We start from the raw sequence: 71,685 nt of genomic DNA, 5'->3' as shown, positions 1-71,685 counted from the left end.
TATTTGTAAAGCGCAAGTTAGAACTATAAATTAGTTTTAATTGGAAAGTCAATTTTTAATCACTATTGAATGAACAAAAAAATTAATTACTTGAGATCCGCGACATACCAAAATAATGTTACTAATACGAAATTGATGCTGTTACGAAGTTAACGCAATTGGGACGAGTCGCGACGGATTTACGATGCAACTTATATTGAACAAATAGCATCTCTCGGATTTAAACTACGTGGCACGATTCTATTGGTCGAACCGAAGTCACACGAATGGCCACATGGGAAACAGCCACATAGGATCTAGAGAGGTGGGATCTCATGTGGCTAGCTTCTTCCCAAATCCCCACTGCACGACCGTTCTTCTTCCTTGAACCATCTCTCTCCATGGAAAAAAAATAGCAGCAAGGGGAAGGGAAAGGAGGGGCGTGGCCATGGGCTGCTCGGCCGTGGAGCTAGCCGCGCCGACCCAGGCGGCCGACCGCCGCGCCACGCCCTACGCGGAGGCCACGCGAGCAGGGGACGCCTGATTGGCCAAGAGCCACGCTGGGCGCGCCGGCCGCGCGCCGCGAGCCACCGATGGCCGCGCGGACTGGCCGCTGGGAGCTGGCTGTACCGCGTTGGGCGAGCCGCTTCCGCTGCCGTGCGCTGGCCACAACGCCGCGTCGAGCGCGGGGGCTCCTGGCCGCGTCGAGGCCCGGACGGGCTGGCCGAAAATGGCTGCCACGCCGCGCTGGGCTACAGGGGGCAAGAGCGCCGTCGGGGGCTGCGACGCAGGGAAGCTCTCGCCGCCGGCCGAGAACAAGGGAAGAAGGTCAGGCGAGAGGGAGAGATGAGTGGAATCTCACCTGCGCATGAGGACAGGCCACCACAAAGGCTCCTAGGCTCATCGCCGAGGGACCTCATGGCACGCAGCGAGGGGAAGCTCCGGGACGATCGTCGAGCGGTTGCGCAGAGCAGTGTGAGCAGGAGCGTCGAGAGAAAGCATGGCACGGTTTGGAGAGCAGTGGGCGTCCTGGAGGGGTCTGATAAGGCGTCGAGGGCGGGCAACAGTTCCCGGAGTCCGCATGGTGTGGGCGCGAGTGGAGGAGCAGTTATGGAAGGAGAGGGGAGGAACCGACGTGCAGGCCCTGCATGCGCGTCCGCGAGCACGAGTGTGGCTGATGGGTCGGGCGCACAAGAAATGGTCCTGTGGGCAAATGCAGGTGAGGTATTCGGGCGCAAAGGCGAGGTACTTACAGTTTCGTCCGAGTGAAACTAGCACGCGTGAAAAGGACAACAGTTTGGGAAGATGAAGCTAACACACGAGCTCGGAATAACAGCAAGAGGAATAAGTGAGGGGAAAATGGTTGCGCGCACAGCACGGTGTTTGCGACGAAAGACGTTTCAATGATCCCGCGGAAATGACACGAGATCAAGAACAGGCTCGACGAGAGGAACATATATGTACATATATTATTAGGTTTCTAGAGTTTTATAGTTTTCGCAAATACTAAATTTTAGGTATTCAATTAATATTAGAAAAACTAAAATTCATATTTAATACTCGAAGAAACGTTCCACATATTCTAAAAACTCTTGGGAACATCCTCGAGATATCTTAATCTGTTACAATAACATTTGCACTCATAAACACTATGCATCGGCATCAATGCAACAATCAAAGATCCTCTTAGATTTTATTTTACTAAGCCAAAAACTCATATATATATATATATAGTAAAGTTAATGTCCAATATTTAGAAAAAGAGAAGAAAAGCAGGTAAAGAAGAGGGTAACACCTGAATTTGGTGGATATTAAAAAAAGAAATTTTATACCCCCAAATTCCGGGTGTTACATATTCGAGTCCAGGTATTTAATATCCGATATGTATCTGATTTATATTTTATCCGACACAACTCGATAATATCCGTAGCTGATCCGAATCCAAAGAGAAAATATGAAAACAAATACAATAGCAATATTTGTCTGTATTTGTCGGTGTTTCGAGACAGGGGGGTCCCTAAGCCGACGAGTGAGTGTGCTGCGTGCCCCAGCCCAGATGGGTCGAGCGCGTGGGCGAGCGCGGAGGGGGGAGAGGCGAGGCGGCCGGAGCCGAGCGTGAGAGAGGTGGAAGTCCCGCGGCCTTCGTGTTCGTCCCGCGCCCAGGTCAGGTGCGCTTGCAGTAGGGGGGTTACAAGCGTCCACGCGGGTGAGGGAAGCGAGCGGCCCCAAGAGAGCGCCTGTCCCGTCCTCGGTCCCGCGCGGCCAACCTTCTCTGAGAAGGCCCTGGTCCTTCCTTTTATAGTCGTAAGGAGAGGACCCAGGTGTACAATGGGGATGTAGCAGAGTGCTACGTGTCTAGCGGAGGGAGAGCTAGTGCCCTAGGTACATGCCGATGTGGCAACCGGAGAGATCTGGGCATCCTGCTGGCGTGATGTCGTGGCTATCGGAGGTGCGGCGGAGCCTGATGGAGGGACAGCTGTTGGAGCGGTCGAGTCCCTGCTGACGTTGTCCTGCTGCCGTAAGAGAGCTGGGGGCCGCCGTCGTCATAGAGCTCGTGGAGCGCCATCATTGCCCCTCTGGCGGAGCTGGCCGGACGAGACGCCGGTCTTGTTCTCCGTGACCCGAGTCGATTCGGGGTAGGATGATGATGACGTTTCCTGTTGACGTGGCGGTCTGTGCTCTAGGCAGGGCGACGTGGGGTTTCCTCCGAAGCCAAGGTTGAGTCTTGCCTTCAGTTGCCGTGGCCGAGCCCGAGCCAAGGGGTCGGGCGAGGCGGAGGTCGTTCGGCCGAGGCCAGGGCGGAGTCCGAGCCCTGGGGTCGGGCGGAGCGGGGTTCGTCGTCTTCCGGGTCTTAGCCCGAGTCCGAGCCCTGGGGTCGGGCGGAGCGGAGTTCGCCGTCTTCCGGGTCTTAGCCCGAGTCCGAGCCCTGGGGTCGGGCGGAGCGGAGTTCGCCGTCTTCCGGGTCTTAGCCCGAGTCCGAGCCCTGGGGTCGGGCGGAGCGGAGTTCGCCGTCTTCCGGGTCTTAGCCCGAGTCCGAGCCCTGGGGTCGGGCGGAGCGGAGTTCGCCGTCTTCCGGGTCTTAGCCCGAGTCCGAGCCCTGGGGTCGGGCGGAGCGGAGTTCGCCGTCTTCCGGGTCTTATCCCGAGTCCGAGCCCTGGGGTCGGGCGGAGCGGAGTTCGTCGTGGCGCCCTTGGCAAGGCCTGATTGCCTGTCAGACTCACTCTGTCGAGTGGCACTGCAGTCGGAGTGGCGCAGGTGGCGCTGTCCTTCTGTCAGACTGGCCAGTGGAGCGGTGGAGTGACGGCTGTCACCTCGGCTCTGCCGGGGGCGCGTGTCAGGATAGAGGTGTCAGGCCACCTTTGCGTTAAATGCCCCTGCAATTTGGTCAGTCGGTGTGGTGATTTAGTCAAGGTTGCTTCTGAGCGAAGCCAAGGCCTTGGGCAAGCCGGTGATGTGTCCGCCATAAAAAGGGGGCCTCGGGCGAGACGGAAGTCTCTCGAGGTCGGCTGCCTTCGGCCGAGGCTAGGCTCGGGTGAAGCGTGATCGAGTCACTCGTGTGGACTGATCCCTGACTTAATCGTGCCCATCAGGCCTTTGCAGCTTTATGCTGATGGGGGTTACCAGCTGAGAATTAGGCGTCTTGAGGGTACCCCTAATTATGGTCCCCGACAGTAGCCCCCGAGCCTCGAAGGGAGTGTTAGCACTCTCTTGGAGGCTTTTGTCGCACTTTTTTGCAAGGGGACCAGCCTTTCTCGGTTGCATTTCGTTCCGGTGGGTGCGCGCGAGCGCACCCGCCGGGTGTAGCCCCCGAGGCCTCGGAGGAGTGGTTACACTCCTTCGAGGTCTTAATACTTCGCTTAACGCTTCGGCTGGTCTGGTCGTTCCCTCATGCGAACTGGCCGTAGCCCGGGTGCACGGTCGGGGCCCAAGCTCTCGGGCTGGTATGTTGACGCTGTCAACGATTTGGCCGGAGACGGTTTTTGCGAGAGCAGCCCCCGAGCCTCTGCACAGGGCGAGAGGACGATCAGGGACAGACTCGGCTTTTTACATACGCCCCTTCGTCGCCTTTCCGCAAGGAGGAGGGGGGGAGTGCGCCATGTTACCCTCGATGGGTACCGAACATGGTGTCTCCGGTGAGCTGCAAGCGGGTAATCCGAGTGGACGTCCGTGCCCCGTTCGTTGGGGGTCGGCTAGGGGCCCAGAGGCACGCCCAAAAGTACCTGCGGGTGATTTGCCGGACCCGGTCCCCTGGCGACGGGGTCCGAGGGCTCGATGCCTCCCTCCGATGGGATTCCGTTACAAGATCGTTCCCGCTGGTCTCGGAAATGTCCTAGGGTACCTCGGGAGCGCAGCCCGAGCCTCGGTTATGTATCGAACGTACCCCTGGTCATCCCTCGCTCGGTGTCTGAGGCAACTGTGAACCCTTCGGGGGCCAGCCTTCGAACCCCTGATCAGTAATGGGCGCGGAGCCCGAGTAGCCTGAGGCGGCCATGGAGCCCTTCGGGGGGCTGGCCTTCGAACCCCTGACCAGTAGTGGGTGTCGGGCCCACGCGATCTGAGGCGGCTGTTGAACCCTTGGGGGGCCAGCCTTCGAACCCCTGATCAGTAATGGGGGGCTCGGAGCCCGGTTCCTTCGCGGAGAAGGATCCCTTTCGGGGTATCCCCCTTCCCCGGTCCCTGTTGCAAGAGATAGAGAAAGAGGAAAACGGAAAAGGATACGAAATCGGACGACGTGGCGTACCTTTTCTGAAGCGGTTATTACGGCGAAGGTGAAGCGTCGCGCGCTCCTCCTACCAGAGGCGCCGCGTGTCCCGCCGCGGAGTTAATGCGACGGGGCGAGTGGTTGGCGGGGCGGCCGTTGCGCGCGGGTGATCCGTTCGAGGAACGGGTCACGGGTGCACCGTCTTCACGCCGTGAGAGGAGGCTCTCTTGCTGTCTCAGGATGGGACGTGAGCCTGGCTGACGACGTGACCGCTGCGCCCGCCCGCCTGCCACCGCTATTACTGCCGGCCCACTTTCGGTCGCTTTGACCGACGCGCCAGTCTGGCGCTGTTGGGTCGCCTCGAGTCGTGGCATAGGCTTCGCAACCGAAGAGGCGCGATGGTGGCACAAGTGGCGGTGCGGTTGCTTGCATGCAGCAACTGGCGTGCCGGTTGCTCGACGCGTGGGCCTGGGTTCCAAGCTGGCGTGTCAGAAGTCGGAGAAGCGCGTCCATCTGGCGCGGTTGCATGCCGCCTGCATGGCTGCCCGCCCCTTCTGCCCGTTGGTCTGGGCGAAAATGGGGGGTCGCCTGTAACCGCTGGACGGTCGTGTGCACCATGCGCGGCGGTTTGGCTTCTTCTGCCCTGAGCCGGCTTGCATGACATGCGGGACCCAGCCCCCGAGTCGCAGGGGAGGGCCTTGGAGCGTGTTGGAGAAGACTCGGCCCGCGGCGCCTGGGGGCGCACGTAGGGGGAGTTGCCTTTAAAAGGAGGGAGGCTCCTTTCGTAAGGCAACCATGTCTTCTTCCTCCCTTAAGCGCCGGGTCTTCCCGTCTTCCAAGCCCCCGGATGGGGGATATCCGCCGCCTTTCCGCCTCCTCGTTGGAGGAACGCAACTCCATGGGAGTTGGTACCTCTCAGCCATCGTTCGGCTTCAAGGATTTTCATCACGCAGCCCGGTCGCACCCCTTCACCGGCGGTCACCCGAGATGGCGACCTCCAGCTTGATGGTGGGGGAAAGCGAGCCGGGCTGCGGCCTCTGCCCCTTCCTCAGCCTCAAGGATTTTCATCACCAAGGCTGGGGAGGGGAGAGTGCCGAGTTGGGGTCGGCCCCTGCGTGGGCGGTGGCCCGCTCCTTCACTCAGTGATGGGGGGAGAAGCGGGCATTGCCCGTGGCGTCCGGCAGCTGCAGCATGCCTGGTCTTCAGCCGCGAGTGGCTTCGGGGCCCCTTGCGGCGTCGGCGTCTGCCACGACAGCCGGAAGAGGTTCTTCCGCCGGCGCGGCGGCCGGGACCGGCCACGGGCTGACCTCCAACTTCTACGGCCTTCTGCCCGTCCTTGCCTCACGAGTTTTGGCACGGGCGGGGGCCTCCTGACAGCGGCATCCACCCTGAGGTCAGCGTTGCCGCTGTTCGGCCCCCCGGAGCAGAAGTCGCCGTCGTCGCCACTGCCGGAGCAGGTGATGGCGCGCCGTTCGTCGGTCTTCCGTTGCTCCGCAGGCCTTCCCCCTCGGAGTGGGGTTGTTCGTACCTGCGGAGGGGGAACCGGAGTCCCGTTTGTAATGGCACTTCGAATGCCAGTGAGTTCGTTCATTGTGGCTGTCGAGGCCTGAACGTGTATGTAATTTTGGCACGGAGCCGTGTTTTTTCCTCATTTTCGAGCACTAAGTCTCGCCTGTTTGATTGTCTGAACCGCTTCACCAAGCATGAGTTGCCCCATGTCAAGGTGACGGGTGAGGTATCCGTATCCCGGAGGCGTAGGAATCCCTCGGCCCGTTTGGCCTTGTTATGTGAGGCTCCTCTAGCTTAGTTGAAGAGACCCCTCGGCCGCCCTTTGGTGGATCGAGGCTGGGGGTAGCGACATCAGTATGAACAGAGGCGGAGTTGACTCGAGAATGGGGAACCTGGTTGGCCGGAGCCTAGCCGTATTGCCCGTCAGCGGAGCCGACGCCCAAGTCGGTCAGTCGAGGCCTCGGATCGGGCTAGCGCCCTTGGAAGCCGGTTGCCCGAGGCCTCAGGGGTAACCGGTTGAGCCGCCTGCTCGGGCCGGATTCCTGGAGGAGCCCCTGGACCTCGGCGCCGCCCGAGGCTGGGTCGGGCTTTGCTGTAGACGTCGTCGATGCCGAGGGTGCTACGGCTCCCTTCGGCGTGAAGACCCGAGCCTGCAGGATCAGATCATCTTGTAGCGTGCGCTTTCTGCGGCCGCCGAGGCCAGAAGAACACGCCCTCGCCGCGCTTGCGAAGCTGCGTCTTTTTTCCTCCTGCTTCGAGCATCTGGACTCTGTCGGTAACAGGGACGTTTGTGTGAGCAAGAGTTGCTTTTCGCGGAAGGGACGAGTGAGGTATCCGTATCCCAGAGGCGTGGGAATCCCTCGGCTCGGTCGGCCTTGCCACTTACGCGTACTTTCACCCGTCCATGAGGCCCTGTCCCCGACTTAGTCGGGAAAGCTTGAAGGACTGCTTCGGCAGGAGAGCTTCCGAACGTGATGACTCGTTCGGTCCACGGAGTCGCTTTACCCGAGCGCAAGTTACTTATCGCAGAAAGGGACGAGTGAGGTATCCGTATCCCGGAGGCGTAGGAGTCCCTCGGCTCGGTCAGCCTTGGCTGCTTACGTGTACCTCGTCGTTTCCAGGATCCACTTTCCGAAGTAGTCAAGAGGCACGGAAGAAACCCTGCTAAAAAGAGATCCTTTTTCGAGGAAAAATTCGACGCAGAGGGGGTCTCCCCCCTTTTAGCCCCCGAGGGAGGGTCGGGCTTTTGCCGGGGCTAGGCCGACCCTTCCTTGACAACTAAACTTTGCGTAGGTGCGAGGTATATGGACAACTTGAAAACATCTTAAGGGTAGAAGCGACGTAGCTGTTTGATGTTCCAAGCGTTGCCGTAGATCTCGCCTTGATTGTTGGCCAGCTTGTATGTTCCGGGCTTCAGAACTTTGGCGACGACGAATGGCCCTTCCCAGGGGGGCGTGAGCTTGTGCCTCCCTCGGGCATCTTGTTGCAGCCGAAGCACCAGGTCGCCCACCTGGAGTTCTCGGGACCGGACCCCTCGGGCGTGGTAGCGTCGCAAGGACTGTTGATACCGCGCCGAGTGTAGCAAAGCCCTGTCCCGAGCTTCCTCCAGCTGGTCCAGCGATTCTGCTCGGCTAGCTTGGTTGCTTTGTTCGGTGTATGCCCTCGCCCTCGGGGAGCCGTATTCCAGGTCAGTGGGCAAGATAGCTTCAGCCCCGTAGACCAGGAAAAACGGCGTGAAGCCCGTGGCACGACTCGGCGTCGTCCTTAGGCTCCAGACCACCGAGGGGAGTTCCTTCATCCATCGCCTGCCGAACTTGTTGAGGTCGTTGTAGATCCGAGGCTTGAGCCCTTGTAGAATCATGCCGTTGGCACGCTCTACTTGCCCATTCGACATGGGATGAGCCACGGCGGCCCAGTCCACCCGGATATGGTGATCCTCGCAAAAATCCAAGAATTTTTTGCCGGTGAACTGGGTGCCATTGTCGGTGATGATGGAGTTTGGGACCCCGAAGCGATGGATGATGTTGGTGAAGAATGCCACCGCCTGCTCGGACCTGATGCTGTTCAGAGGTCGGACCTCGATCCACTTGGAGAATTTGTCGATGGCGACCAGCAGGTGCGTGTAGCCCCGGGCGCCTTCTGCAAGGGTCCGACGAGGTCCAGACCCCATACAGCGAAGGGCCAGGTGATGGGTATTGTCTGCAGAGCCTGAGCGGGCAGGTGTGTCCGCTTCGCATATAATTGGCACCCTTCGCAGGTGCGGACAATTCTAGTGGCGTCAGCCACCGCCGTTGGCCAGTAGAAGCCTTGCCGGAAAGCATTTCCAACAAGGGCTCGGGGTGCTGCGTGGTGGCCGCAAGCCCCCGAGTGTACTTCTTGCAGCAGTTCCCGACCTTCGGCGATGGAGATGCATCGCTGGAGGATGCCCGAGGGGCTGCGATGGTAGAGCTCCTCTTTGTCGCCCAGCAAGACGAATGACTTGGCGCGTCGCGCTACCCGCCGAGCCTCGACTTGGTCGAGGGGTAGCTCTCCTCGACGGAGATATTGCAGGTACGGGGCCTGCCAATCTTGGTCTGGCGTGGCCCCGCTCTGCCCTTCCTCGATGTTCAATGCCCCGCCCTCGGGGGCCGAGGGTACCTCGGGCCGGCCCGAGGTTACCTCGGGCTGAGCCGAGGGTACCTCGGGCTGAGCCGAGGGTACCTCGGGCCGAGCCGAGGGTATCTCGGGCTGAGCCGAGGGTACCTCGGGCCGAGCCGAGGGTATCTCGGGCTGAGCCGAGGGTACCTCGGGCTCGGGCGCGTCGTCGAGCTTGACGGAGGGTTGATGCAGGTCCCGGGAGAAGACGTCCGGGGGGACTGTCGTTCGCCCCGAGGCTATCTTCGCCAGCTCGTCTGCGGTTTCGTTGTAGCGCCGAGCGATGTGGTTGAGTTCGAGCCCGAAGAACTTGTCTTCCAGGCGCCGAACCTCGTCGCAGTAGGCCTCCATCTTCGGGTCGCGGCAGTGGGAGTTCTTCATGACTTGGTCGATGACGAGCTGCGAATCACCGCGGGCGTCGAGGCGTCTGACCCCTAGCTCGATGGCGATCCGCAATCCGTTGACCAGAGCTTCGTACTCGGCCACATTGTTGGACGCCGGGAAGTGGAGGCGCAGCACGTAGCGCAAGTGCTTTCCGAGGGGCGAGATGAAGAGCAGGCCCGCACCGGCCCCCGTCTTCATCAGCGACCCGTCGAAAAACATGGTCCAGAGCTCCGGTTGGATCGGAGTCGTTGGTAGTTGGGTATCGACCCATTCGGCCATGAAATCCGCCAACACTTGGGACTTGATGGCCTTCCGAGGGGCGAACGAGATCGTTTCGCCCATGATCTCCACCGCCCACTTTGCGATTCTGCCCGAGGCCTCTCGGCACTGGATGATCTCCCCCAGGGGGAAGGATGACACCACAGTCACCGGATGGGACTCGAAGTAGTGTCGTAGCTTCCGCCTTGTCAGGATCACAGCGTACAGCAGCTTTTGAACTTGTGGGTAGCGGATCTTGGTCTCGGACAGCACTTCGCTGATGAAGTAGACCGGCCTCTGAACGGGCAATGTATGCCCTTCCTCCTGCCTCTCGACCACAATCGCGGCGCTAACCACCTGAGTGGTCGCGGCAACGTAGACCAAGAGGACTTCTCCGTCCGCCGGCGGCACCAAGACCGGCGCCTTTGTAAGGAGTGCCTTCAGGTTGTCGAGGGCTTCCTCGGCCTCAGGGGTCCAAGCGAAACATTCGGCCTTCCTTAAGAGGCGGTACAGAGGCAGACCTCTTTCGCCGAGGCGTGAGATGAAGCGGCTCAGGGCCGCGAGGCATCCCATGACCCTCTGTACCCCTTTTAAGTCCTTGATGGGTCCCATGCTGGTGATGGCCGCGATCTTCTCCGGGTTGGCCTCGATGCCTCGCTCGGAGACGATGAAACCTAGGAGCATGCCTCGGGGCACCCCGAAGACACACTTCTCAGGATTAAGCTTGACTCCTTTCGCCTTGAGACACCGGAATATCACTTCAAGGTCGGAGAGGAGGTCGGAAGCCTTCCGAGTCTTGACTACGATGTCATCGACGTAGGCCTCGACCGTGCGACCGATGTGTTCGCCGAACACATGGTTCATGCACCGCTGGTACGTCGCACCTGCATTCCTCAAGCCGAACGGCATGGTGACATAGCAGTACATGCCGAACGGCGTGATGAAAGAAGTCGCGAGCTGGTCGGACTCTTTCATTCGGATCTGGTGATACCCTGAGTAGGCATCGAGGAAGGACAGGGTTTCGCACCCAGCAGTGGAATCCACGATTTGGTCGATGCGAGGCAGAGGGTAGGGAACCTTCGGACATGCTTTGTTGAGACCAGTGTAGTCTACACACATCCGCCATTTCCCCCCTTTCTTCCTCACAAGCACAGGGTTGGCAAGCCATTCGGGATGGAATACCTCTTTGATGAACCCTGCCGCCATTAGCTTGTGGATCTCTTCGCCAATCGCTCTGCGCTTCTCCTCGTCGAATCGGCGCAGAGGCTGTCTGACGGGTCGGGCTCCGGCCCGAATATCCAGCGAGTGCTCGGCGACATCCCTCGGTATGCCGGGCATGTCCGAGGGACTCCACGCAAAGACGTCGGCGTTCGCGCGGAGAAAGTCGACGAGCACTGCTTCCTATTTGGGGTCGAGCCCGGAGCCGATCCAGATCTGCTTGGTGGTGTCGCCACTGGGGTCGAGGGGGACGGCCTTGACCGTCTCCGCTGGCTCGAAGTTGCCGGCATGGCGCTTCACGTCTGGGACCTCCTTGGAGAGGTTCTCCCGGTCGGCGATGAGGGCCTCGGACTCGGCGAGGGCCTCGGCGTACTCCACGCACTCCATGTCGCATTCGAACGCGTGTTTGTACGTGGGGCCGATAGTGATGACCCCGTTGGGGCCCGGCATCTTGAGCTTCAGGTAGGTGTAGTTGGGGACGGCCATGAACTTCGCGTAGCATGGCCTCCCTAGCACGGCGTGGTAGGTTCCTCGGAACCCGACCACTTCGAACGTCAGGGTCTCCCTTCGGAAGTTGGAGGGTGTCCCGAAGCAGACTGGGAGGTCGAGTCGCCCGAGGGGCTGGACGCGCTTCCCAGGGATGATCCCGTGGAAGGACGCAGCGCCTGCTCGGACGGAGGACGGATCGACGCGCAGGAGCTTGAGGGTCTCGGCGTAGATGATGTTGAGGCAGCTGCCCCCGTCCATCAGGACCTTGGTGAGCCTGACATCGCCGACAACGGGGTCGACGACGAGCGGGTATTTCCCCGGGCTTGGCACATGGTCGGGGTGGTCGGCCCGGTCGAAAGTGATGGGCTTGTCGGACCAGTCTAGGTAGACTAGCGCCGCCACCTTCACCGAGCAGACCTCCCGGCGCTCTTGCTTGCGGTGCCGAGCCGAGGTACTTGCCGCATGCCCTCCATAGATCATGTAGCAGTCGCGGACCTCGGGGAACCCCCCTGCTGGGTGATCTTCGTTCTTGTCGTCGTCGTGGGCCCTGCCACCCTCGGCGGGTGGCCCGGCCCTGTGGAAATGACGCCGAAGCATAACGCACTCCTCGAGGGTGTGCTTGACGGGCCCCTGATGGTAGGGGCACGGCTCCTTGAGCATCTTGTCGAAGAGGTTTGCACCTCCGGGGGGCTTCCGAGGGTTCTTATACTCGGCGGCGGCGACAAGGTCCGCGTCGGCGGCGTCGCGTTTCGATTGCGACTTCTTCTTGCCTTTCTTCTTGGCGCCGCGCGGAGCAGACGCCTCGGGGGCTTCTTCCGATGGGCGGCCCTGGGGCTGCTTGTCCTTTCGGAAGATAGCCTCGACTGCCTCCTGGCCAGAGGCGAACTTGGTGGCGATGTCCATCAGCTCGCTCGCCCTGGTGGGGGTTTTGCGACCCAGCTTGCTCACCAGGTCGCGGCAAGTGGTGCCGGCGAGGAACGCGCCGATGACATCCGAGTCGGTGATGTTGGGCAGCTCGGTGCGCTGCTTCGAGAATCGCCGGATGTAGTCCCGGAGCGACTCCCCCGGCTGTTGCCGGCAGCTTCGAAGGTCCCAGGAATTCCCGGGGCGCACGTATGTGCCCTGGAAATTGCCAGCGAAGGCTTGGACCAAGTCGTCCCAGTTGGAAATCTGCCCCGGAGGCAGGTGCTCCAACCAGGCACGAGCAGTGTCGGAGAGGAACAGGGGGAGGTTGCGGATGATGAGGTTGTCGTCGTCCGTTCCACCCAGTTGGCAGGCAAGGCGGTAGTCCGCGAGCCACAGCTCCGGTCTCGTTTCCCCCGAGTACTTTATGATAGTAGTCGGGGGTCGGAACCGGGTCGGGAATGGCGCCCGTCGGATGGCCCGACTGAAAGCCTGCGGACCGGGTGGTTCGGGCGAAGGACTCCGATCCTCCCCGCTGTCGTAACGTCCCCCACGCCTGGGGTGATAGCCTCGGCGCACCCTTTCGTCGAGGTGAGCCCGACGGTCGCGTCGATGGTGCTCGTTGCCGAGGTGGCCCGGGGCCGCAGGCGCGGTGTTGCGCGTGCGCCCGGTGTAGACCGAGGCTTCCCGCATGAATCGGGAAGTCGCGGCATGAGGTTCCGAGGGATATCCTTGCCTTCGGGATGCAGTGCTCTCGGCCCGCCGGGCCGCGGCGCCTTCCAGGAGATTCTTGAGTTCTCCCTGGATCCGCCGACCCTCGGTGGTTGACGGCTCCGGCATCGCGCGGATGAGCATTGCTGCGGTTGCCAGGTTCTGACCGACCCCGCTGGATGCGGGCGGCGGCCTGATCCTGACGTCGTTGGCGACGCGGTGCTGGAGACCTTGGGGCAGATGACGTATTTCTCCGGCCAGGGGTTGGCCCACCCATGCCTGTCCGACGTCCCGACGGATCGGCTCAAGCGCTCCCGTTCCCTCGTTGAGCCTGGCCTGCGCCTCGCGGACTTGCTCGAGTTGTGGGTCGTAACCCCCCGCCGGAGCGGGGACCACAGCTAGCTCCCGTGGGATGTCAGCGCGAGGCACCGGCCTAGGGAGATCACCATCCTCCGGCATGCCAAGATGGTTGCCTTCGGTGGGATTCCCTAGCTCGATGTGGAAACATTCGCGGCTTGGGCCGCAGCTCTCGTCGCCAAGGCTGCGGCTTCCATCGGAACAGTCGGACAGACAGTAGTCACATGCGGCCATGAAGTCCCGCACGGCACTGGGGTTGCCAAGTCCGGAGAAATCCCAACCGATGCTGGGGTCGTCATCTTCCTCGGACCCAGAGGGCCCGTAGGTCGAGACGTCCGTCAGTCGGTCCCAAGGCGACCGCATACAGAACCTCAGTGGGGTTGCACTCGCCTCAATGAGAGCGCCCGCCAAATCGAGGTCGTTTGGCGGGTGGAGGCCGAGTCGAAATGACGCAAGATGGGAGTTAGTCGTTACCTTTTGGTCGACGAGGAGCGACGTAGTCACATCGGGGACTGGTTGCGCCGTCATCTCTGGTTCGAGGGCGACGTCCTGCAGGCTTTCCGCGAGCGCGCCGGCGTCGTCTTCTTGCTCAGGGTCAGCGTGCCGTGGGGGGACGGTGCTCGCCTCCGTCTCGAACACGAGGTCGACGTCCGGCGTGCCTTCCGTCGGGGCGTCGGGGGCGTCGATTCGCTCGACGGCTGACGAAGCGCGGCCTCCCGTCTGGCCTTGACGGCTCCGCCTTCCCCTCCGTTGGCGGGGGAGAGAACGGAGCGAGCCCGAATATAGCTCTTCCACCACGCGGGGAAGACGTCGTCGATTCCACCGCCGGCGGGTGGGTTGTCGGCCGCCATTGTCGTGGTCGCACGGCGGTGGAAGAAGTATCATGTCGTAGCTGCCGTCGAAGGACATGAACTCGAGAGCCCCGAAACGAAGCACCGTCCCGGGCCGGAGAGGTTGCTGGAGACTGCCCATCTGGAGCTTGACGGGGAGCTATTCGTCAGCACGCAGCAGGCCCCTACCTGGCGCGCCAACTGTCGGCGTTTCGAGACAGGGGGGTCCCTAAGCCGACGAGTGAGTGTGCTGCGTGCCCCAGCCCAGATGGGTCGAGCGCGTGGGCGAGCGCGGAGGGGGGAGAGGCGAGGCGGCCGGAGCCGAGCGTGAGAGAGGTGGAAGTCCCGCGGCCTTCGTGTTCGTCCCGCGCCCAGGTCAGGTGCGCTTGCAGTAGGGGGGTTACAAGCGTCCACGCGGGTGAGGGAAGCGAGCGGCCCCAAGAGAGCGCCTGTCCCGTCCTCGGTCCCGCGCGGCCAACCTTCTCTGAGAAGGCCCTGGTCCTTCCTTTTATAGTCGTAAGGAGAGGACCCAGGTGTACAATGGGGATGTAGCAGAGTGCTACGTGTCTAGCGGAGGGAGAGCTAGTGCCCTAGGTACATGCCGATGTGGCAGCCGGAGAGATCTGGGCATCCTGCTGGCGTGATGTCGTGGCTATCGGAGTTGCGGCGGAGCCTGATGGAGGGACAGCTGTTGGAGCGGTCGAGTCCCTGCTGACGTTGTCCTGCTGCCGTAAGAGAGCTGGGGGCCGCCGTCGTCATAGAGCTCGTGGAGCGCCATCATTGCCCCTCTGGCGGAGCTGGCCGGACGAGACGCCGGTCTTGTTCTCCGTGACCCGAGTCGATTCGGGGTAGGATGATGATGACGTTTCCTGTTGACGTGGCGGTCTGTGCTCTAGGCAGGGCGACGTGGGGTTTCCTCCGAAGCCAAGGTTGAGTCTTGCCTTCAGTTGCCGTGGCCGAGCCCGAGCCAAGGGGTCGGGCGAGGCGGAGGTCGTTCGGCCGAGGCCAGGGCGGAGTCCGAGCCCTGGGGTCGGGCGGAGCGGGGTTCGTCGTCTTCCGGGTCTTAGCCCGAGTCCGAGCCCTGGGGTCGGGCGGAGCGGAGTTCGCCGTCTTCCGGGTCTTAGCCCGAGTCCGAGCCCTGGGGTCGGGCGGAGCGGAGTTCGCCGTCTTCCGGGTCTTAGCCCGAGTCCGAGCCCTGGGGTCGGGCGGAGCGGAGTTCGCCGTCTTCCGGGTCTTAGCCCGAGTCCGAGCCCTGGGGTCGGGCGGAGCGGAGTTCGCCGTCTTCCGGGTCTTAGCCCGAGTCCGAGCCCTGGGGTCGGGCGGAGCGGAGTTCGCCGTCTTCCGGGTCTTAGCCCGAGTCCGAGCCCTGGGGTCGGGCGGAGCGGAGTTCGCCGTCTTCCGGGTCTTAGCCCGAGTCTGAGCCCTGGGGTCGGGCGGAGCGGAGTTCGTCGTGGCGCCCTTGGCAAGGCCTGATTGCCTGTCAGACTCACTCTGTCGAGTGGCACTGCAGTCGGAGTGGCGCAGGTGGCGCTGTCCTTCTGTCAGACTGGCCAGTGGAGCGGTGGAGTGACGGCGGTCACCTCGGCTCTGCCGGGGGCGCGTGTCAGGATAGAGGTGTCAGGCCACCTTTGCGTTAAATGCCCCTGCAATTTGGTCAGTCGGTGTGGTGATTTAGTCAAGGTTGCTTCTGAGCGAAGCCAAGGCCTTGGGCAAGCCGGTGATGTGTCCGCCATAAAAAGGGGGCCTCGGGCGAGACGGAAGTCTCTCGAGGTCGGCTGCCTTCGGCCGAGGCTAGGCTCGGGTGAAGCGTGATCGAGTCACTCGTGTGGACTGATCCCTGACTTAATCGTGCCCATCAGGCCTTTGCAGCTTTATGCTGATGGGGGTTACCAGCTGAGAATTAGGCGTCTTGAGGGTACCCCTAATTATGGTCCCCGACAGTATTCGATCCAATTACACCCTATATGTGGCTATGACAAGCACATCCAAATATATAGGTTGTTTAATTCTTTAATATAAACGTTTTGGCTGAGTTGTACAAGTTTTCTTTTGCCTTCGCTAAGCAAAACAAGAAGATACTGTGTACATATTTTATTATAAAATTGACAAAATCTTAGTCCACAAACAGAAAATTCTATTATTCATGTACGAAATCATATGACCCATTCTAAAATAAGTGTATACGGAGTATCTCATATTTTAAGGAGCCGACTAATTTTAAACTAACTTTATTTATAGAAAACAGTATTGATATTTGAATATCTAAATCTTTTTACTATAAAAATGTATAGCGTGATTAATCTAATAGTATTTATTTAATATTATAAACAATAGTATTATATGGATGATCAAAATTAAAAGTGATTTACTCATCAAAAGTAGAGAAACTTACCGTGGGAGGATAGAAATTTTTTTGTGCGCTCCGGGAGTACGTTTTGGGGAGTTTCTGATGTTTGGAGTGTATTGCTTGCAACTTTGAGAGCAGAGCTAGAAAACCTCCATTGGATCCGGGATTTCACTGTGGAGCTAGACAAATTGTTTAGTTTGCACGGCAGTTTCGGATGTAGTATGTACGAAACTAAACTCTTGTTGGGAATGGCCAATTCAGAACAGGAAAATGACAAAAATCCGACTGCTCCAGAATGTCCGACGGTCTTATAGAAAACCGTAAGTAGTTACCTTATGTCCGACGGCATCCAACAGCCGTCGGAAGTTACTATTATTTCGACGGCTATATTGACAACCATCGGTAGTTATTATTATGTCCGACGACTATACTAATAGTCGTCGGACGTAAGCCTTATCTCTGATGGCTGTCAGTATAGCCGTCGGACATAACACATTTTTAGGTAATGGCGTCAGACAACGTTTCAATTTTCTAGATGCACACAAACCATCCGCGCACCACGCTCTCTCTCTCTCTCTCTCGGTTTCGCTTTCAAGCCGCCGCCAGAGCGCCTCGCCACCGTCGTCGAGGCCCGTCGACAACCCAACAGTCGCCTAGGACACCCCCTCGTCGGCCGCCTCGAAGCACACACTATCATCCTCTCCGGCGAGTGCCCTCGCCCGACGTCTAGCCCCGTCCTTCCTCACGCCCTCCACCGGTGCCTCCGTCGACCTTGCTCGTGCGTCTCGCCGCTTAGTATTCTTGACTTTAAACAATTTTGTAGAGGCATATGTTGTTTTACTCACAATATTGTGCCCTTAGAGTTGTATGGTGTACTGTTTTCATAAACAACTTCATATTTATTGAAAAAGTGTAACTTCTTTGTCACAACATAAAATGGAATGTCACCCATTTAACACTAACATATAAGAATAGATACTTCATTAATTTATATCCATGATAACATTTTAATACCATTGCGTCGGTCATGAATAAAAATAACTAAAGGATAAATGAAAAATATGACAGGGTTAATCTAATAATACTTATTTGATATTTTAAACATTCGTATTATATATAGGATCAAAATTAAAATAGGTCTACTCATCAAAATTATAGATACTTAATTTTGGAGGATAGAAAACGTTTGCGCTCACCGGGAGCTCCATGTAAAAATATGAGTTGACTTTCTTATGCTATCTCTAACCATTCCTTCTATATATCTTTCCTTATCGATATTTTCTAATCTATTTTATTATCTTCTCATAAAAGTTTTCCCCAATATACAGGATGTCTCCAACTATTCCCCATAAACAGGTCTCCCTACACGCTATAGGTCAGTAAATTAATACTTTTTTATTATTTTTAAAAATAATATAGTGTGATATCTTCTCTCTGTATGTTGGTCACTTTTGGTTTCTACAGGATATTAAAACAAGGCAACACAAGTTATTAAAACATAAACTTCTCTCTTCAATTAATCCTTCTTTGAACGTTAACTCAAGAGAGAAGATGAAGGGGGCTAAATGTTTAAATATTAACAAGGATGTAATGTAAATAGAAAAGAGCAAGACAAGTTACTCATATTTGTGCTTCCACACTATCATTTCATTCCTTGCAATATAACAAACGGTTACAAAGGTACCTTCGACTTTACAAGAATAATAGCTCGAATGTACTTCGAAGGCTGAGCTAGACGAAGCTCTGAGCTCTCGAAAAGTGAATTTATGCATGACATTGTTCATCTATTTATATGGGAGAGGTACAACTTCATATGATATTACAAGTATGACCACAAAGTTTACATATATGTCGCGATTTCAGAAACTGGGGGACAATAAGATTTTTGTTCGGTGGGGGATGCTAACGTGGACTCTCTCCGAATGGTGAATCTCAGGGACTCGAACGACGAACTAGGATACAGGGTTTATACTGGTTCAGGTCGGAGCCCTAGTCCGATATAGTGTTGATTGTAGTATTGCAATAGAGTGTGTTACAGCTTGTGTGCTTGTGTGTGAGAGGAAGAGGGTACTTTCCTTTTATGTCTCAAGGGACAGGCCTTACATTGTTGTCTCTCAGAGAGAGAGAAAGAGAGAGAGACAATAGAGTGATAAAGAGTCCTTTGGTCATCATGGCGGGGCCCCTCTCCTATTCATGTAAAGTAGTGCTTCCGGTATGGCGTCGCCCGTTACTCCTGTTCCTATGGCGGGTTCATGGCTGATGTCCCTGCGATGATGCGCAGCGGGTCCCATGGTCTAGTCCATGGTCTTGACGGACATGGCGCGGCTTCCTCCCATCATCGTGGGCCCTACGTTTTCCTTCCATGTGTATGGATTTGCCTATTCGGTATGGTGCCTCGTTTTGTCGCTTCCGTCATATTGGCCACTATAGAGGCTCCGGTGCTGAGGTCGCCTCTGACCAGAGCTGCCTCGTCCCTTTAGACAGCGTGGTACGTTTATTATAAGAAGGGGACATACAATCATGCCTACGACTATCTCTCGAGCTCCTGGCGACATATCTTGTTGTTATTGACATGTGCTTGTGGCTTGGGCCCAACGCTTGGGCTCACTCGGTGGGGGACTTGGTCGTCCGCCCTACCTCACAAACTAGCTTGATGAGGGACTTGGTCATCCGCTCTGCCTCGTAGACTTGCTCGGCGGGGGACGTGGTCGTCGGCTTCACCTCGTGGACTTGCTTAGCGGGGGGCTTGGTCATCTGCCCTGCCTTGTAGACTTGCTCAGCGGGGGACTTGGTCGTCCTTCTTGCCTCGTAGACTTGCTCGGTGGAGGACCTTATCATCTGCCCTGCCTTGCAGACTTGCTCGGTGGGGGACTTCATCGTTCGCTCTACCTCGCAGACTTGCTCGGTGGGAGACTTGGTCGTCCTGGCCTGCAGGGCCAAGAAAGGGTGTATGGGCCTATTGCGGGTACCCCATTCTTGGGTGCCCGACAATATGATTTACATGTTTCACATGGGCAATATCGTCTTGCCTCCTTCTTTCTTGCTGAATAAGACTTTTGGTTCTTCTTCTTCCCTACGTCGTGAATCAAGGCCTTTGGCAACGAAGCTATTGACTTCAGTTCACATCTTTGCAGCATCAATGATGAAGCTCCGCAACTTCTCTTTTCTAGTTTGCAAGTTGCTTCCGACGAAGGTTTGCTTCGTTGGCGCTTTGTGTTGTACCTGAGACACATTTTCTTAATTCAAAAATGAGTGATTTTGAGGATCTTCAGTAATGTAGGCCCCTAATAGTAGCCCCTTGTGGAATGAGTTCGTTTTCATAACGAGCTTAGACCGCAAAAATATGATTGAGAGGCCTTGTCTCGAAGGTCCGAAAAACACCTTCCTGAAGCTCGTTATAAAAAGGGCAAAACAAGTGCTTCGTCATTAATAGAAGTATGCATGCGGTCCACTGGACATCAAGAAGGTGAAAACGTAGCTTCTCGCGCGTGTAATTTTTTTTGTGCTTCATGCCTGTTTCTTAGTATAAAAGCGGGAGAGCGTGTAGAGGCAGGGTTACATTTACTGCTCCCACTTACTCGCTGCCAGTTTTTCCTGTGACTCCGAAGCTTTCCGTCCAATTCTGTTTTTAGAGGTAGGTTCAGATAAAATGTCTTTGGGTAGAATTTCTTGTTGAGATGGCCAGAATTTGCATCGCCGCTAGACTAGCCACACCCACTTCTTCGGAGGCCCTCCAAAGGGAGGAGAACACTTTGGACACTGCTCTGATTTCTATGACACCAATTTCCAAAGTCATGAAGGCTTTGTCAGCAACAAAATCCAAGAGTAGCTCATAGGCTGCCGAAGAGGGTCATGAAAATAGGCTGAGAGCACCTAGAGGGGGGGTGAATAGGTGATCCTGTAAAAACTTAAAACTTAAAGCCATAGAACTTAAATAAGAGTTAGCACAATGAAATCAAGTGGCTAAGAGGAGCTATTGTGAAACTCAATAGACACGGTGAGACAAGCACAAGAGACACAAAGATTTATCCCGTGGTTCGACCAAGTATAACACTTGCCTATTCCACGTTGTGGCATCCCAATGGACGAGAGTTGCACTCAACTCCTCTCAAGTGATCCAATGATCAACTTGAATACCATGGTGTTCTTCTTTCTTTACTCTTTTCCCGTTTGCGAGGAATCTCCACAACTTGGAGTCTCTCGCCCTTACAATAAGGATCAAAGTGAAATCACTAGAGTAAGGGAGGAAAGCAATACACACAAATCCACAGCAATACGCACACACACAGTCAAATGAATAACACAAGGTTCACCACTAGAATGGAGCTCAAATCACTAAGAATGCCAATCGAGTGTGCAAAGACGGAGTGTGAATGATCAAGAATGCTTAGAGTATGCTTAGTGTACTCCTCCATGCGCCTAGGGGTCCCTTTTATAGCCCCAAGGCAGCTAGGAGCCGTTGAGAGCAATCCAGGAAGGCTATCCTTGCCTTCTATCGGGTGGTGCACCGGACAGTCCGGTGCACCACCGGACACTGTCCGGTGCAGATTGCTTTCCTATTCTGGCGTAGCCGACCATTGAGGAATCGGAGCCGTTGGCGCACCGGGAACTGTCCGGTGCACACCGGATAGTCCGGTGCCCCCATCAGACCGTTGGCCCGGCCACACGTCACGCGCGGATTGCGCGGCCGACCGTTGGCTCGGCCGACCGTTGGCTCACCGGACAGTCCGGTGTACCACCGGACAGTCCGGTGATTTTTAGCCGTACGCCGCTGACGAAATCCCGAGAGCGGCCTTTTCGACAGAGCCAGCCTGGCGCACCGAACACTGTCCGGTGCACCACCGGACACTCCAGTGCACCCAGACTGAACAGCAGTTGGCTGTACACAGCCAACTCTTTTTCCTTTTGTCTTTTCTCTGATTCTAGCACTTAGACAAGTATGTTAGTACACAAAAACCAATGTACTAAGTCTAGAATCATACCTTTGTGTTGATTTGCACTTCTTCCACCATTTGGCATAGTTTCATATTTAAACCATTTGTGTTGGCACTTGATCACCAAAATACTTAGAAATGGCCCAAGGGCACATTTCCCTTTCAATCTCCCCCTTTTTGGTGATTTATGCCAACACAACAAAAAGCAACTAAAAGAAGTGTGACCTCAATGCGAATGAGTACACAAATTTGTTTTGATTCAAATTTGGCATATTTGGATCATTCTTTGCCACCACTTGGTTTGTTTTTGCAAATCAAACTCAATTTCCTATCTCTAAGTCAAATTCACTTGATGAGGCATAGAGAGAGGTATTCCAAGAGAAATTGATCAAAGATTCAAAAACTCCCCCTTTTTCCCATAATCAAACATTCTCCCCACAAGAGACCATTTTTTGACAATTAGAGATCATAAGAGTATTTTGACAAATCAAAAGCTCTAACTCTACTATTTTCAAAATTCTCAAGTGGTAGCTGATCCATTTCTTGCTTTGGCCTTAATTTCTCCCCCTTTGGCATGAAGCACCAAAACGGGATCATTTTTGGCCCTGTTAACCTCATTGCTTCACCAAAATTGTCAATTAGGAGTAAAAAGGCAATAAGAGTATGGAGATGAACTTGGAGTAAGTTACCCTCTCATCGGAGTGCAGTGGAAGTCTGTCATGGTCCAAGTCCACCTTTCCCTTTCAATATATCTTTGAGACGAATTTAAGAAAACTCAAGCACATGGTTAGTCTCAAAGGATCAAGTTGTAGCACATCTCCCCCTAAATATGTGCATCACTCACACATGGTCTTTTGAGGTCCGGGGATTGCTTTGTACAACTTGATCATCATAATTTAGCAACAAAATGCATAAAGGAACATGATCAAAGGCATAAAGCACATGTATGCTATAAATCAATCCAAGTTCCGCGAATCTAAGACATTTAGCTCACTACGCAGCCTGCAAAAGGTTGACTCATCTAGAGGCTTGGTAAAGATATCGGCTAACTGGTTCTCGGTGCTAACATAAAACACTTCGATATCTCCCTTTTGCTGGTGGTCTCTCAAAAAGTGATGCCGGATGTCTATGTGCTTAGTGCGGCTGTGTTCAACATGATTATCCGCCATGCGGATTGCACTCTAATTATCACATAGGAGTGGGACTTTACTCAGATTGTAGCCAAAGTCCCGGAGGGTTTGCCTCATCCAAAGTAGTTGCGCGCAACACTGTCCTGCGGCAACATACTCGGCCTCAACGGTGGATAGGGCAACAGAAGTTTGTTTCTTAGAACTCCAAGACACCAGGGACCTTCCTAAGAATTGGCACGTCCCTAATGTAATCTTCCTATCAACCTTGCATCCAGCATAATCGGAGTCTGAGTATCCAATCAAGTCAAAGGTTGACCCCTTTGGATACCAAATCCCGAAGCAAGGCGTAGCAACTAAATATCTAAGAATTCGCTTAACGGCCACAAGGTGACACTCCCTTGGATCGGATTGAAATCTAGCACACATGCATACGCTTAGCATAATATCCGCTCTACTAGCACATAAATAAAGTAAAGACCCTATCATAGACCGGTATGCCTTTTGATCGACGGACTTACCTCCTTTGTTGAGGTCGACATGTCCGTCAGTTCCCATTGGAGTCTTTGCGGGCTTGGCGTCCTTCATCCCAAACCGCTTGATCAAATCTTGTGTGTACTTCATTTGGGAGATGAAAGTGTCGTCCTTGAGTTGCTTCACTTGGAACCCAAGGAAGTAGTTCAACTCGTCCATCATTGACATCTCAAATTTTTGAGTCATCACCCTGCTAAACTCTTCACAAGACTTTTGGTTAGTAGAACCAAATATTATGTCATCGACATAAATTTGGCACACAAATAAGTCACCATCACAAGTCTTTGTAAATAAAGTTGGATCGGCTTTCCCAACCTTGAAAGCATTAGCAATTAAAAAGTCTCTAAGGCATTCATACCATGCTCTTGGGGCTTGTTTAAGTCCATAGAGAGCTTACACACGTGGTCGGGGTACCGTTCATCCTCGAAGCCAGGGGGTTGCTCTACGTACACCTCCTCCTTGATTGGCCCGTTAAGGAAAGCGCTCTTCACATCCATTTGGAACAACCTGAAAGAATGGTGAGCGGCATAGGCTAACAATATGCGAATAGACTCTAGCCTAGCCACAGGAGCAAAAGTCTCCTCAAAGTCCAAACCTGTGACTTGGGCATAACCTTTTGCCACAAGTCTAGCCTTGTTCCTTGTCACCACTCCGTGCTCGTCTTGTTTGTTGCGGAACACCCACTTGGTTCCCACCACGTTTTGCTTTGGACAAGGCACCAGTGTCCAAACTTCATTTCGCTTGAAGTTGTTGAGCTCTTCCTGCATGGCCAACACCCAGTCCGGATCTAGCAAGGCCTCTTCTACCCTGAAAGGCTCAATAGAAGAGACAAAAGAGTAATGCTCACAAAAATTAACTAATCTAGAGCGAGTAGTTACTCCCTTGCTTATATCACCCAATATCTGGTCGACTTGAGTTGGAGGGGCTTGAGGTGCTTCTTCCTCCACAACATGATCATCTTGTGCTCCCCCTTGATCGCACGCCTCTTGATGAACTTGTTCATCAGTTTGAGTTAGGGGATGCACCATTGTTGAGGAAGAAGGTTGATCTTGCTCCTTTTGTTCCTGTGGTCGCACATCTCCAATTGCCATGGTGCGTATTACGGCCATTAGAACATCTTCTTCATCTACATCATCAAGATCAACTTGCTCTCTTGGAGAGCCATTAGTCTCATCAAATACAACGTCGCTAGAGACTTCAACCAAACCCGATGATTTGTTGAAGACTCTATACGCCTTTGTATTTGAGTCATAACCTAACAAAAACCCTTCTATAGCTTTGGGAGCAAATTTGGAATTCCTACCTTTCTTCACTAGAATATAGCATTTACTCCCAAATACACGAAAGTATGATACGTTGGGTTTGTTACCGGTTAGTAGCTCATACGAAGTCTTCTTGAGGAGGCGATGAAGGTAGACCCGGTTTATGGCGTGGCAAGTCGTGTTCACGGCTTCCGTCCAAAACCGTTCGGGCGTCTTGAATTCACCAAGCATCGTCCTTGCCATGTCTAGCATTGTCCTGTTCTTCCTCTCTACCACACCGTTTTGCTGTGGCGTGTAGGGAGCAGAGAACTCGTGCTTGATTCCTTCCTCCTCAAGGTACTCCTCCACTTGAAGGTTCTTGAACTCGGACCCGTTGTCGCTCCTTATCTTCTTCACCTTGAGCTCAAATTCGTTTTGAGCCCTCCTTAGGAAGCGCTTAAGGGTCTCTTGGGTTTCTGTTTTATCCTGCAAGAAGAATACCCAAGTGAAGCGGGAAAAGTCATCAACGATAACAAGACCATACTTACTTCCCCCGATGCTGAGATAGGCGACGGGTCCGAAGAGGTCCATATGCAACAGCTCCAGGGGTCTTGATGTGGTCATCACGTTCTTGCTATGATGAGCATTTCTCACTTGTTTACCTGCTTGACAAGCTGCACAAGGTCTATCTTTTTCGAAAGTTACATTTGTTAGTCCTAACACATGTTCTCCTTTAGAAGTTTGTGAAGGTTCTTCATCCCCACATGTGCTAGACGGCGATGCCACAGCCAGCCCATGCTAGTCTTAGCAATTAAGCATGCATCTAGACCAGCCTCCTATTTTGCAAAATCAACTAAATAGAGTTTATCGTCTAGTACACCCTTAAAAGCTAATGAACCATCACTCCTTCTAAAGACAGACACATCTACATTTGTAAATAAGCAATTATAACCCATATTACAAAGTTGACTGACGGACAAAAGGTTATACCCGAGCGATTCAACTAAAAACACATTAGATATGGACTGCTCGGATGAAATAGCAATCTTTCCTAGTCCTTTAACCTTGCCTTGATTCCCGTCACCGAATATGATTGAATCTTGGGAATCCTTGTTCTTGACGTAGGAGGTGAACATCTTCTCCCCCGTCATGTGTTTTGTGCATCCGCTGTCGATAATCCAACTTGAGCCCCCGGATGCATAAACCTGCAAGGCAAATTAGGCTTGGGATTTAGGTACCCAACTCTTGTTGGGTCCTACAAGGTTAGTTACAATAGCCTTAGGGACCCAAATGCAAGTCTTATCTCCCTTGCATTTGGCCCCCACCTTTTTAGCAGTTACTTTTTCATTTTTACATGAAAGAACAAACTTAGCATTGCAAGCATGAAAGACAGTGGTATCTCCATTACACACTTTCCTAGGCATATGATTAACAATATTTCTCCTAGGCATATGATGAATGACATTTTCCTAGTCATATCTCTACTATGCATAAAGGAAGAACTTGAAGCAATCATGGTATTTGAGTCATAAGCATTATAACTCCTATCATAGTGAACATTTCTAGAAAACTTCCTGTCATGATACATAAAAAGCATGGTTCTTTTGACCGAATTTTTTGCATTTTGGCACTTTTTCAGAAAAAAATTCACGTTTGGACCTAAAAAAATTTTAATGTCATTTTTGGACCCTTTGCTCGGCGCCATAGCCTACGGCGCCGAAGTAACACAGCTCGGTGCCATAGGCTATGGCGCCGATGTATCTGCTGCGCTGGCATAACTCGGACACCGTGATGCCAACGTGGCACCGAGCTCGGTGCCACAGATCTTGGCGCCGAGCTCGGTTTCTAAATTCTAATGAGCTAGCCACTTGTCCGATGCCGATATGCAATAGTGCCATAGTACGGCCCATACTGGCATGACTCATGAGTAGTACGAGCAATGAGGTGACGGGTTGTCGCTGGGCTCATGCATGGTGCATGCAAAGGACAACCTAGCTTCTGCAGCTGACGTGACTTTGGTAGTGAGGGAGGCGCTCTCGGTCTCTCAAGTGAAGTGATTGATGTCTTCATGGTGTCATATATATATATATATACTGTCGGCCTAATATTAGTTACTTGTTGATATAAACATTACCAGAACTAATTAAGATCAGCTAATAACTAGCCAAATACTTGCGAAAAATTGTTTATATCGTGTCCAAACAACACATTGCTCTTAGTTGTACTTCATCCGTTGATCCATTAAAAAAACAACCATCAAAAGTTCACATACGTTGATACAGTTTCCATTATAATGTTTGAGTACAGTGTATAAAAACACAGAGACACGTGTGAGGTGGGCTGCTTGAGGTCGAGGGATCTGGTGTCGTGGGTCGTCGTCGTCAGGGACAGGATGGGTTTATACACTATGGGCGTTCAATACTTTTTTTGTCTTTATCACTGATTTATTTTTTTTATTGTCCAAATTTATTTCTCATCCTGATTAGATTTTTAGTTTATGTCACACTTGTGTCGAAGCTAGCTAGCTAGCCATCTGGTCGCGTGTGTGGGTGACCACCCATATCCTGCACTTGGAGTACACTACACGTATTCTTTGTCCTCCCTCCGTCCAGCGAGTGGAGTCGTGTTATTTGAAACTTGGAGCTATAGCTAGCTTAGGCTTAGCTAGGACTGCTGGGAGGGGAAAGGGCATGCAGGGGACTATCGTCATGCGCTCGTTCTTTACACTAAAATAAGATTGTTATTAGTACAACTTTACAATACTTCTGCATATTCAGAGAGAGACTCCGATTTGATATCATCACGAGTTGCTAGATTTCGTCAGATCTTTCTCTATCGCTGCACGGCTCCACTGCTGTCTTTGCAGACGTGTACTACTCTATGTGCACCAATCGATGATAGCCCATCTGACCTTACATATACTAGTACTAAGAACCCATACTCCTACTTCTAGATACATGTCAGTCAATTAGACAGAGGAGTGGCTGTTGCTGTCCGGGCAGGTGGTCAGCCTACTTTTCCACCAGGTTGCAGTGCTACAACCGAGCTCGGCGCCAAGATCTATGGCGCCGAGCTCGGTACCACGTCGGCGCCACATCGTCCGTTTGGGCCAGCGCAGCACCTACCTCGGCGCCATAGCCTATGGCGCCGAGCTGTGTTAACTCGGCGCCATAGGCTATGGCGCCGAGCAAAGGGTCCAAAAATGACATTAAAATTTTCTAGGGTCCAAACGTGATATTGTTTTAGATGAAGGGTTAAAATGCAAAAAATTCGGTTCTTTTGACTATTATTTGCCATAGGGGCCTTCCCTTTCTCCTTGGCGGGGATGGGAGCCTTATGACTTGTTAAGTTCTTGGCTTCCCTTTGAAAACCAAGCCCATCCTTAATAGAGGGGTGTCTACCAATAGTATAGGCATCCCTTGCCACCAAGATCCGTGAGCGTCCTCGGCCCAACCATCCTTCTAGGGGGGCATCTTGATCACAACAAGGCAGTGAGGAGTAGGCCACCGAGGAAGACGGCTGGGGCAGTGGCGCCGAGGCGGATGGCTGGGGCAGTGGAGCCAAGGCAGATGGCTGGGGTGGTGGCGATGAGGCGGACGGCTAGGGTAGCGACGAGGAGAACATCTGGTCCAGTGGCGCCGACGTGGATGGCAGGGGCGGTGGTGACGAGTAGGACAATCATGGCAACTGTTGAAGAGAAAGTTTGGTTTAGTGTTACGAATGTCATGTGGAAAAATCTGGAAAAATGGCTGGCTGTGGCTAGTAGTACCTCATGACAACAAGAAATTCATCACAATACTGCGATTGGCTAGTGTTATGACATTTTTTCAATGCTATTAGTGACACTTGCCTAAATTCATTATAATGTTATCTTGCCACAAAAAATATGTCATAAAACAAAATAGCCAATGACAAAAATCTTCATTGTCGTGGGAAATTCGTCACAAAAGGCTACATATGTTGTAGTGGATGATCCCGCCGGTGGCTTCATCGTATCCCTGGATCAGGTTCTCAAAGGCCACGGACGAAGCACCCTGAGGAAGCACCGTTGGACCTCAAAGATCCACCTCGGTGCGAAGCTGGCTGACGACAAAAGCAATGGCGGCCCCACCGTGAATGTCGTGGTCCACGACGTTCTAACGTGACTTGGGATTGAAAGGGAAATGTGCCCTTGGTCAATTTCTATAATGTTTTGGTGATTAAGTGCCCAACATGTTTAATTAAGTTCTTATGTGCCAAATAAAGCAAGAAGTGCAAATCAAGGCAAAAGGTATGTTTCTAGACTTGGTGATTTGGTTTTATGTACTAACATGATTATCCAAGTGCTAGAAACAGTGACTAAAGAACAAAAGGAAAAGACTTGGCTCTGTGCAGCCAACTCCAGCTCGGCTTGGCACACCGGACTGTCCGGTGGTGCACCAGACAGTGTCCGGTGCGCCAGGCTGGTCCGCGTGAAAAGGCCGCTCTCGGGACTCGGCGGCGGCGTACGATTATAATTCACCGAACTGTCCGGTGGTGCACCGGACTGTCCAGTGAGTCATCCGTGGTGAACTCGTCGCCCTCGGGAAAAGCAAAGGGGCAACGTGGCTATAATTCATCGGACAGTCCGGTGAGCCAACGGTCGCCTGAGCAACGGTCGGCCGCGCAATCTTCACGCGACACGTGGACTGCTCCAACGGTCAGCTGGTGCACCGGACTGTCCGGTGTGCACCAGACTGTCCGGTGCGCCAATCAGCCCAGAGGAGCAATGGTCGGATATGCCAAATTTGGAAGAAGATCAAGCACCGGACCGTCTACAGGACTCGTTCGGTGGCGCACCGGACTGTCCAGTGCACCACTCGATAGAAGGCAAGGATAACCTTCCATGTTGATCTTCAACGGCTCCTAGCTGCCTTGGGGCTATAAAAGGGACCCCTAGGCGCATGGAGGAGTTACCTAAGCATTCACTAAGCATCCTAAGACTCCAAGACTCCAACTCCACGCATTTGATTCTTTGTGTTAGTGATTTGAGCTCCATTTGAGTTGTGAACTCCATGTGGTGTGTTTCGAGCTCAAGTCGTGACTTGTGTGCGTGGTTGTGCTGCGTATTTGAGTCTTGTGTGTGTTGCTCTTCCCAACCTTACTCTTGTGCGTTCTTTGTGATCAATATTGTAAGGGCGAGAGGCTCCAACTTGTGGAGATTCCTCGCAAACGGGAAGAAGACTATAAGGAAGAAAGCTGTGGTATTCAAGTTGATCATTGGATCACTTGAAAGGGGTTGAGTGCAACCCTCATCCATTGGGACGCCACAGCGTGGAAGTAGGCAAGTGTTACTTGGCCGAACCACGGGATAAAATAGTGTGTCTCTTGTGTTGCTTTCTCTGTGATTGTTTTGTTCACAAGAACTGGCCTCAAAGCTACTTAGTCACACTAACTCTTTCATAACTAAATTTTGTGGCTATTTAGTGTTTGATTTTACAGGATCACCTATTCACCCCCCCTCTAGGTGCTCTCAATTGGTATCGGAGCCATATTCTTCATCTAAGGGACTAACCGCCCGAAGAAAGGATCCTAAGGAAAAGGGGATGGTGGTCAATGACAAGGAGAAGGAGTCCCTCTTCAACGAGCCAAGAGACGACAAGCCCACTAACTCAGGATCGAGTCATAAGAAGAGGGACGGGAAGAAGAAAAGGCGCATCAAGAAGATCATTTACTACGACAGTGATGCCTCCTCTTCTTCACCAAGAGACGATGACGACTCTTCATCGAAAAAGAAAATAGTTAATCAAAACTATTCATTTGATTATTCCTGCATTCTGTACAATTCTAATGCTCATTTGCTATCAATTCCACTTGGGAAACCCCCTCACTTTGATGGAGAAGACTATTCTTTCTGGAGTCATAAAATGCGTAGTCATTTATTTTCTCTCCATCCTAGCATCTGGGAAATTGTTGAAAATGGAATGCACTTTGATAGTACTAACAATGCCGTTTTTATAAATGAGCAAATTCATAAGAATGCCCAAGCTACTACTGTGTTGCTAGCATCTCTTTGCAGGGATGAGTACAATAAGGTGAGTGGCTTGGACAATGCCAAGCAAATCTAGGACACCCTCAAGATGCCTCATGAGGGAAACGACGCCACCATGATCACCAAAATGGAGTTGGTGGAAGGCGAGCTGGGAAGATTTGTGATGATCAGGGGAGAGGAGCCAACACAAACCTACAACAGGCTCAAGTCCCTGGTCAACAAGATTCAAAGCTATGTAAGCACAAGATGGACGGATCATGACGTCGTCCGACTCATGCTAAGGTCATTTACTGTAATTGACCCCCATCTTGTAAATCTTATTCATGAAAATCCCAAGTACACCAAAATGATGCCCGAAGAGATCCTCGAAAAATTCGTGAGCGGGCGTATGATGGTGAAGGAGGCTCGATACGTGGACGATGCTCTCAACGGTCCACTACTCGTCTATGAGCCACAACTCGTTGCTCTCAAAGCAACCAGTAGCAGGGAGGCGCTACCAAGCAAGGTGGCACAAGTAGAAGCTGCCGAGCTAAATGAAGATGAAATGGCGCTTATCTTCAAGCGCTTCAAGACCGCACTTAAAGGACGCAAGGAGTACCCCAACAAGAATAAAACAAGGGGAAAGCGTTCATGCTTTAAATGCGGTAAGACTGGTTACTTTATTGCAAATTGTCCCGATAATGATAGTGACCAGGGACAAGACAAGAGCGGGAAGAAGGAGAAAAAGAAGAACTACAGGAAGGCAAAGGGCGAGGCGCACCTTGGAAAGAAATGGGACTCGGACTGCTCCTCTTCTGACTCTGACGACGAAGGACTTGCTGCCTCAGCCTTCAACAAATCCTCACTCTTCCCCAACGAATGCCACACTTGCCTCATGGTCAAGGAGAAGAAGGTAAGTGTTTGAGATTCTCCTAAGTACTCTACTTCTAGTGATGAGGATTCCTCCGATGATGAAGTAGATTACACCAATTTATTTAAAGGTTTAGATAGAGCTAAAGTAGAAAAAAATAATGAATTAATTGATGCTCTAAATGAAAAAGATAGATTGTTAGAAAAACAAGAGGATATTTTATATGAGGAACATGACAAATTTATTAGTGTTCAAATCTCTTGCTCTAGAAATTAAAAGAAATGAAATGTTGTCCTCTGAATTGTCTGCTTGCCATGAATCTATGTCTAGTTTAAGGAGTTTAAATGATGATTTAAATGCTAAGCTAGAGGAAGTTAATAAATCTATTTCATGTGTAGAGCATGTTGTTATTTGTAATAGATGTAAGGATTTTGATGTTGATGCCTGTAATGAACATATTGCTGCTATTACTAAATTAAATGATGAGGTGGCAAGTCTTAATGCTCAACTTAAGACTTGCAAAATTGATTTTGATAAATTAAAATTTGCTAGGGATGCCTACACTATTGGTAGACACCCCTCAATTAAGGACATGATTGGTTTTCGAAAGGAAGCCAAGAACTTAACAAGCCAAAGGGCTCCCATTCCCAACAAGGAGAAAGGGAAGGCTCCTATGGTTAGTAATCCTCAAAGGAACCATGCTTTTATGTATGATAGGAAAATTGCTAATCGTGCTCATTATAATAGGAGTTATGATGTTAATTCACATGCTATGTTTGCCTCTAGTTATACTTTTGTTCATGGTAGAAGTAGGCCTAGGAGAAATCATGTTGTGCATCATGTGCCTAGGAAAATGTGCAATGAATCTACTACTGTTTTCCATGCTTGCAACACTTCTTTTGTTCTTTCATGTAAGAATGCAAAAGTAGTGGCTAGGAAATTGGGATCCAAATGCAACGGAGACAAAACCTGCATATGGGTTCCAAAAACTATTGTGACTAACCTTGTAGGACCCAACAAGAGTTGGGTACCTAAAACCCAAGCTTAAATTCCTTGCAGGTTTATGCATCTGGGGGCTCAAGCTGGATTATCGATAGCGGATGCACAAACCACATGATGGGGGAGAAGAAGATGTTCACCTCCTACGTCAAGAACAAGGATTCCCAGGATACGATTATCTTTGGAGATGAGAATCAAGGCAAGGTCAAGGGTTTGGGAAAGATAGCCATCACCAACGAACACTCTATATCAAATGTATTTCTAGTAGAGTCGCTTGGTTACAACCTTCTATCTATAAGTCAATTGTGTCTCATGGGTTACAATTGTCTTTTTACAAATGTTGATGTATCTGTCTTTAGAAGGAATGATGGTTCATTAGCTTTTAAGGGTGTATTAGACGACAAACTCTACTTAGTTGATTTTTCAAAAGAGGAGGTCGATCTAGATGCATGCTTAATAGCTAAGACTAGTATGGGCTAGCTGTGGCATCACCGTCTAGCACATGTTGGGATGAAGAACCTTCATAAACTTCTAAAGGGTGAACATGTGTTAGGACTAACCAATGTTTGTTTCGAGAAAGATAGACCTTGTGCAGCTTGTCAGGCAGGGAAACAGGTGGGAAGCACTCATCACAGCAAGAATGTGATGACAACATCAAGACCACTGGAGCTTCTTCACATGGACCTCTTTGGACCCATTGCCTACCTTAGCATTGGGGGAAGTAAGTATGGTCTTGTAATTGTTGATGATTTTTCCCGCTTCACTTGGGTGTTCTTTTTGCAGGATAAATCAGAAACCCAAGGGACCCTAAAGCGCTTTCTAAGGAGGGCTCAAAACGAATTTGAGCTCAAGGTGAAAAAGATAATAAGCGGCAATGGGTACGAGTTCAAGAATCTGCAAGTGGAGGAGTATCTTGAGGAAGAAGGCATCAAGCACGAGTTCTCCGCTCCCTACACACCACAGCAAAATGGTGTGGTAGAGATGAAGAACAGGACACTTATCGACATGGCGAGAACGATGCTTGGGGAATTCAAGACGCCCGAGCGGTTTTGGTCGGAAGATGTGAACACAGCTTGCCACGCCATAAACCGGCTCTACCTACATCGGCTTCTCAAGAAGACCTCGTATGAACTCCTTACCGGTAACAAACCCAACGTTTCTTACTTTCGTGTATTTGGGAGCAAATGTTACATTCTGGTGAAGAAAGGTAGACTTTCTAAATTTACTCCCAAGGTAGTAGAAGGGTTTTTACTAGGGTATGACTCAAATACAAAGGCGTATAGAGTCTTCAACAAATAATCGGGTTTGGTTGAAGTCTCTAGCGACGTTGTATTTGATGAGACTAATGGCTCTCCAAGAGAGCATGTTGATCTTGATGACATAGATGAAGATGATGTTCCGACGGCCGCAATGCGCACGATGGCAATAGGTGATGTGCGACCACAGGAACAACAAGAGCAAGATTAGCCATCTTCCTCCACAATGGTGCATCCTCCAACTCAAGACGGTGAACAGGTACCTCAAGAAGAGGGACATGATCAAGGGAGAGCACAGGAAGAACAAGTGATGGAGGAAGAAGCACCACGGGGTCCTCCAACTCAAGTCCGAGCAACGATCCAACGACATCACCTCGTTGACCAGATTCTGGGTGACATAAGCAAGGGAGTAACTACTCGCTCAAGATTAGCTAACTTTTGTGAGCATTACTCGTTTGTCTCTTCTATTGAGCCTTTCAGGGTAGAAGAGGTCTTGCAGGATCCGTATTGGGTGTTAGCCATGCAGGAAGAGCTCAACAACTTCAAGAGAAATAAAGTTTGGAGTCTGGTGCCATGTCCCAAGCAAAATGTTGTGGGAACCAGGTGGGTGTTCCGCAACAAGCAAGATGAGCACGGGGTGGTGACAAGAAACAAGGCTCGACTTGTGGCAAAAGGTTATGCCTACGTCGCAGGTTTGGATTTCGAGGAGACTTTTGCTCCTGTGGCTAGGCTAGAGTCTATTCGAATTTTATTAGCCTATGCCGCTCACCAGTCCTTCAGGTTGTTTCAAATGGATGTGAAGAGCGCTTTCCTCAACGAGCCAATCAAGGAGGAGGTATACGTCGAACAACCCTCTGGCTTTGAGGATGACAGGTACCCCGACCATGTGTTTAAGCTCTCTAAGACGCTCTATGGACTTAAGCAAGCCCCAAGAGCATGGTATGCATGCCTTAGAGATTTCTTAATTGCTAATGCTTTCAAGGTTGGGAAAGCCGATCCCACTCTTTTTACTAAGACTTGTGATGGTGATCTTTTTGTGTGCCAAATTTATGTCGATGACATAATATTTGGTTCTACTAATAAAAAGTCATGTGAGGAGTTTAGCAGGGTGATGACACAAAAGTTCGAGATGTCGATGATGGGCGAGTTGACCTACTTCCTTGGGTTCCAAGTGAAGCAACTCAAAGACGGCACCTTCCTCTCCCAAACGAAGTACACTCAAGATCTTCTCAAGAGGTTTGGGATGAAGGACGCCAAGCCCGCGAAGACACCAATGGGAACCGACGGGCATGTCGACCTCAACAAAGGATGTAAGTCCGTTGATCAAAAGGCATACCGGTCTATGATAGGGTCATTACTTTATTTATGGCTAGTAGACCGGACATTATGCTAAGCTTATGCATGTGTGCTAGATATCAATCCGACCCCAGGGAATGTCACCTTGTGGTCGTTAAGCGAATTCTTAGATAATTATTTGCCACGCCTTGCTTCGGGATCTGGTATCCTAAGGGGTCTACCTTTGACTTAATTGGTTACGCAGACTCCGACTATGCCGGGTGCAAGGTAGATAGGAAGAGTACATCAGGGACGTGCCAATTTCTAGGAAGGTCCCTGGTGTCCTGGAGTTCCAAGAAACAGACATCCGTTGCCCTATCCACCGCTGAGGCCGAGTATGTTGCCGCAGGACAGTGTTGTGCGCAACTACTTTGGATGGGGAAAACCCTCTGGGACTTCGGCTACAATCTGAGCAAAGTCCCACTCCTATGTGACAATGAGAGTGCAATCCGCATGGCAGATAATCCTGTTGAACACAGCCGCACTAAGCACATAGACATCCGGCATCACTTCCTGAGAGACCACCAGCAAAAGGGAGATATCGAGGTGTACCATATTAGCACCAAGAACCAGCTAGCCGATATCTTTACCAAGTCGTTGGATGAGAAAATCTTTTGCAGGTTGCGTAGTGAGCTGAATGTCTTAGATTCGCGTAACTTGGATTGATCTATAGCATACATGTGTTCTATGCCTTTGATCATGTTACTTTGAAGCATTTACATTACTTGTTGTATATTTGTGGTGCTCAAGTTGTACAAGACCTCCCCGGACCTCACAAGTTCATATGCAAATGGTGCACATATTTAGGGGGAGATGTGCTACAACTTGACCCTTTGAGACTCACCTATGTGTTTGAGTATAATTGATGTAGTCTCAAAGGTGCATTGAAAGGGAAAATGGACTTGGACGATGCAAAGACTTGCACTGCACTCTGGTATTAGTGTACTCACTTCCAAGTTCATATTTATGCTCCCATTGCCTTTTTGCTCTTAATTGACATTTTTGGTGAGGCAATGGGGTTAAAAAGGCCAAAAATGATGATGTTTTGGTGCTTAATGCCAAAGAGGGAGAAATTAAGGCCAAAGCAACCGGATCAACCAACCACTTGAGAATTTTGAAAAGAGTAGAGTTAGAATTTGATTTTGTCAAAATACTCTAAATTGCAAAATTTGGTCTCTTATGGGGGAAAATTTTTGATTATGGGAAAAAGGGGGAGTTTTTGGTACTTGACCAAATTTTCCATTGGAATATCTCTTGATTTGCCCAAACAAGTGTGTTTGACTTAGAGATAGGAAAAAGGATTTGATTTACAAAAACAAACCAAGTGGTGGCAAAGAATGATCCAAATATGTCAAATCTTGTGCAAAAACAATTTGGTCCTCAATTGCATTGATGTTGCACCTGTTTTGGTTGCTTTTGGATGTGTTGGCATAAATCACCAAAAAGGGGGAGAGTGAAAGGGAAATGTGCCCTTGGGCAGTTTCTATAATGTTTTGGTGATTAAGTGCCCAACATGTTTAATTAAGTTCTTATGTGCCAAATAAAGCAAGAAGTGCAAATCAAGGCAAAAGGTATGTTTCTAGACTTGGTGATTTGGTTTTATGTACTAACATGATTATCCAAGTGCTAGAAACAGTGACTAAAGAACAAAAGGAAAAGACTTGGCTCTGTGCAGCCAACTCCAGCTCGGCTTGGCACACCGGACTGTCCAGTGAGTCATCCGCGGCGAACTCGTCGTCCTCGGGAAAAGCAAAGGGGCGACGTGGCTATAATTCACCGGATTGTCCGGTGGTGCACAGGACTGTCCGGTGAGCCAATGGTCGCTTGAGCAACGGTCGGCCATGCAATCTTCGAGCGACACATGGACTGCTCCAACAGTCAGCTGGTGCACCGGACTGTCCGGTGTGCACCAGACTGTGTCCGGTGCGCCAATTAGCCCAGAGGAGCAACGGTCGGATATGCCAAATTTGGAAGGAGATCAAGCACCGAACCGTCTACAGGACCTATCCGGTGGCGCACCGAACTGTCCGGTGCGCCACTCGACAGAAGGCAAGGATAGCCTTCCATGTTGATCTTCAACGACTCCTAGCTGCCTTGGGGCTATAAAAGGGACCCCTAGGCGCATGGAGGAGTTACCTAAGCATTCACTAAGCATCCTAAGACTTCAAGACTCCAACTCCACGCATTTGATTCTTTGTGTTAGTGATTTGAGCTCCATTTGAGTTGTGAACTCCGTGTGGTGTGTTTCGAGCTCAAGTCGTGACTTGTGTGCGTGATTGTGCTGCGTATTTGAGTCTTGTGTGTGTTGCTCTTCCCAACCTTACTCTTGTGCGTTCTTTGTGATCAATATTGTAAGGGCGAGAGGCTCCAACTTGTGGAGATTCCTCACAAACGGGAAGAAGACTATAAGGAAGAAAGTCGTGGTATTCAAGTTGATCATTGGATCACTTGAAAGGGGTTGAGTGCAACCCTCATCCATTGGAACGCCACAACGTGGAAGTAGGCAAGTGTTACTTGGCCGAACCACGGGATAAAATAGCGTGTCTCTTGTGTTGCTTTCTCTGTGATTGTTTTGTTCACAAGAACTCGCCTCAAAGCTACTTAGTCGCACTAACTCTTTCATAACTAAGTTTTGTGGCTATTTAGTGTTTGATTTTACAGGATCACCTATTCACCCCCCTCTAGGTGCTCTCAGGGATGTCAAGAAAGCGCTGCATGTGGGTCACTCAGTGGGCACAGATACTCTGAGTCACTGTGTCGGTCTCCTAGCGAAGCTCTGCCAACTCCGCCTCCTGCCCTGTTTAGCGACAAAATCGGAGGTTTGAACATCCCTAGGGAATGGGGTGATGAAGAGTAGGGCGAGTGGCTTTTGACGCACGGACCTCCACAGTGGTTAGGCGTGCTTGGAAGCCCGTGATGCGAGAACCGGACATTCTCACAACCGAGCGAGATGCCTCTTGTCTACCCCACAACCCGGCCAGTGCCAACAGCCGAAGGGTCAAGGACCCTGATCCATAGGCGGCACATGACAGGTGGGGGAGGGAAACAACAACCCTCCTACACAAGATGATACAATCAGGGTGGGGGCCAGCACCAACCAGCCTTATGGACGCCACGGGGTAGCCAACGATAGTCGGAGCACCGGTGATGTCGACCGGCAGAGAGGACAGTGTGCCCCCCATCACGAGGGTCGACCCTTGACTCTTTGTCTGGAGAGGTCGTGGGGGAGGAAGAAAGCGATATAACTTCTCCTCCAATGCTCGAGCCCACCACCCTACAAAGAGAGCCCATCATTAGGAAGATAGAAGAGCGAGAAATAAAGCAAGTTCCCAGAAACCACCCACCTTTTTCACGATGGGCGACTCTTGGGTCAGCCATGGTGAGGACACAACGAAGTAGGACGCTTGCCACGGTCCATGGTCAACCGAGAGGTCCTCAAAGGGTTTCAGGCGGTGCTACCCTCCTAACAGGGTGCCGTTTTTGGGAAGCAAGGGAACGTTGGACGAAGCCGATTGGGGATAAGAGTGGAGGGACCCTCTACTTATAACGCTCGACTGGCTCCTAAAAGCCAATGACGAGCCTCGTGAGCCCCGCCTACTCTTTAGTCACAGGAGACAAAAGGGGCAAGGCAACGTCCAACCCGAGAAAAGCCCCCGAGGGGAGATACTCCCTCCTCAGGGGGCTTGGGGATACTATCGGGGGATAAGGTCCTTGATCCCTAGGCCCATCGGTCAATGAGTGCGCTGGGGAGAGGCCTCTGGCAACCGGGGCCTATCGATCAGTAGGAGGAAAAAGGAAACGTCTATCCTGGAAGCACCCGCCCCCGGACGAGCCCCGTGACACCAAGCCCGGTGTCGGGCGTGGCGGAGCTAGACAGGGGGGGCAGGTAAACCGAAGGAAACCACTTGAGTGGATCCCTCGCCTGGCCCGAGACTGATCCGCCATAAGTGACCGACCACATTAACTATGCTTAGCGCCGAGGCACGACAGAGGCGTCGGTCCACCTCCCACTCGTGGCCTACAAACCTGTTGGGCTACAACACACTCATAACCTACAAACCCATCGTACTGTGGCACATTTATGGCCCGCACGCCCTTGGCATGCAGCACACTCATGGCCTATTAGGACTAGGCCTAAGCGCGTAGGCCGTCTACAACGCACAATGAGATCAGTCGCATCGAGGCTCAGGCTACGAAAGACAGGGGTCGGTGTAGCTTGAATACTGGCGCTTGGGCCCCACGCCATTCTCAATAAAGAATACGAGACAACCAGGCGAACCTGAGGCTCGCAGACGCACACGACTTCCCTAGGGTAGAATGCAAGGTTTTACCATCACCTCAGTGACTCCTTATTGAGGAAGCCACCGCTGACCAACCCCTCCTTGGCCTATAAAAGGAGGAGGTTGGGCCCCAAAAGAATGAATGGAGTGGCACACAGAGAGAATAGAGGGCCACACAGAGAGGACAGGCACACAGAGATGACAGACGGACGAACCGGCGAAAGGAGGAGGGGGACATCGACGAATGCTTGGATACTAGAGCCCCATCGCCAAGCGAAGAATTAGTTAGAACTCTAGCTCTGTAGCCCTTAGCTCCACCTCCTCCACACAAGAGACTTGGGAGCCTCTCCTCCCTCTCTCGTCCACTTGTAACCCCTACTACGAGCATTGATCAGCAAAGGTCTGGGTAGTGCAAGCCGCCAAAGACTGGATGTAGGGACGTTCTGCCCTAACCTATATAAATCTTGTGTCCACCGCGCACACCGTCCAGATCCCAGAACATGCACACAAATTTACTTGTCAAAGCTAGGTTCGAAACACCGACAATACGGTTGGGGGGGATTTATAGTATATCCTTGAAGATAGCCTTAGCTTGAGAGTTTGTGAAGTTTGGATCACACGACGACGTAGGACTGCTGTGATGTAGTCAAATCGCAAAATCTAAGCAATCACGCCCCTCGCGTGGAGCACTATGAGGTATCCTAGGTATCCCTCGCGAGTGAGCTGCGTTGTGCTACCCTTGCTTGTAATCTCCTCCATGCACTCTTTCTTGTAGCACCACCGCTCCCACCAGAGGCGTTGCCTAGCTTCACGTCGTATCTTGCCCATATTGGGAGAGAAATGGAATTGGAGATGGATATGAGTGTGATGACGAGACTTGAGGAGGTGATGACCGATGAGGCTGACTCTGTAAGGGCCACCACTCGGCGCCATGCTAGTCACTGACTGTGGGACTGAGCTATAGAAGGGGCCAGCAATCAAGGTCCGCACTATCCCATGATGTGTAGCTACACCACCACATGCCACTACATTGCTTGACAAGTTCAGGCGTGCGCGAGAGCGCTCCTGCTAGGTGTCGATGCGCGAAGGCATCAACGCTCTCATGCGAGCAAACACGATCGATTTTTATGGAACCTAATTCCTCGCAACTTTGAGGGTAGAACTAGAAAACCTTCATCGTGATCTGGGATCACACTATGAAACTTACAAACTATTTAGCTTGCATGATAGCTTTGAATCTACAAAAGTGAATTTTTGGTGGGAATGACGCGTTGTCCCTTAGAGTTGTATGACATACTTTTTGTATACAGACAAGTGTTTTCTTCGTATTTATTAAATCTAGAGTAAAATATATCTCTAATATATGTATTTATGTATAGAGGATAAGATATAGAGGATGACGTTGTAGAAAAATAAGGTATGGATGATGTATTTTTTAGAAGAGATAGTAAAAAGCAAATACAAAAGAGGGACCAAAGGAAGCCGGTAAAAAACACTTATTGCCTAATTTTAGTTTAGTTTGAGGAACAGTTACAATAATGTTGCGGAAGTCTACTATTTGGTATAATTATTTTCTATTTAATTTCGAACCTTAAAATAAATAAATAGGACATAAGGCCATCTCCAGTAAACCGTATAAACGGTCGTGTAAAGTATCGTTTTGCATTGTAAATTACACTATTTATAGAGTAAAGTTTAGAAAGCGTGATATAAAGTTTGTTGAATATAGTCTAAAGTTATTGATAGGTCAGTAACTCTAACGGGTCCTGGTTTGCGGGCCCCACCAGACGGAGCCTTGGGTGCTGGCCTTGGTTGGCGTGCCGGGCGCAGCAGTGCTCTGCTACTCCCAATTAAAATATACTCCCAAAGAATTCGGCAGCGCCGAATGAAGAATTAAAAAGCCCCCCTAAAACTGCAGAAAACCAGGGAAACCCGAGAAAATCGAGTATACTGAAGCCATCGAGAGCAGCTTTCTTGCAACTCCCATGGCCCTATAAGGCAGAGAGAGATAGAGCAAGCGAGCGGGGAGAAGAGATTGAGCATTGCTGGTGGCCCTGTGCTTTGAGAGAGGAGAGAGGACTTGAGGAATAGGCAGGAGGCTTTGTGGTGGAGCAATGGCGACAGCGGCCTGGGCCGCATGGCTGCTCATCCTCACGTGCTTCGGCGCTTGGACCCCGCGGCAAATCTTGGTTGCTGCAGCCACCGACGCGAATGATGGTAGGCGATACACTGAGAATCTTGCCTTGTTTCTGATCGCATTTCTGCCTTCTCTTTCTCCTTCTCATGTTTCTTGGTTGCTGCGCTGCTTCCTTCTATGGTCGCCCTGGATTTGGCTGGGTCAGCAGCTCCGGATTTCGCTTTGCGGCGGCCTCGGGTGTCTGGGTTCAGTTTGGTTGCTGCCCTGGTTGTCCTTTCTTTGAATGCTTGTGTCGAGTCCACCATCTGCATCGCCGCTCCTCGGTTTGGGATTCTGTGGAGACTCATTCTGCTCTGCAAGTTCCATCCCATCATCTGAATCTCGTGCTGTTGGGTGGGGTGGTCAAAACAAGTTACTTCCTTGTAGTGGCGTCTTTTGGACAGCTGATGACTTCCAACTCCAGTCACTTCTGTTGATCTATTTCAGTCTTTGGCTGCTAATTTTCGAGGAGCAAGGACATGCATGCTCTGTGGGAAATATTGCATTTTTCACCTGCTGCTTCGTAGTTGTTGAGCCAAATCATTGTGTATTTTGCTTGGCGTTTACTCCTGCTGTTCTAGCTATAATTTAGCTGGAGAAAGTGAGGATTATGGCATACTAGCATGTGTTCTGGATTGCAGATTGCATTGCTTACTTCTGCTTTAAGGAAAGAAGTATTAACTCTACTAGCACGAACCCCTTACCCAGCTTCTGAGCTTATTTATGGCTTCGAAGTACAGATCCAAATTTCTCAAGTCATCAAACACAATTTATTTTTCACATGGATCTGTGACATCATTATGTCTGTTTGCGATTCATAACGTTTGTCTATGTGTGTTTGTGATTCATTATCGTTTGTCCACATCTTATACCATGGTCCAACTTTCCATTCCAAGTGTAGTAATCATAGTAACTGGAAGTCTGGAATTTATTCAGTGGCCCGCCAAACTCGGATGTAATGAGTCTTCACTTTCTGACGTGCAGTTACTGCCCTCAACACGCTGTTTACCAGCATGAATTCGCCGGGACAGCTGCAGGGCTGGAAGGTGAGTGGTGGCGACCCATGCGGCGAATCGTGGCAGGGCATCACTTGCTCTGGGTCCTCTGTTACTGCAATGTGAGCTAGCTGTTCATAGTCCACTGTAGTTTCTTCCAAGTTTTGTTTGCTGCTTTGTGCCTTTTCTAATATGTTTGTCATGGTTGCCCTAACAGTAAATTGCCGAACTTGGGCCTCTCGGGAAATCTGGCCTACAACATGAACACCATGGATTCATTAGTTGAGCTGTGAGCTTCATTTATGTCTCTCTCTTGCAGTGCTGTTCCGTGTCTGGCAGTTTTACTAGTTTCTGACTAGGTTGATCACAATCTATTGCAGAGACATGAGCCACAACAATCTCGGTGGTGGCCAACAGATTCCATACAATCTTCCAAATAAGAAGCTTGAAAGACTGTAAGTCTTTTAGATGCAGGCTTGTGTAGTTTTTTCCATCTCATGGTACTCCATCCGAGTGAAGTGAACTGTTGATTTGCAGCAATCTGGCAGAAAACCAGTTCTCTGGATCTGTGCCATACTCAATTTCAACGATGCCTAATATTAAGTACCTGTGAGTACATTTTCTCATTACCCAAAACTAGACTTGCATTTAATTCTATGTTCATTTTTAGGCTAAATGGTTTTTTCTATGTATATAGAAACCTTAATCATAACCAGCTATCAGGAGATATCACGGACATATTTTCCAACCTCCCAAGTTTAACCACAGTGTGAGTGTTTCCTCTTTCATTTTTTTCGCTTCTTGGTGGCATGCCCATCATATGCTTCATCTGATTTTTTTGGTGAAAAATTATTTCAGAGACCTTTCCTCCAATTCTCTTACTGGCAATCTACCACAAAGTTTCACTTCTTTGTCAAGCCTGAAAACACTGTAAGAAAGATGGTTGATTAATTGAATTTGATCATTTTGTTGTTATTGTTGCCCCTTTTAAGCTTTAATCCATGTCACATTCTTCACAGGTATTTGCAGAACAATCAACTTACTGGTTCAATCAATGTACTTGCAAATCTTCCCCTTGATGATCTGTAAGCAAATCAATTTGCAATGCATAAATGTTGTGTTTTGTATACTTTGCACTGCATTTCATTCTAATTATTTAAGTGCAGGAATGTTGCAAACAACCGCTTCACTGGTTGGATTCCTGAGGAGTTAAAGAAGATAAATAGTCTGCAGTATGTACTATTCAACTCTTGTTTTTATGATGATGTGGAGGGCTATGGCTTCAACTAATTATGTGGTTGTTTACAGAACTGACGGCAACTCTTGGAGCACAGGCTCAGCACCACCACCACCACCATTTACAGCTCCTCCACGTTCGCGCAACCGTCGAAAGAGCCCAGGCCAGCACTCCAATGGAAGTAACAACTCGAGTTCAGGTGGAAGCTCTAGCATAGGTGCTGGAGCCATAGCAGGCATTATCATATCTGTTCTTGTTGTTGGAGCACTTGTTGCATTCTTCCTGATAAAGAGAAATAAAAGAAAAAGTGCAATGCCAGAACACTATGAACAACGCCAGCCTTTCAATTCGTTCCCTTCAAATGAAGTTAAAAGTGAGTTTATATGATACCCTGTATTCCCAAATAGACGCTTTAGTTTATAGTGTGGCAGGCTGATGTCGTTCTGCAACCTTGTAGATATGAAGCCAATTGAAGAGGCTACCACTGTAGAGGTGGAGTCTTTGCCTTCTCCTGCTGCAGTTAACCTGAAACCACCTCCCAAGATTGAGCGGAATCAATCATTTGATGATGATGATTTTGCAAACAAGCCTGTTGCCATGAAAAGTAATGCAGCAGCAGCACCAGTTAAGGCAACTGTTTATTCAGTTGCTGACCTACAGATGGCAACAGATAGCTTCAACATGGACAACCTTATTGGAGAGGGTACTTTAGGACGTGTGTACAAGGCACAATTTAGTGATGGAAAGGTAAAGAACTATGAGTTACCAATAATGTGTTATTCAATTCTTTTGATAAGAAAGATTGGACTAAAATATATTGAACCAGTTGCACAAATGAAAAATTGGAACCCAATGGTCCCTACTAGTTCAGCTTTCCTGTCATATTCTTGTTTTTTACATGCTACTAAATATTTTTTAGTTATGCAATGTGGATCGGGACTAGATGATATAGATTACCTTTTTTCATTTTACTCTAATTAGGTTCTAGCTGTGAAGAAATTAAACAGTACAACACTGCCAAGGCAATCATCAGATGATTTCTATGAGCTGGTGTCGAACATTTCGAAATTGCACCATCCCAATCTCAGTGAGCTTGTGGGCTACTGCATGGAGCACGGACAGCACTTGCTTGTTTATGATTTCCACAGGAATGGTTCACTGCATGATATGCTCCATCTCTCAGATGATTATAACAAACCACTTAGTTGGAATTCTCGTGTTAAGATTGCGTTGGGCTCTGCACGTGCACTAGAGTAAGCAACTCTGATCTCTCTCCCTTATGCAACTATGATGATAGAATTTTGATAAAAAATGTATGTTGAGCGAATTCTTTTTTTGGTGAGTGAAACTCTACTGCGAAGCACCTCAACCTTTACTCTTACCTTCCTGTAGGCATCTTCATGAAATTTGTTCTCCATCTATAATTCACAAGAACTTTAAGTCGTCCAATATTTTACTGGACACCGAGCTCAATCCTCACATTTCTGATGCTGGACATTCAAGTTTTGTTCCAGATGCTGAATTCCAGGTAAATTAAGCAAATTTGCTTGAAGAAACATCTGTATAAATATACGTGGTGAAGAAAAGAAACACTTGGTTCATGCTGAATTTGTATTGTTCTTGGACTTTCTAAATGTTGGGTATATGAGTTTGTATAATCATTAAAGAATACAAATGAATTATCTTGTGATATGGGTGCGCCGGCAGAGGGGCCGGGAGCCGGCGGCGGCTGGGGCTGAGGGTGGGGAGGGAAGGGAGAGAGAAAAGAAACCTAGCTCTATACCATGTGGGAAACTCTAACCGTAACACATGGTTGGGCGTTGTATTAATAGACTGAGTTAGCTGGGTCTGGTCCATTACACAGGAGTGAGAGGGTAATTACACGGTGTAAACTCCAAACCCTAAACGGGTACTCTAACAATTTGAAATGACGGAATATGTAATTGCTCTCAAATGATTTATACCACATCCCACTGACAAGTTATATTCTTCATTTTGCTTCAAAATGGAACATCTGCAGGCTTCAGATCAGGGGTCTGGGTATAGTGCCCCTGAGGTCGAGATGTCCGGTCAGTATACCCTCAAGAGTGATGTCTACAGCTTTGGGGTCGTCATGCTGGAACTCTTGACAGGCCGTAAACCATTTGACAGGTATGCCTATCATCACTAGATGCCAGCACTGCGTTAAACCCATTGCCCATGCAGCGGTTTTTGGTGACCTGACTATGATTTCACAACATTATCGCAGTTCTAGGCCCCGGTCAGAGCAATCACTTGTCCGGTGGGCAACTCCCCAGCTGCATGACATTGACGCCTTGGACCAGATGGTTGATCCGGCGCTCAAGGGTCTTTACCCCGCCAAATCCCTTTCCCGTTTTGCGGATGTTATTGCTCTGTGTGTCCAGGTATGAACTCTAGCGCCCACATACAACGCAGTTAGTATACATCTATACATCAAAATACCAGCCAGTAGCGAAGCTAGCAAATAATTTATCGGGGTCATCAGTATTATCTACTGGATCTTTACTATAGACCTTTTGTTATTAACACCGTTTTCTATAAGATATTCAAAAAATCATTGGGGTCAGTTGACCCCAAAATAAGGGCTAGCTCCGCCCCTGATACCAGCCATGTGAACCAAACCTTTGCTGGTGCAGCCTGAGCCAGAGTTCAGACCTCCAATGTCTGAGGTGGTGCAAGCGCTGGTGCGGCTCGTTCAGAGGGCCAACATGACCAGGAGAATGCTAGATGGCGAGGAGGCTTCTCGGCGGCCGGATGACCAGGAACAGGAATTCGTCTAACAAGCTACTGAAACAATATACACATCATGTGCTGTACCTGCACCATCTTAATGTTGTGACTGTTGATAAAACAGGGAAAACAGCTTTGTCGACTTCCATTCAGTATATATTACAGGTTTTATTTCATATAACGAAATATATATGTTATTTTTTAGATAATGGGAATTGAAAGTTTCTGGCCTTTGTTTCAAAGAGACTAGCCAAATTATTACAGACTCAGATAGTAACATCACTATCTGAAAACTCTGAGAAAAGCAAAACATAGTGCGGCGAAACGAGACTAAAGACATGCCTTGATTATTAGTTCTTGATCATCCTGTGTCTAAGTTGTAGTTGAGCCCAGAAACGGAGCCAATGTGTAGCTCGAAAAACCACCCGCAAAGAAGATTTTATTGGAGCATTATCAAACACTGCATCATTACTGCTCAACCAGATTGTCCAACATATAGCCAAAGCTACTAGAATAAAGTGTCTTCTAATTCTATTGTTCAGACCAGTTAACCAAGAATCAAAGATATGTCTAATATTGTTTGGTGGACGAACACCACGTCTGGTTCGAACTAAACGCTAAATAAATTTAGAAAGTTGGCAGTGAAAAAAAGATGATCAATTGTCTCATTCTGGGTAAATAAGAACATTTTGCATTTTCCTTCCAATTAAGCTTGAGTAAATTATTTTGGTAAGTACAACACCACTATGTAAATACCACATGAAGATTTTTATCTTCAAAGACATCTTAGCCTTCCAAATGTCTTTGTGCCACGCCACATTAACATTAGTTATTAGCCCCTTGTACATCGAATGAACACTAAAGGATCCGTCCGCCGACAAGTCCCAACGAAACATGTCACTCGCTGTGTTTAATCGAACATGAACAAGGTGAGCCACTAATCCATCCATTGTTCGCGTAGCTGTCCCACTAGACCCCGATGATAATAAATATTCAGCGGAATGGTTTGGAAGATATTAGCAACCACCACATTTTTTCATCGAACCAATGCATATAGTTGCAGGTATATTTCTTTTAGGATGTGTAACACCTTAAATTTGGGGATATAAAATTTCTCATCTAATGCATACCAAATTCAGGTGTTACCTCTTGTTTCTCTCTCTCAAGATTTCTTTTCTCTTCCTTTATTAGAGTTATGTCTAGTTTGTACGGGTTTAATTATTTATTTACTATATCAAAACCTATGTGAGTCATGAAATGTTGCATCATGCTGAGCCTAAATTATTCTTTTGTTTGATGCACATGTTTGAATTATTTGAATTTGAATTGTGTTTGAATTTGATTTGAATTCACTACAGAAAATAAAAAGAAAAACATTTGGAAATTCAGGGGAAATAGAAAAAAGCGATTTCAGCCCAGCCATGCCGTGCGCCTGCCCGCTCTGCCTGACAGGTGGGTCCCACCTGTCAGCGACAGCCCACGCCCGCACGCTCTTGCGCCCTCTCTCTGCGCTGCGGGCCCGCCTCGTCAGCGCCGTGGACCGTTGTGATATCCTGGCCCCCGGATGGTGATATCCTGGCCCAAGGCTTAATAAAATTAATATAATATCCATACCAAAAAGGAGCATCTTCTTTTTCGGAAGCCTATCTCGAAAGAACCTCCAAGTTAAGTATGCTTGGCTTGGAGCAATTTGGAATGGGTGATCGACTGGGAAGTTTTCTCGGGTGCACATGAGTAAGGACAAAGTGCGCACAATAGACTCGTGTTGGTCTATAAGGATAATATATGATCCTAGAGAGCTACCAGGAGTAAGTACCACCGGTCCAAGGATTGAAAGGGGTGTTACAAGTGGTATCAAAGCCGACCCTCGTGGTTTCACAGGCGTGTGTGGGTTAGGGGTTTGGGTATATGGCGCATGTGGGCCCAGAGTGGTCACATGGCATGTCATTTGACGACACTAGACACACAGACGTAGCTAAGAGGGGAGGTTCCTGGATTTGACGACACTAGACACACTAGACCCACTCTAGAACAAGATATCAAGGATGGCCAGAAAGATGATGAGAAGATCAATGAAATTCGGCAGCTGATCTTAGATGAGAAAGGCAAGGATTTCTGGGAAGACATGAAAGGCGTAATATGGTTCAAAGATAGGTTGTGTGTTCCTGACATCAAATCAATTCGGGAGCTGATTCTCAAGGAAGCTCATGAGATAGCTTATTCCATACACCCTGGCAGCGAGAAGATGTACCAAGACCTGAAGAGAAGATTCTGGTGGTATAGAATGAAAAGGGAAATCACAGAGTATGTTGCCATATGTGACAGTTGTCAGAGAATCAAGGCATAACATCAAAGGTCCGCAGGTCTTTTGCAGCTGTTGCAGATTCCTCAGTGGAAGTGGGATGAGATTGGGATGGACATCATAGTTAGTTTGCCTCGCACTCGAGCCGGTTATGACTCCATCTGGGTAGTAGTGGACCGCTTAACAAAGGCGGCTCATTTCATACCAGTCAAGACCACCTATAATAGTGCAGTGTTGGCAGAGCTATATATGTCTTAGATTGTATGCTTGCATGTTGTTCCTAAGAAGATAGTGTCTGACCGGTGAACCCAGTTTACTTCTCATTTTTGGCAGCAGTTGCATGAAGCTTTGGGCACACACTTGAAGTTTAGTTTAGCTTATCACCTGCAGACAAATGGTCAGACTGAGAGAACCAACCAGATCCTTGAAGCTATGTTGAGAGCTTGTGCTTTGCAAGGCAAGTCAGGTTGGGACAAAAGGCTACATTATCCAGAATTCTCCTACAACAACAGTTACCAAGATAGTTTGAAGATGTCACCGTTCCAAGCACTTTATGGGAGGAATTGTTGAACTCTGTTGCATTGGGACCGACCCGGCGAAAGGCAGGTGTTCGGTCCAAACATTTTGCTTGAAGCCAAAGAGAATATCAGAATGGTTCAGGAGAACCTGAAGACAGCACAGTCTAGGCAGCGAATCTATGCTGACACCAGAAGAAGAGATCTGAGTTTTGAAGTGGGAGATTATGTCTACCTGAAGGTGTCACCCATCAGAGGAATCAAAAGGTTCGGAGTCAAGGGCAAGCTAGCACCTCGATACATCGGACCGTACCAGATTCAGGCAAGACGTGGAGAAGTGGCATATCAACTCAGCCTACCAGAAATACTATCAGCCGTGCACGATGTGTTCCACATGTCTCAGCTAAAGAAGTGCTTGCGAGTGCCAGAAGAGCAATTTCCAATCGAGGATCTCGAGGTTCAAGAAGACTTAACTTATATCGAGAAGCCAACCCAGATTCTGGAGACAACAGACAGAGTCACTCGAAGAAGCACCATCAGGATGTGCAAAGTCAAGTGGGGCCATCATTCAGAGGAAGAAGTAACTTGGGAAAGAGAAGATGATCTGAAAGCCAAATATCCCGAACTCTTTGCTAACCAACCCTGAATCTCGAGGGCGAGATTCTTTTTAAGGGGGATAGGTTTGTAACACCCTGAATTTGGGGTATATAATTTCTCCTCTAATGCCTACCAAATTCAGGTGTTACCTCTTGTTTCTCTCTCTAGATTTCTTTTCTCTTCCTTTTATTAGAGTTATGTCTAGTTTGTAGGGGTTTAATTATTTCTTTATTATATCAAAACCTATGTCAGTCATGAAATGTTGCATCATGATGAGCCTAAATTATTCTTTTGTTTGATGCACATGTTTGAATTATTTGAATTCGAATTGTATTTGAATTTGATTTGAATTCACTAGAGAAAAAAAGAAAAGCATTTGGAAATTTAGGGGAAATCGAAAAAGCAATTTCAGCCTAGCAGGCCCAACCCAGCCCAGCCAGGCCGCGCGCTCACGCGCCTGCTCCGCCTGATAGATGAGTCCCACCTGTCAGCGACAGCCCACGCCTGCACGCTCTCGTGCCCTCTCTCTCTCTCTGTGCTACGGGCCTGCCTTGTCAGCGCCGTGGACCTGTCGCCCGCGCACTCGCTCTCTCTCGCTACGTCGTGGGGTCCCCTTGTCAACTCCATCTTCTCCGCAACCGCCGCTGGCCCACGTCCACGCACCCACCGTGGAGACCGGCCACGTCGCTCGCCCATGCGCCCCAACTCCTTTTTGAGGCTCGCCTGCACCCAAAGTTTGGTACCTGGCAGAGGTACATCTTTTCCAATGTTGAACCCATCACGACCATGATAGATTCACCATCAAGTTTTATTTTTGAAAACATCCCATCCCATCTGAAGCATCATCTTTTGTCTAAAACAAAACATTTTGTCTTCTAAAGCAAGACTAAGCATCAGAAAACTTTTTAAGTAAAATATGTATCAAGGAATGGTAATCAATTTCAAGGAAGGAAATGCAGTAATTGTTTAGCACCCAACTCCTATCATTTCAAGTGATAAAGAGTTTAAAACAACAAGGAAGGGGTAAATGCACCGGGGCTTGCCTTGTGTTGTAGGAGGCTCGGGATCTGTTCCACAAATGTTAAAGTAGAAACTGTTCTCGATAGATGGAATTTCAGCTTGTGGGGCAGTTTCTTCTTCGACAATCACTTCTTCTTCGTTTTCTATATATAACAATACATATACATGAATGCTCATGTGATGCTATGAATATGCAATAGAAACACATTAATTTGTGTCTTGAATATAACTTTCCTTCAAGGTACATCTGAGTCACTAGGGTTTCCTATGTTAGTACCCTATTAGGGTTAAGCAAATTCTACCTTAGGAATCTTAGGTTTTGGGTTTAGGATCAAACAATGTCCAAAACATGCCAGACTTTACCCAAGGGCTTTAATTATCCTATTAAGCTTACCCAAAAAGATTTATGATTTTTGGAGCTACCAATTTAGTTCTAAAATTCTAAAAGACTAGATTTAGGCATCCTTAATTGCTAAAAAATTCATTGTTGGGACTAAAAAAATCTTGGAACTAATTTTATTAAATCCTAAAGGAATTTAGGAGTCTAGTAAAATTGGTCCCATGATTTTATCATTTTTCTAGAATTTTCTATAAATTTCCTAAGCCTGGCAGAAAAAGAAAAAGGAAAATAATGAATAGTGACGAGCTTAAATCAGCCCAGGTCAGCCCACCAACGGGGAAACGCGCCCCCGCGCGCCCCCGCACTGGCGACTTTGCACAGAGGATCTTGGCTATTCGAAAACCCGTAAAGAATCCTTTCCACTATTCACTTGGGTCTCTGACGTTTGCACGAAGTCCCTCTAACTTCTATTTATTTTCCGCGTCAAGTCCACGACGGTGAACAGCGGTGAGGGCGCCCTCCAGTGAACTTGTACTGGCCAGGATGCGCAACGACTAGGCTGCTCACTTGGTCGACACCTAATTCCACCCCCGGCGACCCTAATTCCTCCATCAATTGCACGATTCTGGCCCAAAATCCCTCTGTCCATGGTGACAGCGAAAACCGAGGACAACCTGAGGTGTTCCCGACGATCTAGAGTGGTCTAGTTCAATTGGTTGGGCCAATAAGCATTCCTAGCATGCAAGGGTGCTGAAACGAGGGTAAGGAGGACGAGAGCAGACTTGGAGATGACAGTCCACGACACGGTGGCTCACGGCGGCATGGAGAACCGAATTGGGGGAAATCCCAAATTGAGGCGCTACGGTGGCTAATCGGAGGCGAGGGCTGGTGCACTAGGCGCCTAACAACCTAGCGGAGTAGGCTAGGGCATCAATTTATAGAGGCTTTGAGCGGTGGCTCCGAATTTGGAAGGGAAGCGCTGGCGGCCGGAGAGAAGAGGAAGTCACTAGCGCGAGCGCTATCGTGGCTTTCACTGAGGCAAAGCCTCCGACGATGGACAGACTCCCTATTATGGTTCACTGCGACGTGGTAACATTCCTAAGCACGTGGCACGGCCGGAGAACGGTGAGCTCCGGTGATGCCAGCGCGACTGACCGCGGCGGGACACGACGGCCGGTCCGGCCAGCGACCGGATTCACCCCTCCTCTGATATTTTCACCCTGCCTCGACGTTATCTACCTCTCTCGTGGCACGAATCTCCTAGGTGGGTGCGAATTGCGGTGGCAGATCACCGGCGGTGAGGTGCATTGCACCTGAAGATCTTTCTGTTACTGTACCATGGTGATCTTCATCAGAGCGTCTGACAGAGTGAGTTAGATGCCTTCATTCTCTAATTTTTATGTGACAATGTGTTAATCCATCTGTAACAAAGTTGTTGATCTATAATCCAGCTGTGACTTTGCTATAGCAACCATACTCAAATAACCACTGGATCCAACTCAAATTCGATCTCAAGTTCATCTGTTTTCATGGTCAGTCAAAATTTAGTTCCTAGGTTGACTGACAACCAGACTTTGAGTCTAATTATATCCAATTTTTGTATAGCACCAATGCTTAATCACTTAATCAAAGTTGTACTCCTGTCATAGCTCTACAATTTTGATGTATTGACCCAGGGCAAAATTCTTATGAATTCAGAGATACAGAGGTCCAAAGTTGGCCTAATCTCATTGAAATTCAGGGTTAGCCAGTTAGGGTTCTTGGGTCTTTTTGCAATTATGTCCAAATTACTTCACACTACATGAAAATCCTCCAATGGAAAAGTTACTTGGTTTTTGAGGTTCTATCACTTTGATATTTGCACTTTGGTCTAAAATGTATAGAATTTGAATTTACCCCCTAGGGTACAATTTAGGGTTTTCTAGGGTTTCTTTTAGGGTTTTGAGCACTTTAGGGTTTTTGTGCCATTCAAATCCATCACTCTTTATTTCTTATGATTATTTCCAAAGACTTTTGAGATATTACTCATTTTGGCTTACTATTACCTATATGCCCTAATCCTAGGGTTAAGTACCCTACCCTAGGGTTAAGCACACTTGAAGTCACCACATCACAACTTGTTTTGAAATTTTACCTAGTGGATGCATCCTAGGTGTAACAACAAAATGAAATGTCAATCCATAAGATGTCATGCTCAATTTTTAGTGGCAGTAACACCAGGGGTGTTACATCCTTCCGCCCATAAAAGAATCTCGTCCCGAGATTTAAGGTCCTATGGTAAGTAGTGGAAAAGGAAACACATCACATCTTTATTTCCTTATTTGTCTTACAGAGCAGGGGTGGTATGGGGTGTATTACAACTTTACAATTAGGTATACATATCTTACAGGTTACATGAAGCTAAAAACCTAGGAAAATTCCTCTCCAAGAAATCTTGAGTCTCCCAGGTAGCTTCATCTTCACTATGCTGGTTCCATTGTACCTTATAGAACTTGAGGGTCCTTTTTTGAGTGATTCGGTTCTTCTGATCCAAAACTCGAATGGGATGTTCTGAATAAGTCAAATCTGGTTCCAAAGCAACATCCACCACATCGATGGTTCGATCAGGAATCCGAAGGCACTTCTTTAACTGAGATACATGGAACACGTTATGTACCGTAGATAATGACTCAGGCAGTTGAAGTCTGTATACTACTGGTCCGTATCGTTCAAGAATAGAAAACGAGCCAATATACCGGGGTGCCAATTTTCCTTTTACCTCGAATCGGTTAACACCCTTCATCGGTGATACTTTCAGGTATACATGATCATTGACTTGAAAGACTAAAGGTTGGTGTCGTTTATCCGCATAATTTTTTTGTCGAGCTTGTGCCTCTTTCAAGTTGTGCCTTATCCATTGAACTTTTTCATCCGTCTCTTTAACCATGTCAGACCTGAAAAACCACCGTTCTCCTAGCAAAGTTCTTATGAATTCATAGATACAGAGCTCCAAAGTTGGCCTAATCTCACTGAAATTCAGGGTTAGCCACTTAGGGTTTCTTGGGTCTTTTTGCAATTATGTCCAAATTACTTCACACTACATGAAAATCCTTCGATGTAAAAGTTACTTGGTTTTTGAGGTTCTATCACTATGATACTTGCACTTTGGTCTAAAAATGTATATAATTTGAATTTACCCCCTAGGGTACAATTTAGGGTTGTCTAGGGTTTCTTTTAGGGTTTTGAGCACTTTAGGGTTTTGTGGCATTCAAATCCATCACTCTTGATTTCTTATGATTATTTCCAATGACTTTTGAGTTATTACTCATTTTGGCTTACTATTACCTATATGCCCTAATCCTAGGGTTAAGTACCCTACCCTAGGGTTAAGCATACTTCAAGTCACCACATCACAACTTGTTTTGAAATTTTACCTAGTGGATGCATCCTAGGTGTAACAACAAAATGAAATGTCAATGCATATGATGTCATGCTCAATTTTTAGTGCTAGTAACACCAGGGGTGTTACAATTTCCAATTTAGTATTTCACTTATTTTACTGGGGTCTACCTTGATTCCTCCATCAGTGATAATATGACCTAGGAAAGCGACTTCCTTCAGCCAAAAATCACACTTAGAAAATTTCGCATACAACTGATTGTCACGAAGCTTCTGTAGAACTAATCTTAGGTGATCTTCATGTGCTTCTTCATTCTGAGAGTATACAAGTATGCCATCGATGAATACCACAAAAAACTGGTCGAGGTATTCCATGAATACTTTACTCATCAGGTTTATAAAGTAAGCCGGTGCATTAGTCAATCCAAAAGACATGACCAAAAACTCATATAGCCCATATCTTGTAGTGAAGGTTGTTTTAGGTATATCTTCGGTTCAAATCTTCAACTGATGATAGCCTAATCTTTGATCTATTTTTGAGAATACTTAAGCTCCTCTCATCTGATCAAACAGATCTTCAATCCGAGGTAACGGGTATTTGTTCTTAATCATTACTTCGTTCAAGCTTCTATAGTCGACACACATTCTCCTTGAACCATATTTCTTGTTTACAAATAGAACTGGGGCTCCCCATGGAGACGATTTGGGGCGAATATAACCTTTTTATAGTAATTATTCTATCTGCTTCTTCAGTTCAATTAAATCTATGACATCCATTCGGTAAGCTCTTTTTGAAATTGGTGTAGTTCCGGGTATAATTCAATAGAAAACTATATCACGATCAGCTGGCATACCTGGTAATTCTTCTGGAAATACGTCTGGGTATTCACACACTATTCTGATGTTTTCCAAAGATTTCTCCTCCAATTGATTTACCATTGCTTCTGCTGTTGCTGGCATACTGACATTGACTTCAATTCTTTCTCCTTGCGGTCTGGTTAATGTAACCATCCACTTACCACAAGATATTACCCCATCATACTTGGTTAAGTAGTCTATTCCAAGTATCACATCGATTCCACTTGATTCTAGGATTATCAGCTCTACTAAAAAGCTTAGGCCTCTAATTTCAATCTTAGTCTGAGGGCATGAGTGGGTGAGTTCACCTCCCGGTGATCGAATTAATAGTTTCTTCTTCAAGGGATAGTTTGGTATATTATTCTTTTCCACAAATGACTTTGTTATGAAGGAGCGAGATTCTCCAGAATCAAATAAAACTGATGTAGGTATAGAGTTAATAAGAAACATACCATACACCACGTCAGCATCCTCAGGAACTGAATCTGCTGTCATGTGATTAACTCTTCCATTACTCTGGTTCTACGAAGTCTTGTTTTGTGCAGATCCACGAGTAGGTGTATTCTGATCAGTCCTCTAGTTGCTGTTCTTCTGGGCTGTCTGTTGATTGCACCTTGGACAGTTGTTAGCATAGTGGCCAAGTTCGCCACACATGAAACAACCATTGGGTTGGACTAGAGTATTTGTGCTGTTGTTTTTGGCTGGTGTGTTAACGACACTTCCTTGACGATTCTGCTGATGACCGCTAGACCTTTGATCGGTCTGAATGTTGTTCATCTGCTAGTTCTGATATTGGTTGCTCCTCTGGCCTTGTTGTCTAGAGCGTTGTACTTGGTAGTTGTTGTTCCCACTCTGATTTTCGGAGCGAAACTGAGAACCTTGAGAGTTGTTTTGAAGGGTATTCCTGCTAGACTGTCCTTGAAATTTTCTCTTATGATTAGACAACTCTTTTGCTTTCAAGGCCAATTGCCTTGTTAAGCAAAGTCTGGAAGTTGGGAAAGCTATGGCTCCAGCTGATAGTTTAAAGGCCCAATCAAGCCTTCCAAGAAACGTTCTTGGCGCTTCTCGTCAGTGTCCACTTCTTCTGGGGCGTAGCGTGGAAGCTGGGTGAAGCGATCATGATACTCACTAACATACATGTTCCCTTGTGGGAGGGATAGGAACTCCTTCTTGAGCTTCATTATTCCCAAGAGAATATGGTGGGCACGAAAGTTCACTTGGAATTCCTGCCAAGTTATGGTGTCAACATTAGCATGTGCCGCGGTGAAGGCATCCCACCAGTCAGACGCGACACCTTCAAGTCTTCCCGAAGCGTACAAGACCATCTCTCGGTCATTACACTGGGTGATGTCCAGTTTCTTCCCGATAACCTTAAGCCAGTCATCGGCATCCAAGGGGTCAACCACATGAGAGAAAGCAGGCGGGTGGTGGCTCATAAAATCTAGGTGCTTATCTCTAGCTTGGGTGCATTCTGCTGTTGATGCTGGTTCTGCTGATTTTGCTGAATCTACTGTACAGAAGCAGTGAGTCCTTGCAGAAGCTGCATTTGTGCTGCGATGAATTGCTCCATGTTGGGATTTCGTGGTGGTGGTGGCAATTGCTGACCAACACGCTGGTTTTGGTGGTTCCTGGGACTTGAGCGAGTGTTCACCGTCTGGTTGGTTATAAAGTGCGATTCGTAGGTAAGTAAGGACTAGAGGAAAGATTCTAGGTGGAATAGCTTATTATTAAAGTTAAGTTTATTTTTATGTGCTTATGGCCATCATTCCATAGACCATTGCGCTCAAGCAAACAAATCCAAATCAAACATTTCAAACAACACCATCACATGGTTGTTATTATTATAAGCATAGTAGTATAAAAGGAAGGTGTTCATCGTCTAACATGTAAACTATCTTATTACAGTATAACTAAAAATCAATAGCAGCCTGGTGATGGATCCTGGTTCTCCATAGCGGATCCTCTTGTAGGGAGAGGACAACGCCATGGCAGGGACTTGAGCTTCAGGGGGATCCCTTCCTTCTAGTTGAGCTTCTAGGGCTGCAATCCTTGCGTGTGCATCTTCTAGCTCCAAATGTGCCCTGGAGAGGTCTAGGGTAGCACTGTCCAAGTCGGTGTTAATACCTGCCACCACACCAACTAGGGTGTTGAGGCGATCTTCTCCAGCTCCACCTGGAATAATGTTGGTATGGCTTTCCCCACGAAGATGCACATGAAGATGCTACTTTGTATTGTGCAGCTGCTACCAGTAAGTGTGGCTGAGGGACCACAGAGTTCGCCTAGCAGCATCGCTGACTGAAGCAGCGTAGGTGGATAGCAGCGTCAGAGACTCATGAGCTGATAGAGTCCTGAACCCTCTATCACCTGCATCCATCACCCTAACATGAATGCGAGTGATGTAGTAGAAAGCCCGAGGGGGCTCGTACACTCGCCTTGTCTCATATAGGGTCGGACTTAGGTTCCCAACGCATGCAGAACATCATACAACAGGTTAGGGAAGTGCCCCGTCTCGAACATTGATGTATAATGTTCGGTGATAGGCCATATCCCCACAAAGTGGTCCTGCTGTTCACCGTTGGCTTCCTCATTGATGTTCTCCTCCTCCTCTTCTTCTTCTTCGTCGTCTTCATCATCATCACCAGAGTCGTTCGGGTCGTTGCCTCTGGGAGCAGGGGCTTGGACTGCTGGTGCTGGCAGTGCTGAAGATGAAGATCCAGCTGCGAAGGCTAGTGATTCTGCCAACGAGGTGGGCGTAGGCAGACACTCCTCCAAGCTGTCCTCTAGAATAACTCCATTCTCCACACGAATGCGAGGGAGATCCACAGGGATTTCCTCGACTACCACTGGGTAGACGGGAACCTGCCGTGGCGGAGGGATGTAGTTGGTGTTGGTTCGGGTGGTTTGGATTGTACGCACCATCTACAAGAGAAAATGTCAACTTAGTTGAATTTGAAAGAGGTAAGATTAATAAATTAATTTTGTAAGAACAAAATAATCATGTTTTGAATAGACACTACACCAAAATACTTAACTTCCAAGGGCCTAAACCGTAGGAAGTTAGCGCAAAACTCTCGGAAGTTATCTAAACCGTCGGAAGTTAGCCGAAACCGTCGGAAGTTAGCCCGTCGGAACAAATTAGTCGGAAGTTAGGCTAACTTCCGACGGACTCTCGGAAGTTAAGTGCTGACGCCGTCCAGCACGGACTAACGCCGTTCGCGGAATAACTTCCGACGGCCTCTCGGAAGTTAACCACTAACTTCCGAGAGTTTTCCACTCCTCTCGAAAGTTAAATTGACCAGCACTTAATATACAATTTGTTTTTGGCAATTCAACACATTGCATACATAACAAATATATATAACAGCCACAATACACAACATATCACATATAACATCTCACATACATAATAATAACATAAGAATTCACAAGTCTCTAAAGACACAAGTCTCACAAGTCAAATCCACCTCGACATAAGAATTCACAAGTCTCACAAGACACAAGTTTGAAGTCTCACAAAACACATCGAATGGAAGCCCACTACTGTCGATCAACATCAGGAAATATCGAAGAGTGATGCTCGCTACCTCCACTCGCGAAGAGCGTATTGACAAAGTCTAGCCCATCATCTTGTTGCTACGCCGGCAAGGTAGCTGGAGGAGTCTCATATACCTATACAAATGACATTCACGGAGTTACATCGTAATGTAACAAGTAAATTATGATAAATTTGCATACCTGATGTTCGGTAGGTGGAGGTGGAGGTGAAGGCCAAGGAAAATGTATGGAAGGTGGAGGTGGGGGGGCCATCGGAAACTGTATCCCTTGGGCTTGTGCTAGTTGCTACCAAATTTCCGAACACATTAATGTCAGTGTTTTAAATCAATACATAACTTAAAATGAATGATCTTTTTGAACTTACTTGTATCAGTGCTTGCTGTTGTTGAAACTGAGTAGCATAGTATTCTTGTTGAGCAGCATGCTGCCTCAAGTATTCCTCCTGAACCCTTTGCCGCTCCTGATGTTGCCTAAGCTCTTCTCGTAGTTGCTCAACTTCTGCAGTATCCTGAGTAGAGAGACGGGAGCTACGAGCAGCAGACCTCGACGAACCTCCCCTCTGAACCGTCACCTAGCTCGAGTCGATGACGTTATCGAAAATCGAGTACCTTCAAACAAGTAACATCACGACAGATTCAAAAATAGTAGAACACATGATTCATAAATTTTTTCCGGTACTAAACGCATATCGATCGTGTCACTACATTTATAGGAAAAGATAGTTCCTAAACCCACCCATGAGTGACCGATAGAGCAATGATTTATGACGAGCAACGAGTCCGAATGAAATTTCAGCAGCATAACCCCATTGTTCTCCATTTGCATGCCCATAAATGGTGCAATAGAGAACAACAGGGTTATGTCACCGAAATCTCGTTCGGACCCGTCATCGTCATAAATCCATAGCTCTATCATCCACTAACAGGCTGTCCAAAAAGGGACAATTTTGGACCAATACGAGTCATATGTGTATATATCATGTGACTCGTGCCTATCCGGAATGGGCGACACATAGGTTTCACAACACTACGACAATTTTGCAAAAATATTACTAACACACAACAAACAAGAGACTAACATAATTCAATTACATGCACCACCTAGCTTATTAAGTTAATTAACCGTATTAACATAACTTTCTACGGTTTAAAAATAGTTAACTCTCGGAAGTTAGCATATTTAATATAAAAAATATAATATAAATACTCGGAAGTAGTTACCTGAAGCGACGACGGTGACTGGCGGAGCCGGGCCGGGCGAGTAGCGGGCGGGGCGGAACGGAGACGACGGGATGTGGGGCGGCTGAGCACCCGGCGGCGGGGAGGCGGCCGAGCAGACGGGCACGCCGGCGGACGAGCAGGCGGCGGTGGAGCGAGCGAGCGCCGGCCGAGCAGGCGGGCGCGCGGCGAGCGGGCGGCGGTGGAGCGAGCAGGCGGGCGCGCGGCGAGCAGGCGGTGGTGGAGGCGCGGGAACGCGCGGAGAGCAGGCCGGGCGAGCGCGGCGGCGCATTCCGGCGAGCAGGCGGGCGCGCGGGGGCGAGCAGGCGGCGGTGGCGCGCGGGGGCGAGTTCCGGCGAGCAGGCGGCGGTGGAGACGGCGTAGCGGGCGCTGCAAAATGTGAGACGTACAGAGACGGGCGCGCGCCGTTAGCCTAAAATTGTTAACTTCTGAGAGGCCATGTGCAAAACCGTCGGAAGTTAAGGCATACCCGGATCGGTCAACGCCTGAATATGTAACTTCCGAGAGGCTATAGACCAACCGTCGGAAGTTAACTTAACTTCCGACGGCCTCTCGGAAGTTAACTAAACTTCCGAGAGGCTCTTGGCCGGCCGTCGGAAGTTAACTTAACTTTCGAGAGGCACTAGTTGCCGCTCGGAAATTATTAATTTCCTACGGTTTTGAAAAGAAACCGTATGAAGTTATTTGCCTCTCGGAAGTTGCTTATTTTGGTGTAGTGAGACTAGGCTTTCCATTTCTAACTAGTCTAACGACCTAGAGTCAGCATAGCTTTGATACCACTTCTACCACACCCAGTTTGGGGGCAAAACCGAATGCATAGCATATGTGTGCGAGGATCCATTTTCCACACACATGTTGACGTCACAAGTGTATATATATCAAAATACAATGCAATAAAGGCGTAAAAGGGAGTAGAGTAACTTTATTACATCATCTAGATCATAGTATCTTAACAAGTTTCATTATCAAAGTACGACATAAGTAAACATGGACACTCTTCCACAGGAAGGTGACTGGCGCATCGTTAGACTCAATATTCATCAACGTCATCTGCGATGTCTTTGTCATCACCCTCTGATCAAAATATTTACAAGGGTGAGCTCACTTATGGTCGGGGCTCAGTGTTGGGGGTCTGCTTCGTCATCGAAGGTCCTGTGAGAAGAAACACCTTCGGAAGATCAAAACAGAAGTAGTGCCGAAGCTACCAATCAGGGAGCTTCATAGCGTACCTTCAGGTGCACCGACTTAAAGATGAAAAGACCAGTTGGCCCATGATAATTTGTGTCATGATTGTAACCGGTTGTAAAGGACACAAATGTTAATCCACATAGGCTGCGCCCTGTGCCTATAAATAGATGAACAGTATCCATGTACTGTTCACGTGACTTGTATTCACTCACATGTCACACTTGGATTTTTACCTTCTGTCAAGCCGAAGGTATAAATGTAATTCAATATTGTTTATATTCATTCATGATTAAGTTACAGTAAATGTATATTATAACATCATTCCATTATTCATGTTGTTTCCCATGTTTCGTATGCTTCGTCTTTCATCTTAGTATACTATGATCATGAAGGTATGTCCTTCATGACCTTCATCCGAAGATCGTTATATCCTCAGGGAAATAATGTTTCGAAGGATGAAGGATATTAAACTTTAACCCATTTTTTGTGTTGCCTTGTTCTTAATTCATAGCAATTGAGAACAAGTCTCCAACATTGGCACCCACCTCTGGTGAACTCACTTCCACTGACTAAGCTGATGGCTTCGTTCAACAACCAAGCTTAAGTATCTTCGGCTACGAAGCTGCTGGTGCTTCCGATAACATGCGGTTCAGGTTCAGAGCCAGCCAACAAGAAGCAGAAGAAGGAAGCACAGAGAAGGGTACAACATGTTGGGGTGTAGGGACCCTTCATCAAATCAAAATGGTCCCACATCCCAATTACCTTCTCCCAAGAGGACCTTCAGTTCAAAGATTATCCTCACAATGATTCTATGGTCATATCTTGTGTCATCAAGGGTTTTTTGGTCCATAATGTTCTAGTTGATACAGGCAGCGCAGCGGATATCATATTTGCTAAGGCCTTCAGGCAAATGCAAGAGCCAGAAGACTAGATTCATGATGCTACACATCCTCTATGTGGCTTCGGAGGAAGACAAATTACAACACTCGGCAAAATCACAATGCTAGTTACCTTCGGCTTTGTTCATAACACAAGAACTGAACAGGTCGTCTTTGACATTGTTGACATGGAATATCATTACAATGCAATCATTGGTCGTGGAACACTAAATGCCTTTGAAGCAATACTCTATCCAGCATATGTAACACCCCAGGTGTTACCCAAGGCCCTGGCTCAATACAAGCACTCATGACCTGTTATCACATGTGTTTGAGTGGAGGAGAAGGAGCACCAAAACTTTGGAAACCATGGATTAACTAAGGAATGTTCATGAAAAAAGCAATACCCAAGAACTTTATGCAATTCTCACCTTGGGCAAAAGAGGCTCAAACCCTAGACCCCCCTCTTGAGCCTTTAGCCCCCAAACACTGGATTGATGGAAAGGGTAAGCAAATGAACATTTCATGACTTAACCCCTTTACCAAAGTTTAAGTACATTAATATATCTACAAAATACAGTAAGGGAAATATTACAAAAAGACCCCTCAAAGACCCCAAATCAGCCCCCAAGTGGAGGACACTATAGAGTAACTCACATTTTCTCTAAGTCAAAAATGAACCCTAATCTAGAGATCAGAAGTGTTCACCTATTTGATGGCGCCCAAACCACATGGTCTAAATAACAAAAAGGAGCCAAATTACCTAAGGAACACACTAGAAAAGTTTGAACCGAAGCCAAGACCTTTTGACATGAGTTTTGTCTCGGGTTGAACAGTGCCGACAGCACTGACTTGGCGCCCCCATATCTTGTGACTTAGGGCATATCTCCTGTCGGAACTCACACATAAAAGCTAGCCCTAGGTGCCAGGAAGAGATTTGCACAAGACCCTTGGCGAGATTCGCACGTTTGTGATCCCTGCAAGCATTTGAACAGAGGCAGAAGCAAACGCCCACGTGTTTGACGCGTTCTGGCGCGCCAGAGCACGCCAAAGCGCTCGGCCCCGCGCGCGCCTATAAAGCCGACCGAGGCCTCGACCGTATGCCCCCGCTCGCTCTCAACCTCGCCGGACTGCAAGATCACCGGCGATCGCTCTGCGCACGGCGTGCCAGCGGCCGCCCGAGACCCGACCATCGTAGACCGGCCACCCTAGCTATTCCCCGCCCCGTCCGACCCTCGGGATAGCCTCTACGTACCTCGGTGAAGCTTCCAGAGCCAGGAATCGAGCTCTACTTTGCTGGAGACCCTGGATCGACGTCGCCGGACTTCACCTGACCGCCGGCGTACGTAGACCGAGCTCCACGGTGAGTCTTTCTTCGATTCCTTGCACGGGTAGTTCCCTTAGCACCCCGTGAAGCTCCCTGTGCCCTTGGATTGAACTCTACCGCCGTGAGCAGGCCAGAGCACACGCCGCCGACGAGCCCGCCCGCCCGCGCACGTGGCCCAACCGATTCCGGCCATCACCGTCGACGAGCCATACCTCGACGTGACCGCTAGGACTTCCCAGAGCTAACCCCACCCTTCGCCGGACCTCCCTCGCCGCTGGTAAGCCGCGCCGCCCTGTTTACTGCCGCGGTTACTGTTTCAAAGGGGGGAGGGATCTCGGGGAGAAATGAGAAGAAGTGGGGGGGGGGGGGGGGGTTTGAATAGTCAGAGACTCAGGTGAATAGTTCCGCAGGGGCATAAGTTAAAGTATTGGTTTAGGAAAAGCCCAGGGTCCTCCGTGTAAACTGGTTTTTTGTAAAACCTTTTAAACATTATTCATTTAAATGTAAACAGAGCTTGTAAAATTCATAACTTCAGTTTTTTCAACCAAAATCTAGTCAAACCAATTTTGCTAGGTTCTAAATAAAAAGAACTACTTAGGAAAAATACAAAACACCCTAAGGGTTTGTTCGGTTGCTAGGGGATTGGAGGGAATTGAAGGGGATTAAATCCCCTCCTATTCAATTTTGAATAGGAGGGGATTTAATCCCCTTCAATCCCCCAAAATCCACTAGTAACCGAACATGGCCTAAGTATTGCAGAAGATTTTAAAGTTTAGATTTAATTAGTAAACTGACCAAAGGATGAATAAAGAAGGGAAAAATAGCTACACTTTTAGATTAGGGTTAAGAAAAATTAGAGAGGTACTTAACCACTCCCTAGCCTGTTTAAAAATAATACACCCCTCAGTACACCAAATTAAGGAAGGGTTTACCATTTAAACTCATTGTGGCTCAAAGTTAATGAAAATAGAAAAGGAAGATTAAAATAAGAACCAAACATTTTTGCTAGCTCACTTATTTAACATAGTTCACTGGAAAAGTTTGGTGGACCCTCTGTTAGTACAAAAGAAATGCACTACCTTTTATTTCATGAAAACAATGAAAACTTAGAAAAAACTTAGAAAAATAATCCTGGGGAGAACCCACCCCAAAACTTGGGATAACTAATAATATGTTATTATGAATCTAGGAAAAATATAAGTTCTGTTGTTTGACATTTTTCAAATAACAAGTTAGTTATAAGTACCTTTTTGGCATTTAACTTTAGAAAATCACAACTAAATATCCAGTAGGTCTTTTTTCTGTGATTTTTAATGCAAAGACCTATTATCCCCTAGGAATCTTGGCAAAAATAAATGTTGACCTAGAAACTACACAGAAATTAGAGCTATAGTGTACAATGCCCTTTTACCCTTACTTTTGTTAATTTTGCACAAAGAGTATCTAAACTAATTTCAACCTCAAATTTTTAGGATAACCCACAGAGGTTAATTTTTACCCACTGCATTTTTTATAACATTTTTGGAAAATGTTAACTAGCCATGATAGTTCAAAAATACTTAATAAGAAGCACAATAGGAAGAAAAAGGGGAATTTTGGGAGAACTAGATAATGTACAACTAAAACCTTCTAAGAATCTCATGAAACCTAAAGATGTAATTAAAGATTGTAAGTTCATTCAAAATCCCAAAAAAATGAAAGCACAAAACCCTTAAGGATAACTAAGGAAACCCTAGAGTACCACTAAATTTAGTACTGTTTTACTCTGCATAGCCTTTACAAATTGCCATATCATTAATATGCATATATCTTATTCATTGCATTCGATAGACTGTAATATCGGTGACGGGGAATACATCCTCGTTTCGAAGCAAGGAGTTGCTCAGGAGGTAGTCCAGGAGCCAGCACCAGAGCCTGCCATCGAGGATCTACCTGCCCCAGCTTTGGAAGGCAAGCCCCGGATTTATGCATAACCTATTCTATATGCTATTTTACTGCACTTAATGTTTGTAGGTTTGTAATATGCACTTAAGTGTAGGAGTTGTTTGGAAACTTAGTTGCATGAACTCAGGATTCCTTTTGAGATGGATACTAGTATGCTAGGTCGAGTAGATGTTTTACTAATTAGGGCTCTCGGTAGAAGTCGAGTGATTTTTCTAGCACTCGCGCGAGGTCAGGAATTGCTTGTATCCATTTATATATCGTATTGATGATGGTTTGTGGACAATGGTCCATGGGGATGCGTTGTCTACGAGACGGAAATGGGAATAAGGATTAAGGTGTGGTACCGTGTGTCAAGCGTTTGAACGTACTAAGCACATGCCGAGAAATATGGTAAATCGGTAAGCCTAGTAACTGAGTGAACCTGCCCGCAGACTTTGCCCCTCACACGACCTGAGATGTGGTCTCCCATTCCGGTTATGGTGGGTACAAGTGCGGTCACTGCACGACGGCAGTTGGGGTCAGTGAGGCATTGTACGCCAAGGCAGTGAGCCCTGATCTGTTGCCAGGGAATCAATGGGGACGGTTGATGTGTGTGGGGACGGAGTGCCTCGCCACGTCGTGTGTTTAGGTTTACCTTGCAAGGTTTAAAAACTCGATTCGAATCGTCTGCTTCTCGCAGCTAATGAGACTGGTTGATCCATGCTGCTACATTGAGTAACAAGTGGAAATGAGTTGACTTGGCAAAAGATGTTGATTGCTAAATGCTTGATACCATGTATGATTAGATAGATACACATTTAGTCTTAAGAGAGTCACACTAAAACTTGAAAAGCTAAACTTGATTTTAGACTCAGCTAGTGCTTTTGGCAAACCAAACCGCTCAGCCAAACAGCTGCCTGTCTAGAGGTAGAGGAGTAGACTCCTCACACCGGGTAAGTCTAGCTGAGTATTAGTATACTCAGCCTTGCTTGTGGCATAATTTTTACAGGTTCTCTGGAGGACATGGTTGCTGGCGTGACTTGGCCGTCCATCTTGCCACCGGGGTGGACAGTCGAGTGGGACCCTACCTCGGCCGAGGAGGAGCATGAGGAGTGATGGGCCAGGCTTCCCCATCCCTCCGTTTATTTTACCGTTAGTTATATTCCGCTGCATTCCGAACAATGATCACTACTTTGGATAAACTCCGATGATGTTGTAATAAATTAAATACTCCTTAATGTATGGTTTTATGCTTTATTGTATTTGCTCTGTGCCTCACCTTCGAGTGAGTACGTGGTACTTGATCCTGTTAGTGGCCTCGTCGGACTAGATCCGAGGGACTGATGTTTTATTCCTATTTAAGTGTGGTCTAGCCTTCAAGGTGGGACTTAGGCACTTAAGTTGGAATAATTTGGGCGGTTCCGCCATAGCTGGTATCGAAGCTTGTACCACCACAGAGGAATCAATAAACCATAATTACCATCCTTTTCAAAAAGTAAAACTTGTTAGAAACCAATGTTGGATAGATCGGTAAGGCGATAGGGATGGACATAGAGCGTGAAGCCTTAGGATACTAGATGGGTAGCTATGTGGCTATTTGAATGTGCCCTACAGGCTACTATAAGGGATGGGGATTTCTCTATTCCCTATAGGTTGATGTGAGGTCGCTTAGGACGAGCATGCATGCATCATTTTAATCAAACTACTTATTAAGTGGTCAAAAGTTTAAAAGCTATGCGACACGGAAATAAAAGATTAAGTGTATCTCCCAGATCTCCACATAACCCTGAGAAAGCCAAGCCCCAATCCACTTTTACTTTCTTAACTCTTTTTCTTTTTCGCATACGCTTACCCCTACACAGATGACTTCTCATGGGTCCTCGGAAGGAGGGAACACACATTCCCACACGGACAGACTTGCGCGAGAGGGTTTTCCCCGCATTTTGTGGGAGGTGCTGCAGGGAGCCGGTTATACGACGCCTCCCCAGTATGCGGTGCAGTTGTTCGAGGAGCACCGGGTACCCCGCTGTAAGGTGAGGATGACCTTGGAGCCTCATCCCTTGCAGCCGGGCTGGCGTTTGTTGGACTCTGAGTCTTTCGGATACCGGGCTGAAGACACTATTGAGGCCATTGCTCTCCACGGACTGATGACCTTTTGTGGCTTTCACCCCTTGGAGCTGTCCACTCATCCCATTGGCTTGTTCCCCGCTGAAAAGGAGGACGACCCAATGTGGAAGGATCGAGTGGAGCATGCCAAGGATGTGTGGGCTCTTTACCCAGGGCAGACTGCTCACCTGACGGTGCGATGCATGAATGCCCTATACCATCTGCAAGCAGTGCGAGGTGAAGCAATGTCCCAGCTGATGGGCCTGGTGGAGGCTACCAAGATCACCCTAGATAACAGGGAGGGCCTTGTGGTAGACCTGTCCACTGAGCTGGTAGAGAAGGACCTCCAGGTGGAGTAGATGGCCACCCAGATTCAAGAGCTTGAGGAGCAAGTAGGAGCCAGGGAGAACACCATCGAGGTTCTCGAGGATCAGCTCCTGAACACTCAGCAACAACTTGAGGAAGCCATCCAGCACCTGGATATGCATCATCAGGAAATCCAAGACATGGAGGCCGAAGGGGTCGACGAGGATGTTGACATCGAGGGAGGAGAGGAGCCGGAGCCTGCATCCAGCTTGGACACCGCTGTCCCAGGGAGACCACCTTCCCCCGAGTCTAGTGTTGCCTTGTTTGCCCATTAGGTTTTAGAAGTTGGGATAGAAGAGTGCAACAGTAGAACTCCTCGAAGCTAGCTTAGCTTTTGCGCCTTTGGGGTACTAGGCTAGAAAGAGTTGAGTCTTTTGGACACTGCTGTAACCGTTAGAAAACTCTTTTGGATTTACGAATGATGGATGATGTCAACTTTAAGTGATGAAGGAAATTTATGTCATGTAGTGTCTTTTATGAAAAATGCAAGGAATTGTTTGGCATTTTACAAACTTTGTCCTTTCAAATCTTTTACTATGTGCGAGCCTTGATTTCAGAAGTATGATTTTCAGAACGTCCAAAATTTTCAGATGGCAGGAAGAGCGCGCCATGGACAGAATGAGCACATTCCTCCACCACCACCGCCGCCTCCTACCATGCAAGAACTGATGGCTCAACAGAATGAGATTCTGCGATAGTTGGCTCAGCGTCAGCCACCACCTCAGCCCTATGGTGGTGGTGATCACCATCAACGTCCCCCAGCAGCGGCCACTTATCAGGAGTTCCTCAGCACTCAGCCGCTGTTGTTCACTCGGGCAGAGGATCCCCTTGATGCTGTTGTATGGCTCAGAGTGGTGGAATCCAAATTCCCACTGCTTAATGGAGTTTGTTCAGATGTGGCCAAGGTTTGTTTTGCCATCCAGCAGCTTCGCGGACCCGCGTGGACATGGTGGGATCACTTCCTCGCTATGCAGCCAGTTGACCACGTGGTGGAATGGGGAGAATTCAAGGCAGCATTCAGAGGACATCACATACCGGCGGGCATCATGGACCGCAAGCTCAATGAGTTTCTGGCACTTACTCAGGGGAATCGTACTGTGTTGCAGTACGTTCAGGCCTTCAATGACCTGTGTCAGTACGCAGGCTATCATGCTGACATAGATGAGAAGAAGAGGGACAGGTTTAGGAGGGGCCTCAGTACTAAGCTCCGCGACCGTCTCAACACCGTCAGGGCCAACAGCTACAATGAGTTAGTCAACATGGCCATTTCTCAAGAAGACTGCATCACAGCCGCTAGGCAGAGAAGAAGAGGAAGACCCCTATGGCAGGACCTTCAGCTCAACCTCAGCGCTTCAGGATCGTGTCTGACACTCAGAACAGGGGACCTCAGCAGCAGCAAGGACGGTGGGTGATCCGACCACAATAGCAGCAGCAGGCACCCAACCACTCTCAGCCCCCAGTTCAGAGGAACAACAACCAGCCACAGCAGCAGTACCATCAGGCCAACGACAACAGATGTTTCACTTGTGGTAGCACTGGACACTACGCCAAGAATTGCCCCAAGAACCAGTAGAGGCAGGGGCAGAATTCTAATCAGAACCAAGGCAAGAGGCAGAAGGTACAAGTGAGGCAAGGCAGGCTGAACTTCACCACGTTGGATGACATTCCAGAGGGAGCACCCGTCTTAACTGGTATCTTTTCCGTTTTAAATTTTCCTGCAGTCATTCTTTTTGATTCTGGTGCATCACACAGCTTCATCAGCGCAAAATTTAGCACCAAGTGTCAGTTACCTTTTCACCACACAAATGGGGGTATTACAATTTCTACACCAGGAGGCAGGGTTGCCACCTATCAGATCAACAGACACATACCAATAAGGTTGGGTAGCTTCATATTTAAAACCACTCTCCTGATCATGGGATTGGATAGTGTGGATATCATCCTGGGGACTGATTGGTTATCACGACACCATGTTGTAATTGATGTCGCAGCCAGAGCCATAGAAATTCACTCCCCACTGGATGGAGAAATCACCTTATACCTACCCGACCAGGGTTGTACCCGTTCCTGTGCCTTCACTATGATAGAGTCACCTGTTGAGAGAATCCCAGTGGTATGTGAATACCCCCGATGTTTTCCTAGATGAATTGCTAGGGATGCCACCCGACAGAGACATAGAGTTTGCAATTGAGCTACAACCCGGAACTGCTCCTATATCCAAGAAACCCTATAGGATGCCTCCAACAGAGCTGGCAGAATTGAAAAAGTAGTTACAAGAGTTGTTGGACAAGGGATTCATTCGCCCAAGCACTTCACCGTGGGGATGTCCAGCCTTGTTCGTGAAGAAGAAAGATGAGAGTCTGAGATTGTGTCTTGATTACCGTCCTCTCAATGCGGTGATAATCAAAAATAAGTATCTATTGCCCCACATTGATGTATTGTTTGGTCAGTTGGTGGGAGCCAAGGTATTTTCTAAGATAGACCTTCGCTCTGGCTATCATCAGATCAAAATCAGGGCCAGTGATATTCCGAAGACGGCTTTCTCTACCAGATATGGGCTTTATGAGTACTTGGTGATGTCTTTCGGGCTGACCAATGCCCCGGCCTATTTCATGTATTTGATAAACTTAGTATTTATGCCAGAGCTGGATAAGTTTGTAGTGGTCTTCATTGACGATATCTTGGTATACTCAAAGAATGAAGACGATCATATCAAGCACTTGCATACAGTACTTCAGAGACTGCGCGATCATCGTTTATATGCTAAATTGTCCAAATGTGATTTTTGGCTGAAGGAAATAAAATTTTTGGGTCACACCATTTCTCAGGATGGGGTATCAGTTGATCCTGAGAAAGTGGAGGAAGTGATGGATTGGAAGCCTCCTACCACTGTACGATAGATTCAGAGTTTTCTGGGATTGGTAGGATATTATCGGCGATTCATTCCGGATTTCTCCAGGATTGCCAAGCCAATGACTGAATTGTTGAAGAAAGGAGTAAAGTATGAATGGAGTCAGAAATGTGAGGATGCCTTTCATGCATTGAGGCAGTATCTGACAACAGCACCCGTGCTAGCTCAGCCTGACAACACCAAACCCTTTGAGGTTTATTGCGATGCTTCAGGCACTGGATTGGGATGTGTCTTGATGCAAGACAACAGAGTTATTGCTTATGCATCCTGAGCACTCAGGCCTCATGAGCAGAACTACCCTACCCATGATCTGGAGTTGGCTGTCGTAGTTCATGCTTTGAAGATTTGGAGACATTACTTGATGGGAGCTCATTGTAATATCTATACTGATCACAAGAGTCTCATGTATATTTTCACTCAGGCTGATCTTAATATGAGGCAGAGAAGATGGTTGGAATTAATCAAGGACTATGATCTGGAAGTGCATTACCATCCTGGCAAGGCCAATGTTGTGGCAGATGCCTTAAGTCGGAAGGCCCAGTGCAACTGTGTAACTATGGACTCCAAGATCGCCACTCTGTGTGACGAGTTATGCAAGCTGAACATAGAAGTTGTTTCCTCAGGTACCTTGAATTATATCTCAGTGGAGCCCACTTTACATGAGCAGATAATTATGGCCCAGATTGGTGACAAGGGAGTTCAAGTTATTAAGGAAATGCTCGAACAGAAGGTAGATAAGTACAAATGCTTTCGTCAGGACAGCAAGGGAGTTCTATGGTTTGAAGACCGATTGGTTGTTCCTAAGAATCCCGAACTCAGAAAGAAAATATTGGATGAAGCTCACCTTTCCAAATTCTCCAAGCACCCCAGCAGTAACAAGATGTATCATGATCTCAGATCTTTGTATTGGTGGACCAGAATGAAGAGGGAAATTGCTAAGTATGTATCTGGATGCGACACTTGCCAAAGAATCAAGGCCAGTCATTTGAAGGTAGCAGGTACATTATAGCCCCTCCCCATACCATCTTGGAAATGGGAGGATCTCATCATGGATTTTATTGTGGGTTTACCCAACACATCCCGACACCACGATTCTATTTGGGTCATCGTGGACAGGCTAACTAAGACAGCTCATTT

At 48.5% G+C, this 71,685-nt stretch overlaps 1 protein-coding gene and 1 long non-coding RNA gene across 2 annotated transcripts; one reads left to right on the top strand and one right to left on the bottom strand.

The window, feature by feature from the left end:
• Positions 1–40,793: 40,793 nt before the first annotated feature.
• Positions 40,794–46,277, top strand: LOC100381429 (Protein STRUBBELIG-RECEPTOR FAMILY 7). Its single transcript, NM_001174270.1, has 16 exons — positions 40,794–41,104; positions 42,048–42,180; positions 42,276–42,347; positions 42,439–42,513; positions 42,596–42,667; positions 42,756–42,827; positions 42,917–42,988; positions 43,078–43,143; positions 43,225–43,290; positions 43,367–43,668; positions 43,753–44,042; positions 44,277–44,548; positions 44,688–44,823; positions 45,316–45,446; positions 45,544–45,700; positions 45,953–46,277. Exons 1-16 carry the CDS (start codon positions 41,002–41,004, stop codon positions 46,094–46,096), a joined length of 2,163 nt encoding a protein of 720 aa, NP_001167741.1. The 5' UTR covers positions 40,794–41,001; the 3' UTR covers positions 46,097–46,277.
• A 12,226-nt stretch (positions 46,278–58,503) lies between these two features.
• Positions 58,504–59,164, bottom strand: LOC103644941 (uncharacterized). Its single transcript, XR_002266742.1, has 2 exons — positions 58,976–59,164; positions 58,504–58,896 (listed from the first exon to the last, which is right to left on the bottom strand). It is a non-coding gene; the product is annotated as an uncharacterized lncRNA (long non-coding RNA).
• Between the last annotated feature and the right edge of the window lie 12,521 nt (positions 59,165–71,685).

Source organism: Zea mays, chromosome 1, assembly GCF_902167145.1.
Source record: "Zea mays cultivar B73 chromosome 1, Zm-B73-REFERENCE-NAM-5.0, whole genome shotgun sequence".
Lineage (NCBI taxonomy): Eukaryota > Viridiplantae > Streptophyta > Magnoliopsida > Poales > Poaceae > Zea > Zea mays.
The sequence above is the reverse complement of the archived record's forward strand: the minus strand, read 5'-3'. Positions and strand labels throughout refer to the sequence as shown.

Bases quoted from the DNA above. Each gene is read 5' to 3' on its own strand.
- LOC100381429 (NM_001174270.1), top strand. From the start codon at position 41,002: ATGGCGACAGCGGCCTGGGCCGCATGGCTGCTCATCCTCACGTGCTTC. The intron at 42,668-42,755 runs GTGAGTACATTT...CTATGTATATAG, and splicing joins ATGCCTAATATTAAGTACCT to AAACCTTAATCATAACCAGC. The intron at 45,701-45,952 runs GTATGAACTCTA...TTGCTGGTGCAG, and splicing joins TTATTGCTCTGTGTGTCCAG to CCTGAGCCAGAGTTCAGACC.